This window comes from Choloepus didactylus, chromosome 20, assembly GCF_015220235.1.
Source record: "Choloepus didactylus isolate mChoDid1 chromosome 20, mChoDid1.pri, whole genome shotgun sequence".
Lineage (NCBI taxonomy): Eukaryota > Metazoa > Chordata > Mammalia > Pilosa > Megalonychidae > Choloepus > Choloepus didactylus.
This window is the reverse complement of record NC_051326.1, coordinates 28274309-28346397: the sequence shown is the minus strand read 5'-3', so window position 1 is coordinate 28346397 and position 72089 is coordinate 28274309. Positions and strand designations below refer to the sequence as shown.

At 39.1% G+C, this 72089-nt stretch overlaps 1 protein-coding gene across 4 annotated transcripts; it reads left to right on the top strand.

Moving 5' to 3' along the window:
- Positions 1–15122: 15122 nt before the first annotated feature.
- Positions 15123–56280, top strand: ENTPD4 (ectonucleoside triphosphate diphosphohydrolase 4). Of its 4 annotated transcripts, none has more exons than XM_037813073.1 (14): positions 15123–15265; positions 19929–20063; positions 23008–23109; positions 24601–24798; positions 25334–25539; positions 28595–28745; positions 29260–29363; positions 30184–30243; positions 30529–30683; positions 32378–32544; positions 46815–47139; positions 48943–49028; positions 50745–50906; positions 52142–56280. In XM_037813073.1, exons 3-14 carry the CDS (start codon positions 23102–23104, stop codon positions 52368–52370), a joined length of 1851 nt encoding a protein of 616 aa, XP_037669001.1. In that variant the 5' UTR covers positions 15123–15265; positions 19929–20063; positions 23008–23101; the 3' UTR covers positions 52371–56280. The 4 variants fall into 4 exon arrangements, with proteins under 4 accessions (XP_037669001.1, XP_037669003.1, XP_037669000.1 ...); XM_037813074.1 differs by lacking the exon at positions 15123–15265 and adding an exon at positions 18543–18640; XM_037813075.1 differs by lacking the exon at positions 19929–20063 and having other exon boundaries at positions 30529–30659.
- Positions 56281–72089: the final 15809 nt, after the last annotated feature.

Here is a 72089-nt window from a genome sequence, read left to right as displayed (position 1 = left end):
GTCAGTGGCAGAGACAAACTGTGGCAGGACTGAACTGAAGGATTAGACTATTGCAGCAGCTTTAAAACTCTAGGATCATCAGGGAGATTTGATTGTTAGGGCCACCCCCCCCTCCCTGACTGCCCAGAAACACGCCCCACATACAGGGCAGGCAACACCAACTACACACGCAAGCTTGGTACACCAATTGGGCCCCACAAGACTCACTCCTCCACTCACCAAAAAGGCTAAGCAGGGGAGATCTGGCTTGTGGAGAACAGGTGGCTCGTGGACGCCACCTGCTGGTTAGTTAGAGAAAGTGTACTCCACGAAGCTGTAGATCTGATAAATTAGAGATAAGGACTTCAACTGGTCTACAAACCCTAAAAGAACCCTATCAAGTTCAGCAAATGCCACGAGGCCAAAAACAACAGAAAATTATAAAGCATATGAAAAAACCAGACGATATGGATAACCCAAGCCCAAGCACCCAAATCAAAATACCAGAAGAGACACAGCACCTAGAGCAGCTACTCAAAGAACTAAAGATGAACAATGAGACCATAGTACGGGATATGAAGGAAATCAAGAAGACCCTAGAAGAGCATAAAGAAGACATTGCAAGACTAAATAAAAAAATGGATGATCTTATGGAAATTAAAGAAACTGTTGACCAAATTAAAAAGATTCTGGACACTCATAGTACAAGACTAGAGGAAGTTGAACAACGAATCAGTGACCTGGAAGATGACAGAATGGAAAATGAAAGCATAAAAAAAAGAATGGGGAAAAAAATTGAAAAACTCGAAATGGACCTCAGGGATATGATAGATAATATGAAACGTCCGAATATAAGACTCATTGGTGTCCCAGAAGGGGAAGAAAAGGGTAAAGGTCTAGGAAGAGTATTCAAAGAAATTGTTGGGGAAAACTTCCCAAATCTTCTAAACAACATAAATACACAAATCATAAATGCTCAGCGAACTCCAAATAGAATAAATCCAAAAAAAACCCACTCCGAGACATATACTGATCACACTGTCAAACATAGAAGAGAAGGAGCAAGTTCTGAAAGCAGCAAGAGAAAAGCAATTCACCACATACAAAGGAAACAGCATAAGACTAAGTAGTGACTACTCAGCAGCCACCATGGAGGCGAGAAGGCAGTGGCATGATATATTTAAAATTCTGAGTGAGAGGAATTTCCAGCCAAGAATACTTTATCCAGCAAAGCTCTCCTTCAAATTTGAGGGAGAGCTTAAATTTTTCACAGACAAACAAATGCTGAGAGAATTTGCTAACAAGAGACCTGCCCTACTGGAGATACTAAAGGGAGCCCTACAGACAGAGAAACAAAGACAGGACAGAGAGACTTGGAGAAAGGTTCAGTACTAAAGAGATTCGGTATGGGTACAATAAAGGATATTAATAGAGAGAGGGAAAAATATGGCAAACATAATCCAAAGGATAAGATGGCCGATTCAAGAAATGCCTTCACGGTTTTAACGTTGAATGTAAATGGATTAAACTCCCCAATTAAAAGATATAGATTCGCAGAATGGATCAAAAAAAATGAACCATCAATATGTTGCATACAAGAGACTCATCTTAGACACAGGGACACAAAGAAACTGAAAGTGAAAGGATGGAAAAAAATATTTCATGCAAGCTACAGCCAAAAGAAAGCAGGTGTAGCAATATTAATCTCAGATAAAATAGACTTCAAATGCAGGGATGTTTTGAGAGACAAAGAAGGCCACTACATACTAATAAAAGGGGCAATTCAGCAAGAAGAAATAACAATCGTAAATGTCTATGCACCCAATCAAGGTGCCACAAAATACATGAGAGAAACACTGGCAAAACTAAAGGAAGCAATTGATGTTTCCACAATAATTGTGGGAGACTTCAACACATCACTCTCTCCTATAGATAGATCAACCAGACAGAAGACCAATAAGGAAATTGAAAACCTAAACAATCTGATAAATGAATTAGATTTAACAGACATCTACAGGACATTACATCCCAAATCACCAGGATACACATACTTTTCTAGTGCTCACGGAACTTTCTCCAGAATAGATCATATGCTGGGACATAAAACAAGCCTCAATAAATTTAAAAAGATTGAAATTATTCAAAGCACATTCTCTGACCACAATGGAATACAATTAGAAGTCAATAACCATCAGAGACTTAGAAAATTCACAAATACCTGGAGGTTAAACAACACACTCCTAAACAACCAGTGGGTTAACGAAGAAATAGCAAGAGAAATTGCTAAATATATAGAGACGAATGAAAATGAGAACACAACATACCAAAACCTATGGGATGCAGCAAAAGCAGTGCTAAGGGGGAAATTTATAGCACTAAACGCATATATTAAAAAGGAAGAAAGAGCCAAAATCAAAGAACTAATGGATCAACTGAAGAAGCTAGAAAATGAACAGCAAACCAATCCTAAACCAAGTACAAGAAAAGAAATAACAAGGATTAAAGCAGAAATAAATGACATAGAGAACAAAAAAACAATAGAAAGGATAAATATCACCAAAAGTTGGTTCTTTGAGAAGATCAACAAGATTGACAAGCCCCTAGCTAGACTGACAAAATCAAAAAGAGAGAAGACCCATATAAACAAAATAATGAATGAAAAAGGTGACATAACTGCAGATCCTGAAGAAATTAAAAAATTATAAGAGGATATTATGAACAACTGTATGGCAACAAACTGGATAATGTAGAAGAAATGGACAATTTCCTGGAAACATATGAACAACCTAGCCTGACCAGAGAAGAAATAGAAGACCTCAACCAACCCATCACAAGCAAAGAGATCCAATCAGTCATCAAAAATCTTCCCACAAATAAATGCCCAGGGCCAGATGGCTTCACAGGGGAATTCTACCAAACTTTCCAGAAAGAACTGACACCAATCTTACTCAAACTCTTTCAAAACATTGAAAAAAATGGAACACTACCTAACTCATTTTATGAAGCTAACATCAATCTAATACCAAAACCAGGCAAAGATGCTACAAAAAAGGAAAACTACCGGCCAATCTCCCTAATGAATATAGATGCAAAAATCCTCAACAAAATACTTGCAAATCGAATCCAAAGACACATTAAAAAAATCATACACCATGACCAAGTGGGGTTCATTCCAGGCATGCAAGGATGGTTCAACATAAGAAAATCAATCAATGTATTACAACACATTAACAAGTCAAAAGGGAAAAATCAATTGATCATCTCAATAGATGCTGAAAAAGCATTTGACAAAATCCAACATCCCTTTTTGATAAAAACACTTCAAAAGGTAGGAATTGAAGGAAACTTCCTCAACATGATAAAGAGCATATATGAAAAACCCACAGCCAGCATAGTACTCAATGGTGAGAGGCTGAAAGCCTTCCCTCTAAGATCAGGAACAAGACAAGGATGCCCGCTGTCACCACTGTTATTCAACATTGTGCTGGAAGTGCTAGCCAGGGCAATCCGGCAAGACAAAGAAATAAAAGGCATCCAAATTGGAAAAGAAGAAGTAAAACTGTCATTGTTTGCAGATGATATGATCTTATATCTAGAAAACCCTGAGAAATCAACGATACACCTACTAGAGCTAATAAACAAATTTAGCAAAGTAGCGGGATACAAGATTAATGCACATAAGTCAGTAATGTTTCTATATGCTAGAAATGAACAAACTGAAGAGACACTCAAGAAAAAGATACCATTTTCAATAGCAACTAAAAAAATCAAGTACCTAGGAATAAACTTAACCAAAGATGTAAAAGACCTATACAAAGAAAACTACATAACTCTACTAAAAGAAATAGAAGGGGACCTTAAAAGATGGAAAAATATTCCATGTTCATGGATAGGAAGGCTAAATGTCATTAAGATGTCAATTCTACCCAAACTCATCTACAGATTCAATGCAATCCCAATCAAAATTCCAACAACCTACTTTGCAGACTTGGAAAAGCTAGTTATCAAATTTATTTGGAAAGGGAAGATGCCTCGAATTGCTAAAGACACTCTAAAAAAGAAAAACGAAGTGGGAGGACTTACACTCCCTGACTTTGAAGCTTATTATAAAGCCACAGTTGCCAAAACAGCATGGTACTGGCACAAAGATAGACATATAGATCAATGGAATCGAATTGAGAATTCAGAGATAGACCCTCAGATCTATGGCCGACTGATCTTTGATAAGGCCCCCAAAGTCACCGAACTGAGTCATAATGGTCTTTTCAACAAATGGGGCTGGGAGAGTTGGATATCCATATCCAAAGAATGAAAGAGGACCCCTACCTCACCCCCTACACAAAATTAACTCAAAATGGACCAAAGATCTCAATATAAAAGAAAGTACCATAAAACTCCTAGAAGATAATGTAGGAAAACATCTTCAAGACCTTGTATTAGGAGGCCACTTCCTAGACTTTACACCCAAAGCACAAGCAACAAAAGAGAAAATAGATAAATGGGAACTCCTCAAGCTTAGAAGTTTCTGCACCTCAAAGGAATTTCTCAAAAAGGTAAAGAGGCAGCCAACTCAATGGGAAAAAATTTTTGGAAACCATGTATCTGACAAAAGACTGATATCTTGCATATACAAAGAAATCCTACAACTCAATGACAATAGTACAGACAGCCCAATTATAAAATGGGCAAAAGATATGAAAAGACAGTTCTCTGAAGAGGAAATACAAATGGCCAAGAAACACATGAAAAAATGTTCAGCTTCACTAGCTATTAGAGAGATGCAAATTAAGACCACAATGAGATACCATCTAACACCGATTAGAATGGCTGCCATTAAACAAACAGGAAACTACAAATGCTGGAGGGGATGTGGAGAAATTGGAACTCTTATTCACTGTTGGTGGGACTGTATAATGGTTCAGCCACTCTGGAAGTCAGTCTGGCAGTTCCTTAGAAAACTAGATATAGAGCTACCATTCGATCCAGCGATTGCACTCCTCGGTATATACCCGGAAGATCGGAAAGCAGTGACACGAACAGATATCTGCACGCCAATGTTCATAGCAGCATTATTCACAATTGCCAAGAGATGGAAACAACCCAAATGTCCTTCAACAGATGAGTGGATAAATAAAATGTGGTATATACACACGATGGAATACTACGCGGCAGTAAGAAGGAACGATCTGGTGAAACATATGACAACATGGATGAACCTTGAAGACATAATGCTGAGCGAAATAAGCCAGGCACAAAAAGAGAAATATTATATGCTACCACTAATGTGAACTTTGAAAAATGTAAAACAAATGGTTTATAATGTAGAATGTAGGGGAACTAGCAGTAGAGAGCAATTAAGGAAGGGGGAACAATAATCCAAGAAGAACAGATAAGCTATTTAACGTTCTGGGGATGCCCAGAAATGACTATGGTCTGTTAATTTCTGATGGATGTAGTAGGAACAAGTTCACTGAAATGTTGCTATATTATGTAACTTTCTTGGGGTAAAGTAGGAACATGTTGGAAGTTAAGTAGTTATCTTAGGTTAGTTGTCTTTTTCTTACTCCCTTGTTATGGTCTCTTTGAAATGTTCTTTTATTGTATGTTTGTTTTCTTTTTAACTTTTTTTTTCATACAGTTGATTTAAAAAAGAAGGGAAAGTTAAAAAAAAAAAAAGAAAAAAGACAAACAAGGAAAAAAAAAAAAAAAGATGTAGTGCCCCCTTGAGGAGCCTGTGGAGAATGCAGGGGTATTCGCCTACCCCACCTCCATGGTTGCTAACATGACCACAGACATACGGGACTGGTGGTTTGATGGGTTGAGCCCTCTACCATAAGTTTTACCCTTGGGAAGACGGTTGCTGCAAAGGAGAGGCTAGGCCTCCCTGTATTTGTGCCTAAGAGTCTCCTCCTGAATGCCTCTTTGTTGCTCAGATGTGGCCCTGTCTCTCTGGCTAAGCCAACTTGAAAGGTGAAATCACTGCCCTCCCCCCTACGTGGGATCAGACACCCAGGGAAGTGAATCTCCCTGGCAACGTGGAATATGACTCCCGGGGAGGAATGTAGACCCGGCATCGTGGGATGGAGAACATCTTCTTGACCAAAAGGGGGATGTGAAAGGAAATGAAATAAGCTTCAGTGGCAGAGAGATTCCAAAACGAGCCGAGAGATCACTCTGGTGGGCACTCTTACGCACACTTTAGACAACCTTTTTTAGGTTCTAAAGAATTGGGGTAGCTGGTGGTGGATACCTGAAACTTTTAAACTACAACCCAGAACCCATGAATCTCGAAGACAGTTGTATAAAAATGTAGCTTATGAGGGGTGACAGTGGGATTGGGAATGCCATAAGGACCAAACTCAACTTTGTCTAGTTTATGGATGGATGTGTAGAAAAGTAGGGGAAGCAAACAAACAGATAAAGGTACCCAGTGTTCTTTTTTACTTCAATTGCTCTTTTTCACTCTAATTATTATTCTTGTTATTTTCGTGTGTGTCCTAATGAAGGTGTCAGGGATTGATTTAGGTGATGAATGTACAACTATGTAATGGTACTGTAAACAATCGAAAGTACAATTTGTTTTGTATGACTGCGTGGTATGTGAATATATCTCAATAAAATGATGATAAAAAAAAAATGGGTATGAGAGTGGGGGGGGGGTCTTGTGATGTAGGGAGGGATCCATTGTAGTCAACAGAGAAGAGGGGAGGATAATAGATTATCCTCAGGGAGTTTGAGGGAGGAGGTGGTTTCAGAAGGGAGGTAAGCTATAGATGACATTTAGCACCTGACGCCTGATTTTACAAGGAGAGTAGGTCAAACCTTAGCTGTCCTAGGTCAAGCAAGCTGCTGTGTGCAGTCTTCAAGGCACCTGGGGAAGGCCCTGGGCCTCCCACAAATTATCAGCATAAAGTCGTTCATAATATTTTCTTATTACTCTTTTTAATGTCGTAGTATCTGTTGAGATCCCCTTTTTTACTTGTGATATTGGTTATTTGTGTTTTCTTTCTTTCTTTTTCCCCTGATAAATATTAAGAGTTTATCAATTTTATTAATCTTTCAATGAACCAACTTGTGACTTTGTTAATTTCGTCTGACTTATTTTTTATTATTTCCTTCCTTCTATTCACTATGGGTTTAATTTGCTTTTCTTATTCTAACTTCTTAAGGTGGAAACAAATAATTGATACAAATAATTGATTTTAAATGTTTTTTCTTTACTAAGTAAATCTTTAAAGCTATCAATTTCTCTTTACATACTGCTTTAGCTGCATTGCACAAATTTTGATATATTGTATTTTCATTATCATTCTTTTAAAAATGTTTTATAATTCTGTTAGAACTGTGCCTGGCATAAAGTAGGTGCTCAGTAAGAATTTTCTCCTGTTAACTCAGATTTGTGTTTCTCTTGTCATGAGTGAGGATAAGCTGATAAACTACTCTGACAGCTCTGCTTCTTCTCCCTTCAATAACTCTACATTTGCAGTTTCCACTACCTGAAATGCTATGCATTCCTATAGACCCAGACCTCACCCTTTTTCTATTTAATTCCTAGCCATCCCAAGTATGAACTCAACATCACTTCCTCAAAGAAGCTGTCCCTGACTCCCCACATGTGGTTAGTCCCAGTGTTACATATTTTCATCCCATCCTATTTTTTTTTTCCTATAACTCATCAGATATTATCAAGAAATACTGGCAGTATTATAAGAACTGGTCTAGCATTTTAGTAAAGGCATCCTAAAGAGAGACTACCTGTCGCAGCCCATGAAGGCTATGCCAGTCCAGAAGCCAAAGAAGACAACGAGCATTTTCTGATACGTGAACTTTTATTCAGGGCTTACATACAGGGTGAGAAGTTGTGGAGCGATCATGATGACTCTCTCAGGCCAGGCAGGCATCACATTCACAGGGAAGTAGATGGTGTGATGCAAAGAGGATAGCAAGCCATTTATAAGGGTTTAAGACAAAGGCCTTCCTAAGGGTGGGGGGAGCATAGATACAGGAACAGGTCATTCTGACCTGAGGGGGATGGTACAGGAAGGACTAGAATAACATGTGAACAATTACATTTTGCTCTTTTTATGAGACTAAAAGCCTCTCATCTCCTGCCTGCTTCCCATAAAGTTACATTTTAAGGTCAATTTACCGTTTTTCTCTTTATTGGCTTACAAAGACAATAGGTTAAACATTAGCTGCCTAGGTCATGCAGACTGCTGTGCACCAAGATCTGCAGGCCTGTTTTGCTCAGGCCACAGGCTACCACACTACCATAAGTCAAGCCAGAATTTCAAATGATAAGGATTTTAAAGGGCAGAGAATTTTGAGAGAGCCTGGCCCTCAGTCACAGTATGTTAGTGTCCACCTACTTTTGCTTCTCAAAGGCTGACCCTAGATACATGTCACAGGGTTTTCTAATGTGTCAATTATCCAAACTGTTAACTTTTTATGGCAACAGATTACCAAAGAAAGAGCACTAAAGGAGGAGTCAGATATACTGGTCCTGCTCCCCGCTGGGCCTCTAAGTGATCTAGGGTAAGTCACTCAAGCTCTGTGGGTTCCAGGTTCCTTAACTGTAAAAGGAGGTGGTTGGGTGTAGCAACCCGTGGCCTGAGCAAAACAGGCCTGCAGATCTTTGGTGCACAGCAGTCTGCATGACCTAGGCAGCTAAATGTTTAACCTATTGTCCTTCTAAGCCAGTAAAGAAAAAAAAGGGGGTAAATTGACCTTAAAATGTAACTTTATGCAAGCAGGCAGGAAGTGAGAGGCTCTTAGTTGCATAAAAAGAGCAAAATGTAATTGTTCAAGTGTTATTCTAGTCCTTCCTGCACCATCCCACAGGTCAGAATGACCTATTCCTGTGTCTGTGTTCCCCCCACCCTTAGGAAGGCCTTTGTCTTAAACCCTTATAAATGGCTTTCTGTCCTCTTTGCATCGCTCAGTCATCTTCCCTGTGAACATGATTCCTTCCTGTCCTGAGAGAGCCGTCATGATCTCTCCACGACTTCTCACCCTGTAAGTAAGCCCTGAATAAAAGTTCATGTATCAGAAAATGCTCATTGTCTTCTTTGGCCTCTGGACTGGCATGGCCCTCATGGGCTGCGACAATTGACAGAGCCAGCCTGGAGAATTAAATAGCCGCCAGCTGGAGACTAAGGAGATCCCTGGCACTGATGACATGAACTTGGGGAGGGGATAGGAGAAGACCCCGGGAGGGATACCAGGGAGGCCTGTGATGTCTATGTGGGAAGGGCTGCCCACCCTCCCAGTGGAATGGATGTCTATGTGGGGAGGGGTGGCTACCCTCCTGGATGGGTGGAATCTGCTGAGGGAGTATGGAAATGTTTATAACTCTCTGGCTGGACAAATAGCCGTCCTGTATCAGGCCACAGGACCACTGGAGATTCAGAAAGAAAAAAAGGGCTGCCAGATTGTGGCTGTGGTGGGCTGGCCATTGTTAAAGGCTGTATGTGCCGCTACTGAGGAAGTTTTAGCAGCAAAGGTGGCCGTAATCCACCTCAGAGGTAAATTAAAGTTAGAAAAAGATATGAGGCTAACACAAGCGGAATTGAAAAATGCTCTGGATAAATGTTTAGAAATATTGGCATACCAGCACACTAGAGTAAGAGGGCATAAGCTGCCCAAAGAGCAAGTTAGGAGTATCCTGGCTTCCCCTGATTGGGACCTTAAATTGTGGGACCTTATTGATTCCTCATCAATAGATGATGAGCCCCTGTCTGACTGGGAAATTGATACTAAGAAAAGTAGGCGTACTCAACCTCTGTTCCAACAAAGGGTTAAAGCAGAGGAAGTTCAGCACCCTGATCCCCCATGGAGAGAGGAAGATGGGGCAGTCGCAGCAGCTTCTGATCAGAGGGTGCTCATTTCATCCTGGGAGTTTTCCCCAGGGGAATTAGGAGATATTAGTAACCAATATCGACAAAAACCTAGACAGCCATTAGCAAACTGGTTGCTCCTGTTTAACTTTGTGTTAAACTTTGCTAATATGTTATTTAGAATATTTTTAGATTTTTTCCAGTCAACCTGGGTTAGGCTTCACTTGGGGAAAACAACAATGGACATTTGCTGTGCTTCCACAAGGATACCTTCAAATGTGGACACTTCCAGAAGAGCCTGACTACTCTATCAAGTTCTTGGGTATTGTCTGGTTAGGTAAAACTAAGGCTATTCCTTCAGCTGTTGTTGTTAAAATGCAAAGTTATCCCACATTGCTTACTTCTGAACAGTTGATGGCTTTTCTTAGTTTGTTAAGTTACTGGAAAGTGTTTATACTCTATGTAGTACGAATTTTAAAACCTTTGTATACCCCAATTAGAAAAGGAAAAGTGTGGGAATGGGATTTTCTCAGATATAGCCCTTTAAAGGAGCAGTTGTGCACAGTTTGTAATCCTTTGTTGCTAGTGTTGAAGGTCTATCTCAGAGGCCCAGTGACCTTACAGATGACCATACCCATACAGATATGCGGATATGAGACACTATAAATAAGCCCCATTTGGGGAGTGCTCAAGTGAGCACACTGACAAAACAGAAAGTCTACCTTCTAGGACGTGGCATCTTTGACAACAGCTCTTTAAAAGCAGAGGTGCATGAAATTTTAGGACCATCCTCCTATGTGAAAGAGCAGCATGCCCTGTTTCTGTTGATCCTCCTGAGGTGGCTCCTCCCATGCCCACTATTGATGGACACGGAAATACACCTGACTCTACATGGATTGACACATGGGCAACCTGCTACCTGGGCAGCTGTGACTGTCCAGCCCAGTGCTGAGAGCATCTGGTGGGAAGACATCTGGACTGCCTGCCACACATGTAAGGTAACCGTTTGTCATGTCTCTGCCCACACCAGTTCATTACCAGGTAACATAGAAACGGATGCCCTAGTGAAAATCCACAGCCTAACACCAATGACGCATGAAGAGGCTGAATGGCTGTGCCAGAAGACTGGGCACCGAGGACTCCAGATTCCTGTCACCTGGTGGCAAGTAAACTATATTGGCCCCTTTCCTCTGTCCAAAGGGACAAAATATGGCTTCACCGCCGTGGATACGGCTAAACACTTAAAGGATGATAGAAACAATGGACTCGAGGACTGTATCAGCACTAACTCCAGATAAAGGGGCCGGCTGCCTTCAAGCCACAATGAGGCAATGACAACTCTCTCTTGCCTGTGCCACAAACACTAGAAATTGGGGAAAATAAAGTCAGTTGGCTCTGGTTCTGGCCCATGCAGCCATGCTGGTTGAGAATCCTAAGCCCATGGGTATTAGAATTACATAGGAAACTAACTGTAGTTCTGACACTGAAGGGTTCCCTGCAGGGGGAGGAAACATGATATTTAAAACCCCCTCACCTGGAACCCTTTTATGTACTATGAAGACTCAGTTTATATATATTGTTAAACCACTCAGCTGTCCAATTTAATGTTTACATGTGTTGCTAATTCTTGTTAAAAAAAATGTGTTACTATTTCAATAATGCAGTGACTAAAATGTTTTCAGTACTCAGCCTTCTAACAAATGTAATGTTATTAGTAATAATATGTTGTGAAATGCTTAAAAACACTTTCCAGAATTATTTTGATGACTTGAATGTAGAGGGTTGTGACGGTTAGGTTCATGTGTCAACTTGGCCAGGTGACCCAGCTATCTGGTCAAGCAAACATTGGCCTAACAATTGCTGTGAGGACGTTTGAGGCTGGTTAATAAACCAACAGGCTGGTTTATTAAATCATCAGTCAATTGACTGCAGCTGTGACTGATGACTCACCAAAAGACGTGCCTTCCACAATGAGAGAATGCAATTGGCTGGATTTAATACAATTAATCAGTTGAAGACTTATAAGGAAGACACATAGAGGACCTTCACTTCTTCTTTGGTTGCCCAGTGAAGCATTTTCTGAGGAGTTCGTCGAAGTTGCCGGTTCGTTTCCTGAGGAGTTCATCGGACATCTTCCTTGGAGTTGACAGTTTGTTGATGGCTCTACAGAATTTGGACTCGTGCATATCCACAGTTGCGTGAGTCACTTTTACAATTTGATAATCAGAGACATGGTTCATTGATTCTGTTTCCCTAGAGAACCCTAACTAACACAAGGGTATAAGGGATGTCTTTTTTATTATTATTATTATTGAAGGAAAAGGAATTCATTTTTTCCTAAATGACTGGTTGTATCAGAATTAAAAAATAGGGGCTATGGAACAAAACTGGAAATAATATAGAAAGTTGCAGAAAGTTGGTGGAAAGGGAAATTTATTTCTGTGATCAAGGTTGAAAAAATGGTAAAAACTAGATATAGAATAAAGCAGAATGCCTGTAATGTTATCCTTTAGCTATTTTAGCCCAGGCAGTACTTGTGCTAAATGGTAAAACTCATTAACCCGGCTGTAGCACCACTTGCTAATAGGTTTATTATCTCTCTGTATCAGTATATTATTACTATGTTGTTTATTGTATTGTTGTTGTGAATTATGGATGTAAAGTCTGTCCTATGGTCAGTGCAAACTATTGTGCAGGGGTGGATTGTGGCAACCTGTGGCCTGAGCAAAACAGGCCTGCAGATCTTTGGTGCACAGCAGTCTGCATGACCTAGGCAGCTAAATGTTTAACCTATTGTCCTTCTAAGCCAGTAAAGGAAAAAAAAAGGGGGTAAATTGATCTTAAAATGTAACTTTATGCAAGCAGGCAGGAAGTGAGAGGCTCTTAGTCTCACAAAAAGAGCAAAATGTAATTGTTCGAGTGTTATTCTAGTCCTTCCTGCACCATCCCCCAGGTCAGAATGACCTATTCCTGCATGTGTGCTCCCCCACCCTTAGGAAGGCCTTTGTCTTAAAACCTTATAAAAGGCTTTCTGTCCTCTTTGCATTGCTCGGTCATCTTCCCTGTGAATGCGATGCCTGCCTGGCCTAAGAGAGCTGTCATGATCTCTCCACGACTTCTCACCCTGTAAGTAAGCCCTGAATAAAAGTTCATGTATCAGAAAATGCTCGTTGTCTTCTTTGGCTTCTGGACTGGCATGGCCCTCATGGGCTGCAACATTGGGACTAGAGGATTTCTAAAGCCCCATTGGCTTTAACATTCTGTGGCTTATGATTCTGTGCCAGTTTGATGTATTATGTCCCCCCAAACACTGTTATCTTCGATGCAGTCTTGTGTGGGCAGACAAATTAGTGTTGATTAGATTTTGGAATACTTTGAGTGTTTCCATAGAGATGTGACCCACCCAACTGTAGGTGATGACTCTGATTGGATAACTGATGAGATAATTTCCATGGAGGCATGGCCCCACCCATTCAGCATGGGCCTTGATTACTGGAGCAGTATATAAGCTCAGACAGAAGGAGCCAGCTTGCTACAGCCAAGAGGGACACTTTGAAGAATGCACAGAAGCTGAGAGAGTAGCTGCAGATGAGAGACAGTTTGAAGATAGCCATTGAAAGCAGACTCATGCTCCAGAGAAGCTAAGAGAGGACAAACACCCCAAGAGCAACTAAGAGAGACATTTTTGAGGAACTGCAGCCTAGAGAGGAATGTCCTGGGAGAAAGCCATTTTGAAACCAGAACCTTGAAGCAGATGCCAGCCACGAGCCTTCCCAGCTACCAGAGATTTTCCGGACATCATTGGCCATCTTCCAGTGAAGGTACCCTTTGTTGATGGACACTTTATGGCCTTAAGACTGTAACTTTGTAACCAAATAAACCCCCTTTTATAAAAGCCAATCCATCTCTGGTGTTTTGCATTCCAGCAGCATTAGCAAACTAGAACAGATTCTAATGTGGGGCAATGTTAAGAAGTCAGCATCTATTTCTAAAATGCAAATCTCCCTAGTCACTGCTCACCTTCTTCCATGCATACTAACTGAATCCAGGCCTGAAACATTACCATGAGGAAGAGGTGACCCAAGATGGTGCTTGACCAAGAAGGATTCTGCCTTAAAGTTTACAATTAATTCTGTCCAAGTTTGTTTTATGTGATAAGAGGGATGCAGTAAGCGTTTCAAAGACTCTCATTTTTAATAAACGTTTTAAGGTGGGTAGGCTGGCTAGTCACTTATTTTAGTGCATTCATTTGCCTAACAAAGGGAAAAAAAGAATGGAACCTGTGAGTCCCAAGGACTATTCCAGCTCTCACATGCTAAGGATTTGTGACATCAAGACAATTTAGTGCTAAATTAGACCCAAGTTCAAGTCATTGGGGTCAATCCCAGGGAGTGTACTCTTCAACTTATTATTTCTTGTCATAAGCATTGAATATGTTGGGGGTGAGAGTGTAACTGAGAAATTAAGCATTAACAAATGACTATGACTAATGGATCATTATACAGATGTTTTTCTTTCTATATCTGAAATTACTGAAACTCAACTAGTCTCTACCCTGTTTACTGTTCCTATTGTAATGGTTATTCTAGCCTAGTCTCAGTCCTGTTTGTACTTGCTATTGTAATGGTAACAACTCCATCTCCCCTTGCTTGAATCCATAAAAACCCTGAAATCCTCAGACTCGGGGAGACAGATTTGGGGACCGATAGGCCACCTGATCTCCTGCTTTGCCCACAACATTAAACTCTCACTCCAATGTCATAGACTGGCTGTTAGGTGCATGGGGCAGTGAACCCACCACATTTGTTCGGTATCAGGAGGCGGTGTCTTCCCAGGATAGGCTCCACTATATGCAAATTTTGGCTCTACCTTTTACTAAGGTACACTGGGTGGATCTTGAGAACCACTGAATGTATTTGAGTCTAAGTTTCCCCATTAGGAAAACACGGATAGCTACTGGTAAAACTAAAATGTCAAGAGTTGAGCAAAAATGCCTAGTTCTTATTAGGTTTCCAACCGTTGTTTTCCATAATCTTAGAAGCACAAAAGAAAGATCAACTGCAGTGTCATAAGCAGATTGAGTACAGTTACCAACGGCGGGCCTACAGCCTGACGGGACAGGACGGGCGGGCCACAGCACATTACAGGATACTTCCGGGACACCTCTTCACAGTCTACGTTCCCTGCCCTATGAGTGCCAATCATTCCGACCCAGGCCCCGCCCAGGCCAGCGTGCACCCTCCCGCCGGCGGCGTGCGCGCTCCGGGCGCGGGCAGTGACGCGACACCTGTGGGGGCGGGCGGAGGTGCGGCTTTGGAGAAGCAGCCGAGACTCCGGAACCTGGTTCGCGTCGCCGCCTCCGCTGTCCAGCCGCGTTGGCCGTGATGCGCCCCGCTGGCGGGTCTCAGCTCCCTGGGGCCCCGGCCGCCGAGTGGGGCGCAGCCGAGCAGGTGAGGCCGGTCCTCTGGCGTGGACGAGGGGAGGGCGGGCTGCCGTAGTGGCCGGCCTTGGTGGGAACGGTTGGGGTTTGGGGGTCCCCGAGGGGTGATGAGGCAGCCGCGGGACGAGCCCTTTGCTCCCGGCGCCCAAGGGCTGGTCGGTTTCCTCCCGCGTTCGTGCCTGCGCCGCTGCCCGCCAGGCTCCGAGGACCATCGCCGGACCGCGGGCATTGGCCCCAGCCGCCTCCGGGCCGGGCGCGGGCACATCCGGGCGCCCCCGCTGTCAGCGGTGACCCCGGATGGCAGGTGCTCTCCCCCAGCCCCTGGCAGGAGAAACCTTGGCAGTCGTGCTGTTGCGCCTCCTCTGGTGACCACTCACACTTTGGCGGGTCTGGCCCGCACTAGGGAGGGGGCCTGGCGAGGGCGAAGGGATGCTGCACCGAGGACCCACTGGGTCTCGCCTGCTTTTCATTATAATTTGTACACGTTCAGCGTTATGTTTGCTTTGTTCTCCTTTTACTAAGTTTCATGCCTTAGATTTAGTGACAGTGCAGAGAAGTGTTTCTCACACTTGAGTTATATGTGGTCTCCTTTTAAAGGGACAGTTCTTTCATTCTCGAAACTATGTGCCAAGAACCTGCAGAGGTCCCCAGACCCCAGACCTTGGTGCAGAGCATTTTCGGAGAATGACATTTATGACTAAGTTGGAAAGAAAAGAGCTGCTTTATAATTCCGTGCTACAAAGTAGAGAGTATTAAAGAATTTTTAGAGACTCAAATCCCCAGTTTAATTTCACATTGCAATTTTTAGTGTGTTGGCTTTGCATAATGAAAATACCTAATTGTTCAGCCTTGGAGAGGGCTAAAAAAGTCATAATCTTTAGGTTATGTATATTTGATATTATCTTGTCTTAGTACCAGGTTTGTTAACTCTGTTTAACACATTAGCAGAATCATAAATAGCATACTGATTTGTATACATGGTTTATTTCTGTGATTACCTTGTGATTTATACTTGTCTTTGTTGCATATCATATCAGTGACTTCTATTTTCTAGCCTTAACAGGATATCTGTCCTTGAGTACATAATCTAGAAAGAAGAGAAAAAAATTGAAAGTTGATCTAAGGATTTATATTCTCCACGTATTTATTCAGTATGTTTATTTAGAATAGATTACGTACATGGATAAGGAGAAAATTCAGAGTGTGGGAAAACATTAGGATGTAGACTAAGTTTTGACAAAGAAAAATACTGACCTTCACCTGGAAAGAAGTATAATATTGAGAGTAGGACATTTTAATTAGGAGGAAGTGGCATTAGTAAAAGTTGGGAGCATGGGTGAGAACAGCTTGTGTGGGAGGGAGGAAGGAGAAACGCCTCCTTGGAGCAGACTGGAAATTGTCCAGGAGTGATGAGTGAACAGGATGGTGAGATAAGGTAGGACTGGTTGAGGGGAAGTTTGAGGCACCACACAAGGAAGTTGGTGTTGACCCATAAACTTCCAGAAGGTCCTTGCGCTCACCATACATTGTAGGCAGTGTTTTACAAAGATTAATCAGTGGTGTTCACAGTGAAGACAGAAGGTGGGTTACCTGCCAATAGGTCTGTCTTGAAATAATGTCTGCTGTGGTCACTCTTAGATTTTGGAAGAATTGACAGGACTTGGTGAATGATACAATCTGGGAAGGGAAAGGAGAAGTGGGAATCAAAGTTGAGAATGAGATGAACCTGGTCAATGGTGATGCCATTCTTAGATGTGGAGGATTTGGAGGGTGGTATTGGTTTGTGTCAAAAGATTGTGACCCCAGATTTAGACTAATTGAGCTTGCAGTGACAGGGCTTCAGTAAGCTCAGGATGTGGAACTGGAACTTGATGAAAGGCTAAGATTGAGGTGACAGATTTGGGAAACTACAGAGGTGATACAGGAAAAGTGTAAGAGTGGTAACCAGAGTTTTGCAAATGAATAGCCAGAAGTAGGAAGAGGTTTGATTATGACTTGATATTGAAAAGTAAAATTTAAATTTACAAATAAATGTTGAAGAAAATAGAGATCATAAATGCAACTCCATGCTTTCTTCTTAAAACAAAGAATGAGTCAGGTATGTTCTGATGTAACTTTTCCCCACAACTGAGTAATAGTGCCACACAGAATCCTTTACTTTAAACTCTCATTCTCATGAAGGGAGTTGCTTTTTACAAAATTCTGTACTTGTAAAACACAAGTGTTTGAGAACTTCTTAAATTTTTCACGGTCCTTTTGTAATCCATTCATATCATTCTCTTTTGAACACCTTTCATGTCATCTTACTTTTTCTTTTTCAAAATTCTAGCTCTTCCAGAGTCTTCTCAGTTGTGATTTTGTAGTATTACCTAGAGTTTGCCTCCCTAAGCTCTGGTGCCAAGATTCTTAGCAGTATAATTGGAGTTTACCTGTTAAGTTCAAATTACTATGTTGTTGACTGCTGGGCAATATTCAACCATACTTTTGTCTCAAATAAAAGTAATTACTTCAGTAATTTATAAGCTGTGCTATTTTCTCTCTGCCTTTGAACACAAATTTTATAACTTACAAAAGTATCTATTTATTCTTTTTATTGAAATCCTCCTATATCTCAAAAAGAAGTCCAGTTTAAATAATTGTTATTTAGTAGGCTGTGGTCATTCTAACAGTGCACCTTCTTGATTACTTCCTGGATATTCGTATTTTCCCTCTACCACTACAAACTGCTTGAAATTTGGAGTCAGGTTTGTTGCTCCCCCGGTAACCCTCCTATCACCTTGATATGAGGTGGTCATTGAATCTTTAAGGATTTTTCTTCCCCCAAGGATCAGTTTGCCTTTGACTGTGACTTTAAGCTGTTAAATAAAACTTTCTTTTCTTTGATTCTTGTTTAGCTATCACAGAACTATTGATTTTTATAAAAATGTTCAGATGGGAATTTCTATGTCATGAACGGTTTTTGAAAGATAGGCTTTTTCAGTGTATCAAGAAGAGGATTTGGTGCTGGAAATTGGAAATATTGTCAAAGGTAGCTTGTTAAAAATAGTTCTGTTGTTTCTTCTGATGATAAAATTAATATTTGTCTTTTGAAAAATATAGGCAAGGCTAGGGAAGAAAATAAAGATGATCCATAATCTCACTTCCCAAAGATAACTAACCACTGTTAACATTTTGGTTTCTCGCCATCTTTTTTTCTTTCCCAATGCATGTGAAATTTTTTACTTAATATATCTTGGCTATCTTTCCATGTTTGACTTACTGCATCATGAGGGATATGTTGGAATGCAGCAGAGGGACACCTAAGAGAGTCCATTCTACAAATGCAGGGGAATGTGGGGCCACATCAGTGATCTGCAGCTTGTGTTTAGCATGACTGGAGTCTAAGGTATGTAGAGAATTCTCTCGGGGAATGAGACTAGAAAGAAAGGCTAGGGACCAGATCAGTGCTGCCCAAAGGAACTTTCTGCTGTGATGTCAATCTTTTGTATCTTGAAATGTGTTACATATTTGATAACATACACACATGTATACATAGGTCAATGTTTTATATTTTTATATCACTTGAATGTGGCTAGTGCAACTGAGGAGCTGAATTTTTAAAAAATTTTATTTTAATTAGTGTAATTTTAAATAATCACAAGTGGCAAGTGCACCCTATTGAACAGAACAGAACTAGACCATGAGGGAACTCCTGTATCATTGTAAGGAGTAGGATTTTTTCCCTAAGTGAGAGAGAGTTGGGGGTAGGAGTGGAGGTGGGGTCATGATTCCTATTTGTTTTGGAAAGATCCCTCTAATATGGAGATTCTCTTTGAGTCCCAGAACTCTGAAACTTGACTTCTTGCCAGACACTGTTCTGGGTGCTGCACTGCTGGGCATGCAGCAGTCAACCAAGCAGACACACACAGGCTGTCATGGAGTTTGCATTCTCAAAGAGGAGACAAATAATAAACAAGAGAAATGCAAACATACAATATGTTAGAGGACTAGCGCAGCATAGCATAATGACTCAGAGTGTAGATTCTGAAGCCAGACTGTAGTTTTAACTCCCAACTCTGTCTTTTATTAGCTGTGTGATCTTAGGCAAGTTACTCCCTCTGCCTCATCTATAAAATGTTTTGATATAATAGTATCTACCTTAAAAGTTGTTATAAGGAATAAATGAATATTTGTAAAGTGTTTGGGGCAGGACCTGGCCCTTGGTAAGCATTATATAAGAATTTAATAAATTAATTAAGGAAATACTAGGGAGATATGTTGGGGAAGGGAGATAGATAGAAGGGAGAGCTTGTAATTATAGATCATTGGCCAGGTAAAGACCTGAAAGAAATGAGAAAGTAAGTTATTCAGATTATTTCAAAACAGAGGGAGTAGCAAGTTCAGAGGCCCTGAGACTACAGAATTCCTGGCATGGGTTAAAAACAGAATACCAGTGTGACTGGAGCAGACTGAAAAAGGGGAAAGTAGAAGAGAATGAGATCAGAGCAGAAATAGGTGATGACCAGATCCTGTAGGATTTCATAGGTCATAGAAGAGTTTGGCTTTTACTTTAAGGAAGATGGGAACCATTGTGGGGTTTTGAGTGTAAGAGTGACATGATCATGGACCCAGGACTGGGGCAGGGGAGGGGACAGTATATAGCAACATCAGATATATTCCGTGATTCTTCACAGATGAAGAATCTGTGCCTAGGTGTGGTGGATGAAGAATTGGAGAGCTACTGGATCAAGACTACAGGTGGAGACCAGTTTGGCTGCTGATCTAACAGACCAGGCAAGAGATGTGACAAAGGAAAGGACAGAGTTTAGGTAACTTTAGGACAAAGAAGTAGAAGGAATGGGTAAGAGACCGGAGATGGAAGATGAAAGGGGGTAAGGATCAGGCACGGCTCCCTGGTTTCTGGTTTCAGCAGTGTGGTGGAATTGAGACTGGGACTGCTAGGGAGGAACCGGTTGGGAGAAAAAGGGAGTGAGATTGCATTTTTTTTTTTTTATTAAATTCAGTTTTATTGAAATACATTCACACACCATACAATCATCCATGATATACAATCCACTGTCCACAGTATGATAACATAGTTATGCGTTCATCGCCACAATCTATCTCTGAACATTTTCCTTACATCAGAAAGAACCAGAACAAGAATAAAAAATAAAAGTGAAAAAAGAACACCCAAATCATCCCCCCATCCCACCCCATTTGTCCTTTAGTTTTTATCCCCATTCCTCCACTCATCCATACACTAGATAAAGGGGGTGTGATCCACAAGGTCTTCACAATCACACTGTCACCCCTTGTAATCTACATTATTATATAATTGTCTTCAGGAGTCCAGACTGCTGGGTTGGAGTTTGGTAGTTTCAGGTATTTACTTCTAGCTATTCCAATACATTAAAGCCTAAGAGGTGTTATCTATATACTGCATAAGAATGTCCACCAGAGTGACCTCTCGACGCCATTTGGAATCTCTCAGCCACTGAAACTATTTCGTCTCATTTTGCATCCCCCTTTTGGTCAAGAAGATACTCTCAGTCCCACGATGCCAGGTCCACATTCATCCCCGGGAGTCATACTCTGCGTTGCCAGGGAGATTTACACCCCTGGGAGTCGGGTCCCACGTAGGGGGGAGGGCAGCGAGTTCACCTGTCGAGATGGCTCAGTTAGAGAGAGAGAGAGGGCCACATCTGAGCAACAAAGAGGTACTCGGGGAGACTCTTAGGCACCATTACATACAAGTTTAGACTCTCCTTTGTGGTAATGAGCTTCATAAGGGCAAGTCCCATGCTCAAGGGCTCAGCACATCAAACTGCCAGTCCCAATGTTTGTGACAACATCAACACCAGTCTAGGTGAGGATGTCCAACACATCCGCACCTTCCCCCAGATCCTCGGGGCTGGGGAGGGGGAGGCTGTAAATATATTTTTTATTATCTGCCCAGATTACTCTAGGATGTGTCACTATTTCACTCCAGCCTATACTAATCTACTGTATCTCACTTCCTATTCAAAGTTCCATGCAATTGTGGTGTTTGAACAAATCGACTGTAGAGTTGTACCGTTTAGAAAATTTAGATCCTGTACCAAATAGATATCTATTCCCTTGGTCTCATATGAAAGTTGAAGTTTTAAAACACAGTCAGTTTCAACCTTTACCCTTTGGCCTGGTTTGCCCTGGTCTTAACCAGACCTGCTTCATTCATATCACTAATTGAAGTCTGGGCTCTTTTTCAGCTTTTTTTTTTTTTTTGACAGTGGCTGTATGCACTAATACTGACATTCATATCTGCCGAGCTCTAGCTCTGAGTTTCAGGTGTCTCAGAGATATGCATTTTAAGAGTTCAGTTTTAGAAATTATTTTATGGTTCTGTGCCGGTTTGAATGTATTGTGTCCCCCAAATGCCATTATTTTTGTGGTCTTGTATGGGGCAGAAATGTTCGGATTAGGTTGTTTGCATGGAGATGCGCCCCACCCAACTGTAGATGATAACTGATGGGATATTTCTATGGAGGCGTGGCCCCACCCATTGAGGGTGGGCCTTGATCAGTGGAGCCATACAAACTTGCTGACTCAGAGATGGAACTCAGTGCAGCTGTGAGTGATGTTTTGAAGAGGAGCAAGCTTGCTGGAGAGGAATGTCCTGGGAGAAAGCCATTTTGAAACCAGAACTTTGGAGCAGACGCCAGCCACGTGCCTCCCCAGCTATCAGAGGTTTTCCGGACGCCATTTGCCAGGTACCAGTGAAGGTACCTGATTACTGATGTGTCACCTTGGACGCTTTATGGCCTTAAGACTGTAACTGAGTAGCCAAATAAACCCCCTTTTTATAAAAGCCAATCCGTCTCTGGTGTTTTGCATTCTGCAACATTAGCAAACTAGGACAGGTTCTGTGAGACATTCAGATGGACATACCTAGAAGGCAGTTGAAGATAATATATCTCCAGCTCAGAAGTGAAGCCAGGGGTGGAAAAAGAAATTCTGTTGTCTGGTCATTGAAGTGGCAAATGAGGTTGAGTAGAGAAATTAGAGAAGAATGGAACCAAGACAGAAAACACCCTCGGGACCAGAAGTGTAGATGGGTTTGGCAGACAAGGAAGAGACCTGAAGGATCCTGAGAAGCTGTTGTTCAAGAGCTAAGAAGCAGACTAGCCTAGACAGCTGTCTTGAGAAGCCTTGAAGAGGTAAAGAGATCAAGAAAGATAAAGGATAAAAGATGTCCTTTGAATCTGGCAGGTTGGAAGGAGTGCCTGGCCGTACAGTCCCCCACCCCCACTTATTCTCTGAGATTTGAGGTCTGGGGACTGGAGGAGGGACAACAATAGTGAAAGCAACAGAGAACTAATTAGGGACATAGTCCCTTGCATGGTACTTTGTTCATAAAAGGGATGGCCAATGGATATTTATCAAATGAATGGGTATTTCAAATTCCCATTCACTTAATAATTCTGCCCATTTCCTCTGGCCATCCCAAATCTTCCTTAACATTGGGACCTGGTGTTTTGGGGTCATTGAGATATTTTAAGGTAGTGAGCACTAACTAGTGCCAGACTATTATCTCTTTTGATTTAGGCCTGTATCTGTAACAGCATGGAAGTAACTTTGAAAGTGTGTTACTCACAATAAATCCTTTCAGCAGTTTCAGTGCAGGGATTATATGCCACATTATGTGTCATTGGATTTAAGCAAGCATTTGAACAAGAACATAGTTTTCTTTGGTTGTGTCATCTTTGTGATTTTTCTCACTTCCTGGAACAGGAGGGCTCTAACTCTGTGAGGACCCCATTGTTTCTGTTATTGTATGTGAGAAGGACTGACTCCCAGAACGTTGCCTGATTTCTGACCTGTCAGTATGGGGAGGTGAGTGATGGTGTGTAATCCCTGGCACTTTAAAACCTGAGATTTTGGTGCTGTAGAAAAAAGTCTTGAGAAGAAAAAAAACAATCTGAATCCTGGTTGAAAAGTTTTAGAAGTTATGCTACACTTCTGTTTAAAATCTTTATTCTTCTAGAGCCCAGCAAGGCTCCTATCACAGAAGTGATAATGCAAAGTGGATTTTACAGGGATTAATGGAGTCTATGGTAAACGGCATACATGCTGGGATCTGAGAGGGGATTAGATTAAGCACATGATAACTGTAAGCCTTGGAGGTGTGGGGAGGTAGATGATGAATTCCATGGAGTGGCCATTGGGTCAGCAGGATACCTCCACTTTAGTGAGATATTTTAGTCTCTTTTTAAAGGGAAGAGTATAAAAATCAACTGTAAAACAATGAGATCCATCCTGAATGCAATGAAGTTTTTTTTAGGCCTACTAATAATTTCAGAATGAGTCTTTCATTGTTCACGAAAGTTGAGAAGAAAAGTTCCTGTTTATTTTCAAAAATGTTTCAAAAGAATATTTCTAAAAACCTGGATGTACAATATTCATTAATTGACTTTATTGTGGGATATTGTCAGATACTATTTTCTCCCATCATTCAGTCATCTGGGAGAAATTTACCTTGGAATTCAGTGTTCACAGACCTTATTCCTCCTGAGCTGTCGATCTGGTTGTCATCCAGTGGACAATGTTTTGGTCACCAGGTTGCTCAGACACATTTGCCAGGCCTACCTTATAACATACATTTCCATGTACTAAATTTCTTTTTGATTTCATCACACTTAAACCTGATTAATTTATCAATTTATGTATTTATTTTACTGAACTTGTAAGCTATCTCTAATCATTTTTGGAACAAAGCCAAGTACAGATAAAAATCAACACTTCTATGGGCTCCTGCTTCAGTTGTCTACAGTGAAGGCAAAGACACTTCATCAAAGTGTCCAACAATTAAGTGTGTATTTTGTTTCATCATTATCATCTTCATCATGGTGATTCCAGTTTATGTGGAAAGGAAAGAGTACTAAAATGATTTGGTATAATCAATGGGTATATGAATTCTCTTTAAAAAAATAACAAAGTCCCTTCTATTACATAAAAATCTACGTAGTGCTCTCAGAAAAAGGGAAAACGTGTCATAAACCATCAGGACTCAATTCTCATTCATAGAAATTTTTAATATTTTTTATTGTAGAATAACATATATACATAGAAGTGATAACTTTCCAACTGCAGTTTAACAAGTAGAGAACAAATTTCGAAGAATATTATGGATTACATAATACATTCATAGAATTTTTTAATAATGGCTTCTGTAGCAAAATAGCAGTGTGGAAGATGCTGGTGCTCTGATACCTACAGGCAGGGAAAAACGGGTAGCTCAAGCTGAACATCTTGCTATAGGATCAGTTTAGGTGAGGGGGCCTCTTTGGAGCAGATTGCTTTAAAAACTGTTTTTTGGAATTTCAGGATCAGCATCTCCTGTCTTTTTCCTGCTTCTTGGCATTTTAGCATCTCTCCAGTGGGCTGTCCTCGAATTCTGAATACCAACCTACGCCAAATTATTATCATCAGCATCCTGGCTACTGCTGTTTCACTCTTGTACTTTTCTGTTGTTATAATCCGAAATAAATATGGGTGGTTATCCAGAGACAAGAAGTTTCAAAGGTAAGAAGTAAAAAATTTGTTTTCCAGCTGGGATGCATATCTCCATTTCATGACTGTGAGACATTTGGAGTTAAGTTTGAATTTAAGGAATATGTGGGTGTGGAATATGTACCGTATTGTTCTGTACTGAGTACAGCATGGCATAAAAAACTAAACTGGCCAACTGCCAACCACCAAATCACATCATGAAAGACCCTGGAATAATTATTTAAACATAGTTTCTCCTGTGATATATTTTAAACTTATTTTTTAAGTTAATGTTGATTGTTTGGAAATAAATACAGAGTTTTGCTTTTCAGAACTTGTTTGAACTTTTTTAGAGGAATAAGTGTGTATCTGATTTCAATTATCTTTATCATGATTTATTTTGTTTTCTTTTGCCTCCAAGCATTTGGCAGTTGTAAAAATATTATAGTGGGTGCTCTTGCACAGTTTAGAAATCACAGTCATGGTCTTTGTTTATTATATTTTCTCTGTTAGGTTTAGGATGATATTTTCTGTCCAAATAAAAGTGTCGTTTGTTTTTCCAAACAAGGTACTTGGCACGAGTTACTGACATTGAAGCCACGGACACCAATAACCCCAACGTGAACTATGGTGTTGTGGTGGACTGTGGTAGCAGTGGGTCGCGAGTATTTGTCTATTGCTGGCCCAGGCATAACGGCAATCCTCATGATCTGTTGGATATTAGACAAATGAGGGATAAAAACCGAAAGCCAGTGGTCATGAAAATAAAACCCGGTATGTGCATGATAAACATCTGATTGGTAACCGTATTCTGTCCTTTCATTCTCTGTGTTGTCATTCACATATTTCCCTTTCTCTCCTCACATTCATTGCCCTAATTCAAAGCCCATGCCAGGACCCAGTGGGTCTCCTTGCTTCACATTCTTTTTCCCTTTTCTGTCCGTTTTGCATAAGATGACTAAAACCTTCAAAAAACATCCAAAAACTGTCTTTCTTTTTGTCTCCTACAGCATTTACTCTAGTGCCTTACTCATGGTATCTACTCAAAGCTTGCTAATTGCCATTAATTAGGGAGGGTTTTTTCCCCCTATTTGGTAACTATTGGTCTCTATCCTTAATGACAAGGTAATTTCAGAAAATTTATGAAAATCTGTACTCTTATTACATTGGTGTATGTTTATCACTTTTAAAAATTGCTGCCCAATAATATTTCTAATAATCTAGGTTATTTAATAGGGATGACCATAGAATTTAGAAGAGCTGATAAAATTAGATCCAGGTTTTAAAGATATCTCGATTTCTAAGCCAGTGAAATATGTAAAAATTGGGATTCACTATTCACATTAGACAGTTTAATTCTTTTTCTGTGTCTACACTCTTTTCATTGACAGAGCCCTTCTTTCAGGAGTATTAGGAATGGAAACTATCAGAAGCACCTTCAAACAGGCCCTTTAGGTCTTAATAATTGATAAAAGCTGATTTATAACAGTGGACCACAGATCTTAATAAAGATATAGCAGTTGTATTATTCCCCATTTCAGAAATGTAAGTAAAAAGGATATTCAGTTTTAACTTGTTAGAATACGTCTCCTCATAAAAAGGTTCCTGATCACATTCCACCATTAGAGTCCTGCGCATTCTTCATTGAATAATTCAAACCCCACTTCCTTAATCAGGCAGCCCTCAGCAAGTTGATTATTCTTTGGTATTTGGGCTGCTGTGACACCAGTATATTACTCAGGAATTTCAAAATTTCTAGTTCATTTTTCAGGTTAAGGAGAGGGATCTAAGTCTATAATACAGCATTATTTTGATAGCAGATAATATAGCATTATTTTGATAGCAGAGTGCATTTCCATGGATGAAGATAAATTTTTGCAATAAGTCTTAGTGAATGACTGTTTTGATTTTTAGTAATCTGTTTTCCTACCCCTTAAAATTTTATGTATCTCTAACCTAGAAACATTTGAAAGATTAAAGTAATATTGACCAAATAACTTCATCAAAAAGACTAAAAACTTAAGAATATAGAGCACTCTATAAAGCATTCAGAAAGTGCCAGACCTCTGCATTTCATGTTCTGTAGTTTCATATACCAGATGTCTTGGAGTTGTGCTTTTAAAACAAAACAAAACAAAACAAAATGCACAAAAGCACAGCTCCAGCGTTACCCAGGGCATACACCAGAATCTCATTAAAATCAGGCTTCACATAGTGGGGCATATGGGTCTCTCTGACTCTACACAAAGTATTTGAAATGGTAATAAAAAGGACCTTTTTTTATAGCCCTTCTCTGTCCTGAATGATGGACTCCCATGTTTGGCATTACAGAAGGGCTCCACAAATTTCCTTATTGAACAGATTCTGGCTACTTTGGGGCTTTGTATCCATTGTAATAGCACTGTACATTGAGTCAAAAGATCTGGATTTTAGTCCATTTTCAGCTGATACCTTTGACAAATCACTTAATTTTTCTGGACCACAATTTCCTAATCTATGAAATAAGGCATTTTTTTTTTTTACTTCTAAAGTACCTCTTATTTTTGATATCGTGTGATCTTATTAGGCTACATGATAGCTGGAAATATTCACTGAGTTATGTACTCATTCAACAAATATTTCTTGAGTGCCTGCTATTTTCAGGCACTATGTTAGGTTCTGGGAATATAAATTTGAACAAGACACAGTTTGTGCCAGTTTATTGAAACTTCCAGTTGCAATGCTGCAGGCAAGTTAAATAGGTAATTTAGATATGAGGTAATGAGTGCTACAACTGGAAGTAGAGCTAAGCATGGAATGCAGTGAGAACGCTTAGGAGAGATACTTAAATAATCCTTATGGCTCTGTTAGGGAAGATTTCCATGAAGGAAGTAGCCCAAAAGATGAGCAGGAATGAACCAAGTGAAAGGAGATAGGGAGTGGTAGGGAGTGGTAGGGAGGTAGACAGACTATTCCTGGTGGAGGTGCAAAGGCCCTAAGGCATTTAGAGATGCATTACAGAAAGTTAGTTCCGTATAGCCTAAGGCTAGATGGGAAGAGGTAAGGTTGTGGTGGGTGTGCAGGGCAGAGTTTGCTAATCTGAAGAGTTGAACTTTATCTGGAAGGCATTGAGGAGCTGCAAAAAGAATTTTAATCCATTTGGGTAGGAATGGTGGGGAGATGCCCATAACTGGAGTCTAGGAGGTATTGCAGTAGTCTGGCAGAGAACAGTGGTATCCAGGGGATGAGGAGAAGTGAACGCAACGAGAAGGTTTTATCCCGGGTACTGGTGTGGACTACTGTGTGGCCAGCGATGGTGGTCACTGAAGTAGGTAACGGCAGAAAGAGCAGGCTTGTAGTGGAAGTTGAGTTCAGATTTGGATATGTTGAGTTTGGGGTGTCTGTGAGGACAATCACATGGTGATGGCCAGTGGACAATTACCACATACTGATCTGGAGGTTGGGGAAGAGATCTGGTTGCTGTTGATAAGATTTGGAGAACAAATAGGTGGTGATGGCAGCCAGGGGAGAAAGTAAGCTTGCCTTAGGAAAGTGAGAATATTTTTCCTGAGGTTAGGGATGATCTCAATTGCAGTTGATCGCAAGTTCCTGGCCCATTAGCTGCTCAATCAGTTCTGAGCTTTTTGATGACTGAGAAGAGGAAATAGGACTGAATATCAAGTACCATCGACATTTAAGGAAGAGAGGCTGTGGAAATAGTTGCCAGAGGGGCAGGGAAGAGCTAAGGGAGTACAGTGTCTAGCTTGTATTTCTCTCAAATTAGCTACAATGAAGAACTTTGTAGTTAAAATAGCTACTTGTTAACTGGAGTGTCCTGGGTTTTTTTTAGGCATTTCGGAATTTGCTACCTCTCCAGAGAAAGTCAGTGATTACATTTTTCCGCTCTTGAACTTTGCTGCAGAGCATGTGCCACGGGCAAAGCACAAGGAGACCCCTCTCTACATTCTCTGCACAGCCGGGATGAGAATCCTTCCTGAAAGGTGATCCTCCACGTGCGGGCAGGCCTGTGGTGGGGTGGTGGTGGTGGTTGTCTTAGTCGTCCTCTTCCTCCTTGCCCCCTTCCCTCTCCTTTATGTGAAAAGGAAGGCATTAAAAATTCTTTCTTCAAATTTGGGGAATGGTGCCAAAACTATTACCTTAGCTGGAACCCACCAGATTACTTATAAGTCATTCATTTATAACTACATGTAGTAAACTATAAAGTTGTCATTTAAAAGAAGAGACCAATCTTCTATTTTATTAATTTAAGAAACATTTGCAGTTATGGTTTCACATCTAAGAATCACTAATTCATACGACTTGTTCATTTTGAAAATTATTTCCTAAAATACAGCCTTTTCAACAAATCACTTTGATTTAAAAATTAGCTCTTTGATAGAGGATATCCCAAAGTGCGAGTTTGTTTTTTTTTGTTTGTTTTTATTTCTTCCTTCTCAAAACAGAAAAATTCAGGTTGTAACACTTTGTTATGTAAATGTTTGGATTGCCTTATAGCCAGCAGAAAGCCATCCTGGAAGACCTTTTGACTGATATCCCTGTGCACTTTGACTTTCTATTTTCTGACTCTCATGCAGAAGTAATTTCAGGGAAGCAAGAAGGTTGGTATACTGGGCTTCAACTTAAAATTGGGGAAGCTATGCCTTTAAACCCTCCCCATTTTTCAGTGTACATCTTATTAAATTATGATTTGAGCCAGAAACATAAGTCAAAAGGGTTCCACTTTGGGTAAAGGAACAAAAAAAACTTTGACTGGATTATGGCCCTTTTGAAAAGCAGTGGTAATGTTAAAAGTTGGGCAGATAGGTTATGGTCAGATCCTGAAGATCTTGAATTGTCAGGCTAAGGAGTTGGGACTTCATTCTGTAAATCAGTCCACAGCAGATTGTGGAGTGGACTGGAGTGGAAGAATAGAGGCAGGAAGATGGATTAGATGGGCCTCTCTCTATAACAGCTTAAATCAAAGTGACAGTAAAAATGGGTAGAGATTGGGTGTAGGGAATGTAAAAGTAGGATCAGTCAGACTTGATAACTGAATGGATGTGAGGGATATAGGAGAGGGGAGAGTAAAAGATGACTTGAGTTTTTAAAATCTTGCAGTTGATAGGTTTAAAGTCATAAAAAGTAAAAACTCCAGTATTTTGAATCAACCCATTGATTTCAAAGGAAAACTAGCACCTGGGGAATTGTGTTTTCAACATATATAAATGGATATAAAATTATAAATTTTAAAGGTGAAAATTCTTGGAAAACCGTTAGGAGAAGCTAAGTACATTAATAGAAATGTGTTATTTCAGATGATGTTTTCACAGGTTATCAGAAAATAAAATAGATGTTTGCACAGGCTGCATTGGTAAGAGTTACACAAGATGTTTGAAAACTTTATTTTTTTCTTATCTCTGCCACGTGAAATGTGTCTAGGTGTATATGCTTGGATTGGCATTAATTTTGTCCTTGGACGATTTGAACATACTGAAGACGGTAAGTATCATGTTTCCAATTAATGTAACTAACTAAAAATTATAGTTTTTCTGTTTAATTCAGAGAATGAAAAAGGAGTTAAATTTTGTGGCACAGCTGAGTGTGTAGGAGTAGAGTCAGAGGAGCTGCTGTATAACGCAATTAAACTTCATTTTAATTGGGAGGAGTAGGCTGGGTTTTCCTAAATATGCTTGAAATGTGCCATGAAAACAAGATGACTGTCTTCAAAAGACACAGTTCTCTGGGTTTGTTCTGTTCCCAGTGAATGTTTCTTGTTCTTTCCAGATGATGAGGCAGTTGTGGAAGTTAACATTCCTGGTAGTGAAAGCAGCGAAGCCATTACTCGTAAAAGAACAGCGGGTATTCTCGACATGGGAGGCGTGTCAACTCAGATAGCATATGAAGTCCCCCAAACTGTAAGCTTTGCCTCCTCACAGCAGGTTATTATCTGTACAAATTTCCTTCTGTTTGGTTTGGTTTCATTTAACATGTCTCCATCCATTTTTGTTTTGTTTTCTGAGTCTGAAAACATCTTTACTGTGTTTGCTGAGGTACCACCTTCTCAACCCAGGAGAAAGCAGACAGGAAGAAAACAAGGCAGACCTCAGCTAAGCCAGTTGTATTTTTTTCATTGAAATCACCTGGTTTGTTTTCTGAACTTACTAAAGAATTCTCTTTGGTATAAATGTCAATCACACACTTGAGTTTTTGTTTTATTTTGTCTTCACTCAATCACTTCCTTTCTCTACAGATTTTGTAAAACTTAAATAATAGTATCAGATTTCTTAAACTTCTTAAGTTGTAATTGGAGGTAAAAATCATTTTTTCCTCTTGGCTCAGACAGCTTTTTCAGGAAAGGATTGAGGCTTGTATATAGTAGTTCCACATTTCTGAACTTACGGTTTACTCTGTCTTTTCTCCGTTATCCTTCAGTGCTCTCAGTCACTGCTGGCCAGTTTCTCAGGAGGCTACATGGCCTTGTATAGGGAATACTAGAATGAAAATCTGCCTAGGGTTTCTAGTTGTAGTACAGAATTGCTACAGGTCTGTATTACTCTGTTGCTATTCAGCTGTAGATTAATACCAAAGCCTGGTTCCTGTATTTTCCTCTAGAAGGTAGGGATGCAGCATTGTGTGGTGGTCACAAGTGAGGGCTGTGGAGGTGGACAAGCCTGAATTTCATCAACGTCCTATTCCTTACTAATTATGTGACCTTATGGAAGTGACTTAGCTTCTCTGAGCTGGTTTCTTCATCTGTAAAGGTACCTACAACATAGGGTTGTTAAAGGATTAAATGAGATAATGCACATATTTCAGGCAACCAGTAGACCTCAATAAATGTCAGCTAATATGTTTATTAAGGTGGTCTATAAATGTTTGAGCTCCTTGGAAAAATGCTTTCTGAATATTCAAGTATTACATGCCTCTAGAAACTGTTATACTGTTTATAAAAAACCATGTTTTAATTTTTTCCCCCTCAATTTAAAGTAAAATGTACATATAAAGAAAGCTTGGAAAAATAGTGAAAAATCAAGATTAAAAATTTCCCATGTACTCCTCATCCAAGAAGCCCCATTGTATTAGCTTTTTGATGTATTTCTTTTCACTCTTTTTTTCTATTTATAATTTTTTTAAACATATGGTTGTTATAATCATACTGTTTATACAATTTGTTAGCATTCTTTAAGTGCCATAAACTACTGATAGGCCATAATTAACTAAGCCCTTCCTTGATGTTATATACTTACATGGCATTAAACTTTTTTCCATCATAGAACTGCAGTGGACATCTTTGTGTATAGAGACTTTTCTATGTTTAGGATTATTACCAAAGAATAGGGTTCCATAAATAGATTTAGTAAGTCAGAGGGTATGAACTATATTGCGAAGTTCCTTTTTCAAAGAATCATAATAATAACACAAATGTGTGGCACATCTGAAATTTCTTAAGTCAGAATGGTCATATTGAATTATGAAGAATGCTCAGAAGGAATTTGGGAAATGCAGAGGCAGATATTTTTGCCTCTCTCAGATGAGAATCTTTTTAGATACTTTTTAAAGGAGTGTATTTATCAGTAGGTAGTTGTTTTTTATTGCTTAAAGTTTTAAAATTTGTTTATCTCTATGTCTGCAGGAGGAAGTAGCTAAAAACTTGTTAGCCGAATTTAACTTGGGATGTGATGTTCACCAAACTGAGCATGTATACAGAGTCTATGTGGCCACATTTCTTGGGTTTGGTGGCAATGCTGCACGACAGAGATATGAAGACAGAATATTTGCCAGCACAGTTCAAAAGAACAGGTAAAGCACTTTCCACTACTCAGCAGTCACTTTCAAACTTCGGTCTCTCCTCATAAAAAAACATAATCCATGTAAACATGGAGAACTCATTTAACAAAAGTATATCAGCACTGTTCGCTTTTTATTACTCACTACCAGCTGAGTTGGGAGAAAGAATTAAGGACATCAGGGTGTCCTGCCTTCAGCCCTATATCCCACCAGACTCCAAAGAAGGATCTCTCTCTCTCTGTGACCAGTGCATTCTTAGATCCTCAGCTCATCTGATGAAGTAGAAGTTTCACTCACAGGATATTAAATAGTTTTGAGCCTTGGATGACACTATTCTTGATTGCAAATTGTTTGGAAAACTCAACACCTGGGGCACTGATAGATGTCTTGTAGTCATGAAGTAAATGTATGCCTTATTGTTGATGATAAAATTGAAGTATATAAAGTTCTGGATACTTTATGGAAAATCAACCTGTGCATTTATTTAGTAGCCAAGAACCATAGTGAAGGAAGTTATTCTAGAAAAAGAAATGACCTAGAAGCCAAAGTTAATATGGTTTTTAAACATTTTTGTCACTGAAACTTTTAAAAATAAGTTTATGTAGAATCCTGGTATAGAAAATACGTAAGACAAACAAAAGCGACACTTTATCAGCTTAAGTTTATCTTAAGAATATGGAGATTATTTATTTGAAATTACTCTGTAAGAATAGAAAGACTGTTTAGGTAAATAGAAAAATCTGATATCTGGAATTATTTAAAATATCCTATTTATTTCTGTATCTTGTTCATTTTTTGTTTTTGATTTTTATTATAACATATATACAACATAAAATTACCCATTTTAATAACTTTCGAGTACACAGTTCAATAGTATAATTACATTCACAATGTTGTGCTACTGTTATCACCATCCAGTACCAAAATTTTTCTTTTAAACCAAACAGAAACTCTATCCATTAAGTATTAAGTCCCCGTTCACTCCTGCACCTGCCATTGCCACTGGTAACCTGTAATCTACTTCGGTTTCTCTGTGTTTGCACATTTTATTTATTTATTATATGTGAATCATATAGTATTTGTTCTTTTATGTCTATCATGTCTGGCTTATTTTACTCAACATGATGTCTTCAAGGTTCATCCATGCTGAGCCTGTATCAGAACTTCATTCCTTTTTATAGCTGAAAAATATCCCATTGTAGGTATATACCATATTCTTTTGTTGGACACTCAGGTTGCTTCTACCTTTTGGGTATTGACAATGCTGCTGTGTACATTGGCACATAGATATCTATTTAAGTCCCTGCTTTAAATTCTTTGGGGTATATCCTGAGAAGTGGGGTTCCTGGAACATATAATTCTATGTTTAACTTTTTGAGGAACCACCAAACTTTTCCACAGTGACTGCACCACTTTACATTCCTACCAACAGTGTACAAGGATTACTATTTCTCCACATCCTTGTCAACTCACAGTATTTTCTGTTTTTTTAATAATAGCCATTCTAGTGAGGTTGAGGTGGTATCTCATGATTTGCATTTCCCTAATGCCTAATGATGTAGAGCATCTTTTCATGTGCCTCTTGGCCATCTGTAAAACTTCTTTGGAGACATGTCTATTCAAGTCCTTTGTCTATTTTTTTAATTGTGTTTTGTCTTTTTTGGTCAGTTGTAGGCGTTCTTTATATATTCTGGATTTTAAACTCTTATTGGATATATGGTTTCCAAAACTTTTCTTCTGTTCTGTAGGTTGTCTTCTCACTTTCCTGATAATATCCTTTGATGAAATACAATTTATCAATTTTTTCTTTTGTTACTTTTGCTCTTTGTGTAAAGTCTAAGAATTCATTACCTTGTACAGGATCCTGAAGATTTTCCCCAGTTTTCTTCTAAGAGTTTTGTAGTTTTAATTATTATAATTAGGTCTTTGATTCATTTTGAGTTAATTTTTTTTAAATGCCTTTATTTCAAAGTTAAAAATCTGGGAATTTCCCTTTTCCCCACCCAAAGAATTCATAAACATGGACTACAGGGAAAATTCACTTAAAAACTATTATTTAAAAGATAAAAATGGTATCTATAGGCATTAGTCCACTTCTTAGAGTTAGTGCAATCTTCAGATATCCAGAGTACCAGGGTTAGTAAAGTTGCCCTACAATTCAGAATTTATGCCGTAACCTTCCATTAGTGCAAGGGATTAAAAAATTGTATACTCCACCAAGGGAAAAACTGTTCCTAAATGGCACACCTGGATCTATCCCCATGTTTTCCACTTGAGATGATAAGTTTCTCTCTCCCACTGGCCCTGTGGGTGTTTGACAGATTGTCTGTCCCTTTTTTCAAAAAGGTGAATGATAAATTTCTTTCAGTAAAGCAGGAGACTGGGTAGTGAGCCAGGACACTTGAAGACATTGGTGAATATGTGAGTGAACTTTCAGTGAGTGTGCCCCACATATGATAATATTTCCTGATGCCTCAATTAGATACAGGATAAACAAATTCAAAAGATCTATGCATCACTGTAGTGACAGGACAGCTTTTCCCAGATGTAGCTCGTAATGCTGGGGTTGCAGGTTTTCCAAAATAGGTATTTCCAAAATAGGTATTTGTCTAATTCTAACCCAGAGCCAGTATTGACCTCTTCATCAGTATAAAGTGACTTTCTTTGTCCCTTGTAAAAGTTTTTGAATTAAAGTCTATTTTATTTTATCTTAGTATACCTATCTTTACTGTCTTTTTATTCCTATAAGTATGGTATTTCCACCACCACCACCTCCCGCCTTCCCCTGACTTTCAAAGTACTTTTGTCTTTTAACTTAAGGAACATTTCTTTTAGACAGCATATAGTTGGCACATTATTTTTTATCCATGAGTCTAAACCATTAGTCAGCACGGAAAGCAGCAGGAGCCCTCCTACCATGCCAGAAACCTTCATCGCTTCAGATCTCCATCCAGAGTATCACGGGAAACAGGAATCTTGGGTTAATTTTTGTGTATAGTGTGAGGTAGGGGTCCACCTTCATTGTTCTGCATAGATACCCAGTTTTCCCAGCATCGTTTGTTTAAGAAACTATTCTTTCCCCGTTGGGACTTGGTATCCTTGTCAACAGTGAGTGGCCATGCATGAACTGTCAGTTTGATTCCATTGGTCTATTTCTGTCCTTGTGCCAGTACCGCTTTGTTTTGATTACTGTAGCTTTGTAATAAGTTTTGAAATCAGGAAGTCTGAGTCCTCCAACTTCTTCAAGGTGGTTTTAGCTATTCAGGGCCCCTTGCTCTTCTACGTGAATCTGATGGTTGACTTTTCCATTTCTGCAAGAAGGCTGTTGGAATTTGGGGATGTGTTGAATTTGAAAATTACTTTGGGTAGCTTTGACATCTTAATATTGTTAAGTTTTCCAATCCATGAATATGGGATGTCTTTTCATTTATTTAGGCCTTCTTTAATTTCTTTCAGCAACATTTTGTTGCTTCCTGTGTATGAGTCCTTTACATCCTTGGTTAAGTGTATTCCTAGGTATACAGTAGGAGTTGTAAATGGAATTGTTTTCGTGATTTTCTTTTTGGATGATTCATTATTGGCATATAGAAGCACTGCAAATTTTTGTGTGTTGTTATTGTACCCTGCTGCTTTGCTGAATTCATTTATTAATTTTAGTGGCTTTCTTGGAGATTCTTCAGGATTTTCTATATGTAGGATCATGCCATCTGCATATAGGAATAGTTTTACTCCTTCTTCTCCAATTTGGAGAATTATTTTTTCTTGCCGAATTATTTGGGCTAGAACTGCCAATACACTGTTGAATAGCAGTGGTAAGAGCAGGCATCCTTGTCTTGTTCCTGGTTGTTGGGAGAGGGGAAGCTTTCGTTCTTTCATCACTGAGTATGGTGTTAGCTATGGATTTTTCATACATGCACTTTAGAAGAATTGAGGAAGGTCTCTTCTATTTCTAGTTTTCTGAGTGTTTTTATCAAGAAGGTGTTTTGGGGAATGAAGACAACATGGATGAACTTTGAAGACATAATGCTGGGTGAAATAAGCCAGACACAAAAAGAGAGATACTGTATGTTACCACTAATGTGAACTCTGAAAAATGTAAAATAAATGTTTTATATTGTAGAATGTAGAGGACCTAGAGACAGACAGCAACTGGTGGAGGGGGAATGATAATCTAATAAGAACAGATAAAATGTGGAGAGTAATCTTAATGATACGGGAATGCTCAGGAATGACTGTGGTTTGTTAATTTTCTTGGGGTATGGTAGGAACATGTTGGAAGCAATGTAGTTATTTTAGGTTATTTGTTTTTCTTATTCCTTTGTGTTTTGTTTGAATTGTTTTTTTTTAATTTTTTGATAAAGTACAAAAAAAGGAGTATTGAATTTCTTTCAAATGCTTTTTCAGCATTGAGATACATGATCATGTAATTTTTTTTTTTTTACCTGCATTCTGCTAATGTGTTGTAGTCCATTAATTGATTTTTCTTATTTTGAACCATCATTGTATTTCTGGGATAAATCCTGCTTGGTCATAGTGTATGATCCTCTTAATGTGCTGATGGGTTTGGTTTAGTGGTATTTTGTTGAGGATTTTTGCATCTATATTCATAAAGGATATTGGTCTGAAAGTTCTTTTCTTGTGCTGTCTTTTTTCTGGCTTTAGTATTAGGGTGATGCTAGCCTCATATAATGAGGTAGGCAGTGCTCCCTTCTCTTCAGTTTTTTTGTTTTGTTTTGTTTTGTTTTTGGCATGAGAAGGATTGGTGTTAATGCTTGGAATGTTTGATAAAACTCACCAGTGCAACCATCTAGACCTGGGCTTTTCTTTGTTGGGAGATTTTTGATTACTGATTTAATCTCTTTACTTGTTATTGGTCTATCGAGATCTTTATTCTTCTTGACCCTGTTTAGGTCATTTGTTTGTTTCTAAGAATTTTTCCCTTTCATCTAGGTTATATAATTTGTTGATGTACCTTTGTGCTCAGTATCCTTTTTAACCATTTTCGTTTCTGTAAGGTAGGTAGTAATATCTTCCATTTCATTTCTGATTTTTATTATTTGAGTTTTCTGTCTTTTTTCCTTTGTCAGTTTAGCTAAAAGATTGTCAGTTTTATTGAAATTTTCAAAGAAACAACTTTTGGTTTCTTTGATTTTCTCTGTTGTTTTTTTCTATTGTCTACTTCATTTATCTCTGCTCTAATCTTTTTTTTTTTTTTTTTTTTTTTTTAATCATCATTTTATTGAGATATATTCACATACCACGCAGTCATACAAAACAAATTGTACTTTCGATTGTTTACAGTACCATTACATAGTTGTACATTCATCACCTAAATCAATCCCTGACACCTTCATTAGCACACACACAAAAATAACAAGAATAATAATTAGAGTGAAAAAGAGCAATTGAAGTAAAAAAGAACACTGGGTACCTTTGTCTGTTTGTTTCCTTCCCCTACTTTTCTACACATCCATCCATAAACTAGACAAAGTGGTGTTTGGTCCTTATGGCTTTCCCAATCCCATTGTCACCCCTCATAAGCTACATTTTTATACAACTGTCTTCGAGATTCATGGGTTCTGGGTTGTAGTTTGATAGTTTCAGGTATCCACCACCAGCTACCCCAATTCTTTAGAACCTAAAAAGGGTTGTCTAAAGTGTGCATAAGAGTGCCCACCAGAGTGACTTCTCGGCTCCTTTTGGAATCTCTCTGCCACTGAAGCTTATTTCATTTCCTTTCACATCCCCCTTTTGGTCAAGAAGATGTTCTCCGTCCCACGGTGCCAGGTCTACATTCCTCCCCGGGAGTCATATTCCACGTTGCCAGGGAGATTCACTTCCCTGGGTGTCTGATCCCACGTAGGGGGGAGGGCAGTGATTTCACCTTTCAAGTTGGCTTAGCCAGAGAGAGAGGGCCACATCTGAGCAACAAAGAGGCATTCAGGAGGAGACTCTTAGGCACAAATACAGGGAGGCCTAGCCTCTCCTTTGCAGCAACCGTCTTCCCAAGGGTAAAACTTATGGTAGAGGGCTCAACCCATCAAACCACCAGTCCCCTATGTCTGTGGTCATGTTAGCAACCATGGAGGTGGGGTAGGCGAATACCCCTGCATTCTCCACAGGCTCCTCAAGGGGGCACAACAAATTTTTTTTTTTTTTTTTTTTTTCCCTTGTTTGTCTTTTTTCTTTTTTTTTTTTTAACTTTCCCTTCTTTTTTCAAATCACCTGTATGAAAAAAAAAGTTAAAAAGAAAACAAACATACAATAAAAGAGCATTTCAAAGAGACCATAGCAAGGGAGTAAGGAAAAGACAACTAACCTAAGATAACTGCTTAACTTCCAACATGTTCCTACTTTACCCCAAGAAAGTTACATAATATAGCAACATTTCAGTGAACTTGTTCCTACTACAACCATTAGAAATTAACAGACCATAGTCATTTCTGGGCATCCCCAGAACGTTAAATAGCTTATCTGTTCTTCCTGGATTATTGTTGCCCCTTCCTTAATTGCTCTCTACTGCTAGTTCCCCTACATTCTACATTATAAACCATTTGTTTTACATTTTTCAAAGTTCACATTAGTGGTAGCATATAATATTTCTCTTTTTGTGCCTGGCTTATTTCGCTCAGCATTATGTCTTCAAGGTTCATCCATGTTGTCATATGTTTCACCAGATCGTTCCTTCTTACTGCCGCGTAGTATTCCATCGTGTGTATATACCACATTTTATTTATCCACTCATCTGTTGAAGGACATTTGGGTTGTTTCCATCTCTTGGCAATTGTGAATAATGCTGCTATGAACATTGGCGTGCAGATATCTGTTCGTGTCACTGCTTTCCGATCTTCCGGGTATATACCGAGGAGTGCAATCGCTGGATCGAATGGTAGCTCTATATCTAGTTTTCTAAGGAACTGCCAGACTGACTTCCAGAGTGGCTGAACCATTATACAGTCCCACCAACAATGAATAAGAGTTCCAATTTCTCCACATCCCCTCCAGCATTTGTAGTTTCCTGTTTGTTTAATGGCAGCCATTCTAACCGGTGTTAGATGGTATCTCATTGTGGTCTTAATTTGCATCTCTCTAATAGCTAGTGAAGCTGAACATTTTTTCATGTGTTTCTTGGTCATTTGTATTTCCTCTTCAGAGAACTGTCTTTTCATATCTTTTGCCCATTTTATAATTGGGCTGTCTGTACTATTGTCATTGAGTTGTAGGATTTCTTTGTATATGCAAGATATCAGTCTTTTGTCAGATACATGGTTTCCAAAATTTTTTCCCATTGAGTTGGCTGCCTCTTTACCTTTTTGAGAAATTCCTTTGAGGTGCAGAAACTTCTAAGCTTGAGGAGTTCCCATTTATCTATTTTCTCTTTTGTTGCTTGTGCTTTGGGTGTAAAGTCTAGGAAGTGGCCTCCTAATACAAGGTCTTGAAGATGTTTTCCTACATTATCTTCTAGGAGTTTTATGGTACTTTCTTTTATATTGAGATCTTTGGTCCATTTTGAGTTAATTTTTGTGTAGGGGGTGAGGTAGGGGTCCTCTTTCATTCTTTTGGATATGGATATCCAACTCTCCCAGCCCCATTTGTTGAAAAGACCATTATGGCTCAGTTCGGTGACTTTGGGGGCCTTATCAAAGATCAGTCGGCCATAGATCTGAGGGTCTATCTCTGAATTCTCAATTCGATTCCATTGATCTATATGTCTATCTTTGTGCCAGTACCATGCTGTCTTGGCAACTGTGGCTTTATAATAAGCTTCAAAGTCAGGGAGTGTAAGTCCTCCCACTTCGTTTTTCTTTTTTAGAGTGTCTTTAGCAATTCGAGGCATCTTCCCTTTCCAAATAAATTTGATAACTAGCTTTTCCAAGTCTGCAAAGTAGGTTGTTGGAATTTTGATTGGGATTGCATTGAATCTGTAGATGAGTTTGGGTAGAATTGACATCTTAATGACATTTAGCCTTCCTATCCATGAACATGGAATATTTTTCCATCTTTTAAGGTCCCCTTCTATTTCTTTTAGTAGAGTTATGTAGTTTTCTTTGTATAGGTCTTTTACATCTTTGGTTAAGTTGATTCCTAGGTACTTGATTTTTTTAGTTGCTATTGAAAATGGTATCTTTTTCTTGAGTGTCTCTTCAGTTTGTTCATTTCTAGCATATAGGAACATTACTGACTTATGTGCATTAATCTTGTATCCCGCTACTTTGCTAAATTTGTTTATTAGCTCTAGTAGGTGTATCGTTGATTTCTCAGGGTTTTCTAGATATAAGATCATATCATCTGCAAACAATGACAGTTTTACTTCTTCTTTTCCAATTTGGATGCCTTTTATTTCTTTGTCTTGCCGGATTGCCCTGGCTAGCACTTCCAGCACAATGTTGAATAACAGTGGTGACAGCGGGCATCCTTGTCTTGTTCCTGATCTTAGAGGGAAGGCTTTCAGTCTCTCACCATTGAGTACTATGCTGGCTGTGGGTTTTTCATATATGCTCTTTATCATGTTGAGGAAGTTTCCTTCAATTCCTACCTTTTGAAGTGTTTTTATCAAAAAGGGATGTTGGATTTTGTCAAATGCTTTTTCAGCATCTATTGAGATGATCAATTGATTTTTCCCTTTCGAGTTTTTAATGTGTTGTAATACATTGATTGTTTTTCTTATGTTGAACCATCCTTGCATGCCTGGAATGAACCCCACTTGGTCATGGTGTATGATTTTTTTAATGTGCCTTTGGATTCGATTTGCAAGTATTATGTTGAGGATTTTTGCATCTATATTCATTAGGGAGATTGGCCGGTAGTTTTCCTTTTTTGTAGCATCTTTGCCTGGTTTTGGTATTAGATTGATGTTAGCTTCATAAAATGAGTTAGGTAGTGTTCCATTTTTTTCAATGTTTTGAAAGAGTTTGAGTAAGATTGGTGTCAGTTCTTTCTGGAAAGTTTGGTAGAATTCCCCTGTGAAGCCATCTGGCCCTGGGCATTTATTTGTGGGAAGATTTTTGATGACTGATTGGATCTCTTTGCTTGTGATGGGTTGGTTGAGGTCTTCTATTTCTTCTCTGGTCAGTCTAGGTTGTTCATATGTTTCCAGGAAATTGTCCATTTCTTCTACATTATCCAGTTTGTTGCCATACAGTTGTTCATAATATCCTCTTATAATTTTTTTAATTTCTTCAGGATCTGCAGTTATGTCACCTTTTTCATTCATTATTTTGTTTATATGGGTCTTCTCTCTTTTTGATTTTGTCAGTCTAGCTAGGGGCTTGTCAATCTTGTTGATCTTCTCAAAGAACCAACTTTTGGTGATATTTATCCTTTCTATTGTTTTTTTGTTCTCTATGTCATTTATTTCTGCTTTAATCCTTGTTATTTCTTTTCTTGTACTTGGTTTAGGATTGGTTTGCTGTTCATTTTCTAGCTTCTTCAGTTGATCCATTAGTTCTTTGATTTTGGCTCTTTCTTCCTTTTTAATATATGCGTTTAGTGCTATAAATTTCCCCCTTAGCACTGCTTTTGCTGCATCCCATAGGTTTTGGTATGTTGTGTTCTCATTTTCATTCGTCTCTATATATTTAGCAATTTCTCTTGCTATTTCTTCTTTAACCCACTGATTGTTTAGGAGTGTGTTGTTTAACCTCCAGGTATTTGTGAATTTTCTAAGTCTCTGATGGTTATTGACTTCTAATTGTATTCCATTGTGGTCAGAGAATGTGCTTTGAATAATTTCAATCTTTTTAAATTTATTGAGGCTTGTTTTATGTCCCAGCATATGATCTATTCTGGAGAAAGTTCCGTGAGCACTAGAAAAGTATGTGTATCCTGTTGATTTGGGATGTAATGTCCTGTAGATGTCTGTTAAATCTAATTCATTTATCAGATTGTTTAGGTTTTCAATTTCCTTATTGGTCTTCTGTCTGGTTGATCTATCTATAGGAGAGAGTGATGTGTTGAAGTCTCCCACAATTATTGTGGAAACATCAATTGCTTCCTTTAGTTTTGCCAATGTTTCTCTCATGTATTTTGTGGCACCTTGATTGGGTGCATAGACATTTACGATTGTTATTTCTTCTTGCTGAATTGCCCCTTTTATTAGTATGTAGTGGCCTTCTTTGTCTCTCAAAACATCCCTGCATTTGAAGTCTATTTTATCTGAGATTAATATTGCTACACCTGCTTTCTTTTGGCTGTAGCTTGCATGAAATATTTTTTTCCATCCTTTCACTTTCAATTTCTTTGTGTCCCTGTGTCTAAGATGAGTCTCTTGTATGCAACATATTGATGGTTCATTTTTTTTGATCCATTCTGCGAATCTATATCTTTTAATTGGGGAGTTTAATCCATTTACATTCAACGTTAAAACCGTGAAGGCATTTCTTGAATCGGCCATCTTATCCTTTGGATTATGTTTGCCATATTTTTCCCTCTCTCTATTAATATCCTTTATTGTACCCATACCGAATCTCTTTAGTACTGAACCTTTCTCCAAGTCTCTCTGTCCTGTCTTTGTTTCTCTGTCTGTAGGGCTCCCTTTAGTATCTCCAGTAGGGCAGGTCTCTTGTTAGCAAATTCTCTCAGCATTTCTTTGTCTGTGAAAAATTTAAGCTCTCCCTCAAATTTGAAGGAGAGCTTTGCTGGATAAAGTATTCTTGGCTGGAAATTCCTCTCTCTCAGAATTTTAAATATATCGTGCCATTGCCTTCTCGCCTCCATGGTGGCTGCTGAGTAGTCACTACTTAGTCTTATGCTGTTTCCTTTGTATGTGGTGAATTGCTTTTCTCTTGCTGCTTTCAGAACTTGCTCCTTCTCTTCTATGTTTGACAGTGTGATCAGTATATGTCTCGGAGTGGGTTTTTTTGGATTTATTCTATTTGGAGTTCGCTGAGCATTTATGATTTGTGTATTTATGTTGTTTAGAAGATTTGGGAAGTTTTCCCCAACAATTTCTTTGAATACTCTTCCTAGACCTTTACCCTTTTCTTCCCCTTCTGGGACACCAATGAGTCTTATATTCGGACGTTTCATATTATCTATCATATCCCTGAGGTCCATTTCGAGTTTTTCAATTTTTTTCCCCATTCTTTCTTTTATGCTTTCATTTTCCATTCTGTCATCTTCCAGGTCACTGATTCGTTGTTCAACTTCCTCTAGTCTTGTACTATGAGTGTCCAGAATCTTTTTAATTTGGTCAACAGTTTCTTTAATTTCCATAAGATCATCCATTTTTTTATTTAGTCTTGCAATGTCTTCTTTATGCTCTTCTAGGGTCTTCTTGATTTCCTTCATATCCCGTACTAGGGTCTCATTGTTCATCTTTAGTTCTTTGAGTAGCTGCTCTAGGTGTGTCTCTTCTGGTCTTTTGATTTGGGTGCTTGGGCTTGGGTTATCCATATCGTCTGGTTTTTTCATATGCTTTATAATTTTCTGTTGTTTTTGGCCTCGTGGCATTTGCTGTCCTTGATAGGGTTCTTTTAGGGTTTGTAGACCAGTTGAAGTCCTTATCTCTAATTTATCAGATCTACAGCTTCGTGGAGTACACTTTCTCTAACTAACCAGCAGGTGGCGTCCACGAGCCACCTGTTCTCCACAAGCCAGATCTCCCCTGCTTAGCCTTTTTGGTGAGTGGGGGAGTGAGTCTTGTGGGGCCCAATTGGTGTCCCAAGCTTGCGTGTGTAGTTGGTGTTGCCTGCCCTGTATGTGGGGCGTGTTTCTGGGCAGTCGGGGAGGGGGGGTGGCCCTAACAATCAAATCTCCCTGATGATCCTAGAGTTTTAAAGCTACTGCAATAGTCTAATCCTTCAGTTCAGTCCTGCCACAGTTTGTCTCTGCCACTGACCCACAAGTCTTTGGTATTGGCGTATGGCTCCTGAGACTTGCAAGTGGGCCCCTCTTCCAGGCTGTGCACCCCGGGTCCTCTGTTGAGGGATGACTGTGCTATGTCACAGGTGAGTGCCGTCCCCCCAGGGCAGTTCTGGGCTGCTGGGCTGTGTAGGGAGGCTCCCAGTCTGCTCAAATGATGGCTGAATGGGGCTCTGTTAATTCACACTGCTCCCCCTTCCCAGCTCTGGGACATTCAGCTGAGGTTGCAGGGAAGGCTAATGTCCACGCCCAGTTTTGTGGTGTGTGCCTGTTATTTGAAGCACTTCCGTCACACTGGGTTGTCTGGGGCAGCTCTGGGCTATGGGGCTGGCGATGGGCAGGAGTGTTTCCTGTCCCCCAGGATGGTGGCTGTGAGCGGACACCCCCCTTTTCTTGGGAAGTTGTGTTGTTTAGTGAATTTTCTCAGCCACTGGATTATTGCCTTTTGTCTCAGTCTGCTCTAATCTTTATTATTTCCTTTATTCTACTCACCCTGGTTTAATTAGCTCTTCTTTTTCTATTTCTTCCAGGGGTGAAATTAGGTTACTGATTCGAGCTCTTTCTTTTTTAGTGTAAGAATTTACGGCTTTTTATATTGATGGAGTAATTTTGAGAGAAAAAAATCATAATTTATAGAATAAATGATAACATGCCTTTTGATATATTTATTCTTAACAAATGTGTAAAAACCTGAACTTTTAAAAAGGCCAAGTCAGAGCTATTCTGTACCACATTTACCAGAAATTCACGTGTATGCATAGGAAAAGCAATAAAATACCTTTTCCTATATCTGCTTCAAAAATTAATTACTGTGTTTTCTTAATTGTTATATAGCACATTGTGGTATATATTTTTTTATAATAATTTTAAAATAGAAATATTTTATGAATGACATTTGAACCATATTTTTGCAGCCACTGAATACCTTCTTCTGGAACCCTAATTTTTACTAAAATTGGTTTTAATGTCAAGAAGTTTTATATAATGAACAATTTAGTGGTACTTTTTAATTTAGAAGTAATGTGTCTAAAGATAGTAGCATGAGGTGTACATTTGACTTGTCTTGGACTTTTATAAAAATGATAAATGTTACTTATCATTTTTGTCATATGTCTTGAGCTTTGAAATGCACATTTACTTCTTTGCCATTATTGATGGCAAATTGATTTTTTTAACTAAATTAATATTTTTAATGGCAAAGACCTTTATTTTCTACATTTCAAGTGCTTTTTCAGTTGCGTTTTGTTAGAAATGCCCAACTTCTCAGTTGAATGGAAAGTAAAACCTGGTTTACTATCTATGACTGAATATTGAGTTCAAGCACTCATCTGATATTAAACACCTTTTGGGTCCATGTGATTTCATGATCAACACTAACATAATTTTAGCTTTCATAAGCTCTTTTCTGTTTCTCAGTTCCTTATATGTTAATACACATAACTGAACAACAGATATTAACTCCCAGAAATTTAGTTAGGAAGTAGTAAGCCTAGAGAATTTTGCTTGGGAGACACAAGTTAAATGAAGTTAAGCTTTCTTTTCTACAGGACTTTTCAGAGCCTATGTAGAATAGAAACTCTGTTATCTTCTGCATTTTGGACCGATACTTGATTTAAAAAAAAAACTAAAACATAGAATCATACAAATAGACTCAAACATTAAACATTGTATTTTAACTTATAAATATACTTGCATTTCCATCTGTTTTGCTTCACACTAAGGCCTTTTCTTAGGACGCTTGCACTCATTATAGTTTTCCATCATTCCTCCTGCATGCACTGCACCTACTCATCTAGATGTCAGTTTGGGTTTCTTTAAAGAAGACTAAGGACTTAAAGACATTTGTGAAGCAATTTAATACCAAATCCTTCTAGATTTTTATGAGTTTTTCATGTTTTTAAATCTTGCCCACATCTAATTTGACAACAGTTTTCTAGCAACTTGCCTTTATCGTATTTTTCTAAAGCACCTAACCTAGTTTTCATAGAACCAGTTACCTTCTTTTAATAATCACATTTCATCTTTTTGCACATAATTAAAATAACAAGCACTAGTGGCAAAATGAGTTTGGGAACAACATATTTCGTAGGCACTCAACTGCAGTGAAGGGACTGGAGAGGCTTGACTAACCGTGAACACTCAGCAGGCTGTGAGCATCAATATGTGGTGCAAAGGGAAGGGAAGGCATTTGGTAATTTGTTTAACTGGACTCTGTGTGCTGATGTGTATCATGAATCTCCAAGAGGAGATCAAGTACAAATTTCCTAACTTACTTGATATTGGAACCCTTTAGTTTTCCCACAGACCATCTTGCAGGACTTGGGTTCCACAGAGCTTATTTTGAGAAACAGTGACCAGCAGCTGCTTCTCTGAAACAATTTTCTATAGGTCCTATGACCGAGTTTCTTTTTGTCCTGTAGACTCCTGGATACACAGATGGGTCTGACTCCTGATACTCCATACCTGGACCCCTGCTTACCTCTAGGCATTAAAGATGAAATCCAACAGAATGGACAGACCATGTACCTACGGGGAACAGGAGACTTTGACCTGTGTCGAGGGACTATCCAGCCCTTCATGAATAGAACAAATGAGACACAAACTTCGCTGAATGGTGTCTACCAGCCCCCAATTCACTACCCGAACAGTGAATTCTATGGCTTTTCTGAATTCTACTATTGCACTGAGGATGTGTTAAGAATGGGAGGAGACTACAATGCTGCTAAATTTACTAAAGCTGCAAAGGTAACCTTCAAAGAAACATCTACTCCATGCTTTTGAGAGACTGCTGTGGACAATGACAGTTTATGTCCTTTTTTTCACATTTGGAGGCCTGTGTGAAGAGAAAGATGGAGTGTGGATGGTTGTAGTGCACCATGTTGGGAATCCTTTTTCCTTCAGTTGGGGGAAGGAAATAGTCATAGCAGAAGTCAAAAGTGCACTGTAAGCCGACTTCTGCTTACCACTACCGTGGTCATCAGTGACCTCCATCTTATATTATTCTTCTCTGCTACCTCTGACAATATTCATTCTAGCCTTCCTACTCCCTTAGTGGCCAGAATACTCCTAGTCCTTTGTTCCTCCCTGCGTTTCTGACAATTTTTTCTCAGTTTCTTTCAAGGGTGTCCCTTCTTCATGCTCTTTGATGCAGAGTTCCACCCTTGGCCCTCTCACCTTCAGGTCCTTTGATAGTCTCGTTCATGCTCATGGTTTGCTGCTGCATCTCAGGAAGAGACTCCAGGCCTCATCTCTGTCCAGTCACCTGCTAGATCTCAAATCATACCCTCCATCTTCTCCCCATTCTGTTTCTTTTCCTATTGTGCTGTCTCGGTTAGTGGCATCTCTAACTATCCAGTCCTCCCTGAAAACTTAGAAGTTATCGATTTCTTCATATCAGTCAGTCACCTCTGCCTTTATACCTCCATATGATCCGTCATTAAGCATAATATTTTTTTCATAAATATTTCTCAAACCCATCCATACTTTCTATCCACTGTCATTATCCTAGTCCAGGCTTTCTGGCTGCCACCTGCACTATTGCAGGAGCCTGCTGATTGTTCTTCTTGCACCTGGGCGTCTCCTGTCTGGTATTTTCTCCATCATTCATCTTCCACACTGCTCCCAAAGGGCTTTGTCTGAAATGCAAGGGCAGTCACCTTGCTCTCCTGTTTAAAATCTTTAATGGCCTCCTATTGCTTACAGAATAAATTCCAAATGACTTAGCATGTACTACTTACTTCTGTAGCCTCATTTCCCTGTCTAACACTGTATACTCTAATCATATCAAACAGCTATTAGTTTCCCTCACACTCTATGCTATTTCTCATCTGTGTCTTTGTTCATGATGTTTCTTCTGCCTGCAGTGTCTGTCCTACCCTCTCACTCCAGGCTAAGCACTGTTCCCTTTTGCATACTCTGGGCAGATTTCATCCATCTCTCTGGGCCTCATTGTCTTTATCTTTCAAGTAGAGATTTTAATAGTACTATGTCTAGGAGTTGTTTTAAGTACTGAATTCAGAAAAAAACAACACAGATTCTGGTACAGTGCTCAATAAATGTTAGCTATTAATATTACAAGTAAGTAACTTCGATAAAAGGTGGTACCTCTTTCACGTCTCTTAAAGATAAAGCCTTTTGTAATCATCTTTGTATTCCCAGTACCTGTGTTGTGTCTGGCACAGGAGAGGTACACCGTTTGAACTAACTAAAATATTGCTTCACTTTTCCAAAATTTTATGCGTGTACTTGGAATCATGGAGAGAGAAACTGAACAGATTTAAAGAGGTTGGTTGTGAGCAGTGAAATTCTTTTTTAACAATAGGTGTGGCAGAATTTTAAGACAAAGAACAAGCATTATAATTGTTAATCATTAAGTATTCTCTAAGTGTGTGTCTTAAATTCATTGCACAAACATATAAATTAAAATTATGTTTCTTACTTGGAAGGATATTCTTGCTATGAATATAGATTTAGTATACCTTTTTAAAAATTAAAAATAGTTTTAATAAACCTTTACTAATGTTTTATGTGGGGTAAATCTTTTTTCAGGATTATTGTTCAACCAAGTGGTCAATCTTACGGGAACGCTTTGACCGAGGACTGTATGCCTCTCATGCTGACCTCCATAGGCTGAAGTAAGTAGTGGATGATCAGGCCAGGGTGGTGTTTTTTTTTAATGCAATTTTATTGGGATATATTCACATACCATACAGTCATCCAAAGTGTACAATCAGTTGTTCATAGTATCATCACATAGTTGTGCATTCATCACCACAGTCAATTTTTGAGCATTTTCATTACTCCAAAAAAATAAGAATAAAAATACAAGTAAAGAACACCCCAAACATCCCAACCCCCACCCCCACCCCCATTATTCATTTATTTCTGTCCCTCTTTTTTATATTCATTTGTCCATTCACTGGATAAAGGGAGTGTGGCCACAAAGTTTTCATAATCACACAGTCACATCATATAAGCTATATAGTTATATGATCGTCTTCAAGAATCAAGGATACTGGATTGCACTTCAATAGTTTCAGGTATTTCCTTCTAACTATTCTAGTACCCTAAAAACTGAAAAGGGGTATCTATATAATGCATAAGAATAGCCTCCGGAATGACCTCTCTGCTCCATTTGAGATCTCTCAGCCACTGAAACTTTATTTTGTTTCATTTCTCTTCCCACTTTGGTCAGGAAGGCTTTCTCAATCCCATGTAGTCATGTCCCACATTGCCAGGGAGATTTACACCCCTGGAAGTCATGTCCCATGTAGGAGGGAGGGCAGTGAGTTTACCTGCCAAGTAGGCTTAGAGAGAGGCCACATCTGAGCAACAAAAGAGATTCTCTATGGGTGACTCTTAGGCACCATTATAAGTAGACTTAGCCTCTTGTTGGCAGCAACGATCTTCTTAAGGGCAAGCAAGCCAGGGTGTTTCTAAACCATTAATTCAGTATTGGGCCTGTTGGCTTACCTCACCTGGACCCCAATCTACCTTTTTATCCTTGTCAATCTCTGTACCTTTTCGTATACTCTTGGGTTCCTTTCAAACTGGACAAATATTTGTTTCAAATATCCTATATTGCCTTGCTCAGTTTCGCTCTTCCTTCCACCTGAAGTTCCCTTTTTCATACCTTTGCTTGTTAAATTCCTTCCAGACTTCAAAGTCAGGTCAGATGCTGATACTTTCCAGTCTTCTCTGTCCACTCAACCAGAAGTCATCCCCCTCTTTTTGAGTGTCCCTAGCACTGATCATGCTGCTCTAATGGCATTTATCATATTCTGCTTTTAGAGTAACTTGTTGCTTTTTAAAAATCCCCTTTCATGATAAGTCACTTAAGAACAGTGACTATATCCTGTTATTTATTATATCATGTATACCTGCTTAGCACAGTGCTTTTTAAATAGTAAGCTTCTAATGAATATTTAGTCCCGAAATATTATAGTGGAAAAGAACCTTACAAATAATCAATTCCTACCCTCTCATTTCATAATAAAGACACTCAGGTCAGAAAGGTTAGAACTTGCTCGGTATTTATTCAATGAATAAGCGATGGAATGCCTGTCATGGACAGTGTATTGAATTATACAGAGCCCAAGTGTCATGAGCTAATTGATTTTTACACATGAGCAACTTCATGTTGTAGGGTAAGTGGCATAAACCAAGTTAATCAACTTGAAATACATACAGTTGGTTTGGCTGATCAGAGAGTTGGCCTAATGAAGATTTTGCCCCAGTGCTGGCTAGCATGAAAGACCATCTCTGTGTATAGTGTCATTTCAACCAGTGAATCATTCTGATTTATGCTTGTGGTGTTTTTTTTTTTTTTTTTTTTTTTTTTTTTTTTGTAGGTATCAGTGCTTCAAATCTGCCTGGATGTTTGAAGTGTTTCATAGGGGCTTTTCATTTCCTGTCAATTATAAAAATTTAAAGACTGCTTTGCAAGTTTATGACAAGGAAGTTCAGTGGACCCTAGGAGCAATCCTTTACAGGACCCGCTTTTTACCCTTAAGGTATGACTGTTATTTTGAGAATCCAAAAGATGCTTTTCTGCAGTTATGATGCATTATGGAAACAGTGTTTGACAGAGTCAGCCCCGTGTGGTTTGGGGATGTTTGTGGTATTGTTCGATCTGGCTGGAGGCAGAACTGTAAAATCAGAGAAGTTTGACTTTGGTCTTCCCCACTTCCCATTAGTACTTCCCCCTTCCCCAGTCTAACATATCCCATAAAATGCTGCTGTCCTGTGTTTGATTATTCACAACTGTCCCCGCACCCTTACAAAGAAGTTAATACAGATGTTTTTAACCTTTATGGCCTTGGATCCCTTCTCAAAATACAATTTTTAAATAATAATATAACTACATAGGATTATAGAAGAAACCATTATATTGAAATGCATTTATTAAATTACAGAAAATAAATTTGTGATGTAGTAATATATGTGCTTCTTTATTAACACATTAATTAACAGTGTCTGGCAGCAGAGCTGGTAATTTCTATGATTTTAATGTAATTATGAGTACCAAAGGTATTTTGAGACATATGTGACATCAAATATTTGTGTTTCACTAGTAACAACATCACAGGTCCTGCTAATATTTTAATAGTTTGTCCCCTGTATTCATGATTGAAGGAAGTACTAAATTTCAGTCAGAGATTAGATTGGTGAAAATAAAGATGTAAATTTTTCCTCATTCAGGTTTATAGTTAGCTTTTGATCCCTTGTTAAGAGTCCTGATTAACAAGTGAGATGTTAGCTTGTTTATTTTTTTCCCATTTATTTGGGCATCTCCCAGCAATACTTTTAGCTGGGTTAGTTGCAAAGATTGTAAGCAGTGGGTGTTCTTAATCACAAACATGGGATTTGATTTCATAGTAGTTTCAGACAGAGCATTGGTGACAACCTGATACACAGTTCTAAAATTTCTCTGATTTTTGTTAGCCAAATTAAAATGATGATAACTGCTACAGATTTATGGATATACTTTCACATGTTATCTCGTGTAATACTTATAACTACCCTATGTTAAACCATATTATCCTGGATTTTAGAGGTAAGGAAACCGGGTCTCAGAGACTTGGTTACAATTACAGTTACAAAAAGTTGCCATTTGTGGCTGCAGTGCTGAGTCCTAAACCAGGTCATCTGACCTGTATCCTGTGCACTGTTCATTGCCTCCCATTCCTTGTCTGATTAGTCTGGTATGGCTTATCTGTTTTCTTGCTTTTTGTCTCCATGTGGGCAGAGATATCCAGCAGGAGATTTTCCGGGCCAGTCATGCTCACTGGCGGGGCTTCTCCTTTGTCTACAATCACTACCTGTTCTCCGGCTGCTTCCTGGTGGTCCTGCTGTCCATCCTCCTCTACCTGCTGCGGCTCCGGCGCATTCACCGGCGGACACTCCGGCATGGCTTGGCTGCCACCCTCTGGATGGAGGAAGGCCTTCCATCCCAGAAGACGGCTGGTCCCTTATGAACCTGGGAGTTAGAGGCTCCCGGAAGACTTTCCAAAGGAAAAGCCATTTTTGCCTCAGGGTTTCTCCTCTATTCTCATTTGGTTTTATTTTTCCTTTCCTTTTTGGTTCCTTAAAACAAAAACAAAATTCATTGGTTTTAAGCCCTGATGCTCTGTAAGTATTGCATTTAGCCATTTTGAATACAGCTTTAAATTAAGGAGTAAAGAAAGGGGAGATTTACTTGATTTTTGCTGCATAGGATTTCTGCCAAAAATACTAAGATTTTTGTTTTTTCTTTAAGGTATGTTAACTTTTAATCAAATGCACTTTGATATCAGAGGGAAATAGAAAAGATACTTTCTATCAGTAGAGGTAGGATCTAGGAGTGATACTTTAATGGAACCAAAAAAACATATTGACTATAATTATAATCATCTTTTTTCTCCATTTTGAAAATTCTAACCTAAAGAGGATGATGTTTAATTTTTATTTCTTGGTCAGGTCTGCCACTATGTGTTTTCATGGCCAGTTTACAATTTCAAAACCATTTATATCGAAAACAGAGAACATTAGGTACCAGGAAGTAACCGTTTTTTAAACTGATAATGAAGAGACCTGTAAAATGTGAAATATTGACCAGAGCTTTGTGTGTGTACATATGAACAAATGCTCAGGAAGCAGAATAAGGGAATGCAGTGGTCTTTCTTTTTAAAAAAAAAAAAAAACACACTCTTCAGAACTTACTGTTTCATTTCATTTTATTTAGAAAATTCCCCAATACCATTATCTTTTCATGACCATAGATTTCCTTTATCTCACACTTCAGTGGCCTTAGAACACTTTACTTTTGAAAGAACTGGAAAATTCATAAAGTTTCATTGGTTTATGTGTTAATTAAAACCAGATCTGGAACCCATTTACATTCATACTTTATTTCTTAGCAGAATGTTTTCACTTATTTAATTGTGCTCCCGTTTCATCCATCTTCAAGTTGGTAATTTCCCCCTTAATTAAAAGTAGTCTCAGCAGTTTTATTCGGTAGACCCAGGCATAGTTTGGAAAATTCTCTTCATAACTGCTGAAGTTGAGGCTGTGTTGGTAATGCCTCTGTAAATCCAGACTAAGATAAGGGTCTATACAGGAAATAAACTCACATTTTGAAGAGAAAAAAATTGACATTTTAATCAAAAAAACTAAGGACAACTGGACTGGCATATGTGATGTTAGTTGTTTTTCACATATTCATTTAGTTTAGAGGCTTTGGGAATTCTCATATAGCTTTTAGGTGAAGTTCTTTTTGTGTATATGTGTGTGTGCGCGCTATTTTTAAATCTCCAGAATAAATTCATGTAGTTGGTAGCAGTGTGTATTCTGAGACTCGTCAGCTGCTATTTAAAAAAAAAAAAAATTTGATTAGAGAAAACTTTCAGATTCCAAAACCCATACTTGACTCAGCAAAAAAAAAAAAAAAAAAGTCGTTTGGAGTTTTTCTTAAATATTTAATAACATGACATACTATGTATATATTGATGACTTAAAAATTGCAAATCTCTTATTCTTCTTCAAAATAAATATTCTGACAATGAAAAAAATAGTGGCAGAATATTTGCATCTCAGACATCCTAAAGATTGGAGAAGCTGAATTGTCTTACAGCATTTAATGTATAGAGAGTCTTGTTCCAGAGCATGGGGTATATGTCTCCATGGTTTCTAGCTATTGAAATCATCAGTCTCTTGTAAACACTCCCCTGTATCAAGAACCAGCCACAAATGAGCTGGGTCGTAAGATACCCCAGAAATGGAGTGAGCTGGCGTGCTTCTTGAATTCTTAGATAGGGCTTGCCCCTGTAGACTGTGGATGGCATTATTGGTAAAGAGGAAGTAAGTTTACACTTTAGCTTTTCTACAGCCATTTGGGTGCTAAGTCCCTAGCCTGTAGAATGAAATTTTTTAAATGCCTTGACTGTGTAATTTTGCCTTTAAAATGAAGAAAAGAACAAGCCAGCATAGACAGATCTAAATAGCCTTAATTAAAACTTCCTATTTTAAATAGCCACTGTTTAAACAAAGGATGCCATTTTGGTCCAGCTCTGTAACTTTGAGAGGACAGAGTAGAGACAAACACAGAGGAGCTCTGCTTTAAGCTTGGCCTAAAGCTCCCTGCTGTAGGGAGCTATCTCACTCTCCAAAATGAATCCCCAAACTAGGGTTCTAAGGTTCAAACAACTATACACTTGGTACAGGTAAGTGCCTGTGCTCCCCTGACAAAGAATTTTCAGGAGCAGGATTTGGCTAACTATTGCCAGTAGGCCAAATCCAACTCATGACCTGTTATTTTTAAGACCCATGAGTTAAGAATGTTGTTTACATTTTTAAAGGTCTGTAAGAAGAAAAAAAAAAAATGCAACAAAGAGTGTATGTGGCCTGAAAAGCCTAAAATATTTATTTATGTGGCCCTTTACAGAAAAAGTTTGCTGACATCTCTGAGAAGAATCTGATTCAAGAAAAGTTACAAATAATACTATCATACTCTTAATTCAGGAAGGCAGTTACAATGAGTGAGCCCAAAAAGATGGCCAAGAAGAAAGTGGTCAGATGTCAATCTTAAAATATTTGTTTATGCAACAGATTTTTACTTATCTTCTAGATTATTTTCAAGATCAGTTTTCTAACAAATCAGGGGACATGGCCAAAAAAAAAAAAAGTGTTATTCAGGAAGGTCATTACGTTATATTGAAATGTCTGCATCCACAACAAATTGTGTTCCAGAGAAGATCTCACATAGCATCTCTCCATTCTATACCAAAGAAGGGAAGATGGACTCTTTCTTCACGTGGTGCATGCTGGGGTGAGAGGCAAGCAAGCGAGGAGCTTAATTCAGGAGGAGGAGAATGAATATCAGTTAAGGACCAGCCAAGAAAAAAGTAAACTCTGTGTGCATGTAATAGAAGCAAAAGAAACTGAACCTGGAATGTGCTGAATGCATTGTCAAAGAAAAAGTTCTGTGTTAAATCTTGGTAGAAATATGCCTACATAAATGCTTATGTTTTATAGCCATATTGTATGGTTTCTCCTTTTTAAACCTCCTGAGGGTAAAAGCACATTGATTTGTATCAACTTTTGCACATTTTCTCCCACACACTGCTGCCTTTAGGCAGTGCTTCCCAACCTGGGGGCTTGTGGCTTCAGGCCGGCTCCCTGGGGTATCTGCCTCACCGCCCTGCAGGCTGAGGAGATCACTGTTACACCACCATTGTCCACACCTGTGCACAAGGATTGTCAAACTCTGGATTAGCAAATATTTAATTTTTAAACTCAGGCCTACATAGAATGGTTTTTGTTATAAGGAGCATGAATCACTTAGCAAGAAACTACAAAAGGAAATCTGTGTTTTCCAAGCAAACTCGGCGTTAGAATTTTGTGTGGTAATGTGCAATGCAGCGAAACTACCTTTAAGTAAATTATGTATTTATTTATTTCAGTGTTTTGTTTTGTATGGTACTAATTTTCCCTTTCAGTAATGACTGATCTGACCAATCAAGGACAATTTTTTGTTATGTTACTAAAATTGTATTTTATAATTAGGAATTATAAAAAATTAAAGGAACACCTTTAAGTGTGGTGGGTTTTTTTGTTTGTTTGTTTTTTTTAAATTTAAATAGTGTTATCCAAAGTCAGAATACATATCTTAGGGTATGTTGTGGTGTCCTATAACTATATTTTGACAGCCTCGTATTGCTGCTCCTGTGTATGGACGGGTGTTGAGAATCAATGCAATGAAAGTTTATCTGATTGCCCGTAGACTCTGTGTGAGCTTGCTTTCTTGTGATGTAAATTATTTTTCTTAGATGTTTGAATCTTGCTACTGTTAAAATGGTTTGTTGAACTTGAATCTAAATTCAGTAGAATAAATTGTCTGACCACTGTGTACCCTTTCTGCGTCCATTGTGTTTGATGTGGATGTGGGCAGCTCGGGGGGTCACGGAGGGAGGAGCCTCTGTGCCCTGCAGCACAGACACCATATGTTCCACAAGGAGAAATATTTACCAAAAGAAATGCCATTAAGACTGTTGCTACAAGTATGACTCCCGGGGATGAATGTGGACCCGGCATCGTGGGACCGAGAGTATCTTCTTGACCAAAAGGGGGATGCAAAATGAGACGAAATATTTTCAGTGGCTGAGAGATTCCAAATGGAGTCGAGAGGTCACTCTGGTGGACATTATTATGCACTATATAGATAACACCTCTTAGGCTTTAATGTATTGGAATAGTTAGAAGTAAATACCTGAAACTACCAAACTCCAACCCAGCAGTCTGGACTCCTGAAGACAATTATATAATAATGTAGATTACAAGGGGTTACAGTGTGATTGTGAAGACCTTGTGGATCACACCCCCTTTATCTAGTGTATGGATGAGTGGAGGAATGGGGATAAAAACTAAAGGACAAATGGGGTGGGATGGGTGGATGATTTGGGTGTTTTTTTTCACTTTTATTTTTTATTCTTGTTCTTTCTGATGTAAGGAAAATGTTCAGAGATAGATTGTGGTGATGAACGCATAACTATGTTATCATACTGTGGACAGTGGATTGTATATCATGGATGATTGTATGGTGTGTGAATGTATTTCAATAAAACTGAATTTAATTAAAAAAAAAAAAAAAAAAGACTGTTGCTGCAAAGGAGAAGCTAGGCGTGCTTATAATTGTGCCTAAGGGCCTCCTCCTGAATCTCTCTTTGTGCTCAGATGTGGCCCTCTCTTTCTAGCTAAGCCAACTTGGCAGGTGAAATCACTGCCCTCCCCTCTATGTGGGATCTGACACCCAGGGGTGTAAATCTCCCTGGCAACGTGGAATATGACTCCTGGGGAGGAATCTAGACCTGGCATCGTGGGATGGAGAACATCATGACCAAAAGGGGGATGTGAAAGGAAATGAAATAAGCTACAGTGGCAGAGAGATTCCAAAAGGAGCCGAGAGGTCACTCTGGTGGGCACTCTTAAGCACAATATAGACAACTCTTTTTAGGTTCTAGTGAATTGGAGTAGCTAGCAGTAAATACCTGAAACTATCAAACTACAACCCAGAACCCATGAATCTTGAAGATGATTGTATAAAAATGTAGCTTATGAGGAGAGACAATGTGATTGGGAAAGCCATATGAGCCACACTCCCCTTTGTCCAGTTGTATGGATGGATGAGTAGAAAAATGGGGGAAAAAAAGGCACCCAGTGTTCTTTTTTACTTTAATTGTTCTTTTTCACTTTTAATTTTTACTCTTACTATTTTTGTGTGTTTGGTAATGAAAATGTTCAAAATTTCATTTTGTTGATGAACACAACTATATAATGGTTCTGTGAACAATTGTATCTATGCTTTGACTGCATGGTATGTGAATGTATCTCAGTAAAAATGAATTTAAAAAATGCCATTATAAGACAACTGTTGATAAGGTTATTTTAAAGTACCTATTAACTATAGAGAGAGGCAAGAAAAAGAGATAAAACTGTCTTTTATGTTCTTACTCTTACAGATGGTAAAAGCAAATGCTAAATTTGTTACCTCATTTTGCAAGTAGATCTAAGCTTAAGCCTTTGACTTATTTCCAGTGAATGACGAGTCTTACTGTCAGCGTTACTAATAAGTGACAGAGAGTTAGAATGGCTCTCTTTTACAACCATTTGAGAATATGTAAATAGAGTTTTTCCTAAAGGAGGAAGATGGGCCTGAGCCATAACATGAAAGTAGGTGGTAGAGACAGATGGAAAGGGAAGAGGTTTAGCTGTTCATAACAATGAAATAAAGGCCTAAGAAATATGTATGAAATGGAACGAGGGTAAAGCAAAACAAAATAGGAGTGCAGAGAGAGAAAAGTTAGCACAAAAGTGCAGTGCTCAGGCCATAGACAGAAAAACAGAACAAGGATGTTAAACTTGAACTTGCTTAAATGATTTTTGAGGCAGCGCAATAAATACAGGTTGTGGTGCTTGAGGGTAAATACATAAAAATATGTAAGCCATCTGTAAGATGTCTATATTTTTATTCTACTTGGTTAAAGAGAAGTGCCTATTTCCAAACAGCTAATTGTGTTAACAGATCTGAAAGGCAGTGGTGCTATTGTTTTTTTAATCTATTTCAGTCTGTCTCATGAATTTGGAATGTACAGTGTGGATCTTGTTTAAAGATCCTGAAATGCTACTGGTTTGTACAGTGGGATTTGTGGTACATACTGGTCTGGCAGGGAGAAGGGAATGTCACCCCTATGGAAGTCAGAAGGTATTCTCAGGGCAAGGCCATCAGAAGGCAGAGGAGCGCTGTTCTAATCCCAAAACACAACTTGGCAAATGTGTCCTATTTGCCTGGAGCCTCGGGGGCAGGCTGAAAGGCCAGACCTTTAAGCATCTTACTGCCCCGCCCGCGCCAGGGGAGCTCGCTGGCCTCAGCTGTGATCCCACCTCCTCTTAAACAAAGGAGAATCTGTCTGTTGATGTGTTTTCTGTGCTTTAACAAGGTTAGTTGCCCCCTCCCCATGCCATTTGCCTCCTTCTATTAATTTATCCATTAAGGTTGACTTAGGCCCGCCACAGGAGAAACGAGAGGCGCTTTGGCCTTCGATCTTTGCCCTTCACCCTTGATCCAGTTTGGCAGGTGAATTACATCTGGGCTCCAGACTTCACGGCCACTTAAACGTTTCTGTCAACAGCCTGTGTCTGTTGTGTGTAAACAAGAAGCCCAGACAAGAAGAGCAGGCCTTAAGGATTCCTGCCCTGAGAAAAATACTTAGAGCTACTCACCCAACATAATGGTCATAGGCACAAAAGACAGGCTCCTTGTTTAAATACATAAACTCAACTAAATAGAGGGAAAAGGAGATTTTTTTTTTCCTCCTGTTCAGTCATCAAACGGGTATCTCAGGCATTTTGTGTTGGAGGATTGGGATCTCAGTGAGTCGCCTATGTGGCAGGAAGGCGAAAAGGTGATCTCTGCAAGGTCGTGAAAAGACAGAGGCACGCCCTTCTAATTCCCAGTGTGGGACTTAATCTTTCATTGTATCATTTCTAGAAAGTACCCATGCTGGATTTTCTTGCTGTTCCTTTTGGGATTTATAGCTGGTAGTTTTATTACCACCTTTCACCTTTTTGGTCTTTGTGAAAATGAGAGTTTGAAGCGGGCAACTTTGGAAAGACCCATCATTTTCTCCTCTTAAGATTTCGTCTTCTCCACATGGCACAAGCTTTGTTACCAAGACTTTAGAGTAAAAAAGATGGAGGCACTTAAATACTTAATGGCTCTGCCTTGTAAAGTCCTTTATTCTGCTCCTGAGCAGCACAGGAGCATTTTCTGCCAGTTCCCGGGGCTGTTCATCATGTTCCAATTAAATTTTAAAATTCACTTCAACCTTCCCATGGCTCTGTTATCCATCAATGTATCTGTTTCAGCCCCGAACCTCCTGGAACAAGGGTCATGAAAAGTCCTGTGTTTACTTTCTATAGATCCATACCTACCCAATACCTACCTTACAGCACATAAGTATTCTATAAATATTTGTAGTCTAATCAAAATCTAGTGCAAATCTGGTTTCTTTGTCAATTCACCTCTTTAGGTTTCCAGGGTTTGTTAAGCAAATTTTAAAAAAAGATCATTTATTCTCTATCTTCATTATTCTTTCCAGATTGCAGAGTTTTGTGCAGTTTTAAAAGTGTCTAAAACCTCATACAACGTTGATGTGAAGAGTGAAATGGAATTTCAGGCGTCTGTCATCTGTTCACCTTTCCCCTCATACCATGAAGTTGGTTAAAGGAGTGTTGCATTGAAAAACTATTTAGAAAAACTTAAGAGAACTAAATTTACTTCGCTTGGTTTCCTTTTTTTCTTAAGCTGTTGAAGACTGAAAAAAGAGGGGAAAAAAAGTCCCAGAACTAGGTGGTGATAAGTAGAGGCAAAGAGATACTGTTGTTTTCTGAAGCCCAACTTAGAGAAAATAACGTGTGTTTATCTTATTCTAAGCATAGCTTCAAAAATTTTTTCATTCTAAATTGTCCTTAAAAGTCACTTTGTAAACATCCAAGAAAACATCAAAATGTAAGGGGAAAAGGGATGAATTTGATTACCTCAAAAGTAAGGATTTCTGTTCAACAGATATCCTTGTCAAAGCTAACAACAGATGTCAGGCTGAGAAGGTATCTGCAATGACAAATTAAGAAGGGATTAATTTCTATTAAACAAGGCTTCTTGCAAATCAACAAGAAAGGGAAACCCAAAAGAAAAATAGGCTGTGGGTATTAATAGGCAATTCATAAAAGGGGAAGCCCAAATGGTTAACAAGGAGAAAGAAACTAAGGGAGCCAGAGAAATGCAAATTAAAATAAAAGAGCCACTGCCTTAAGCCCCTCAGAACTGCAAAACTTAAGAGTGTTGACAATGATGTGGTGGTGGTGGTAACCATTACAGGCTCTCTGGAAAGCAGTTCGACAGCACTTTATAATCCATATGATCTAGAAATCCCATTCATGTGTGTGTTCCCCAGAGAAGTTCCTTCACCAGTCCACAAGGGAACATATAGAAAAATGCTCTCTGCGTTGTTATTTGAGCTAGTGTGTTGTTGAAGGCAAGCAAGCATCACCCACTGCCCTGGCTCTTTCCAGCCCCCTTATCCTACTGTAATTTTTTACCATGGCACTTACCACCTTCTAGCACACTCTGTATTTACTGTGTTCCATGTCAGGTTCTCTACTAGAATGTAGTCCACGAGGGCAGGGGGTTTCCTGTGTTCATGTCAGTGTTGGATCTCCAGTGCCTGGCATGGATATGATACACAGGAAATGCTCAGTGAATATTTGTGGACTAAATGAACAGGAGAGGAGCCTCGCAGGGAGGGTTGCTGACAGTGTGCTGAGAATTGAGGATTATGTGTAACACCACTGTCTGCCCCTGGAGGGTAGGGGCAAAGAACAGGGCTCAAACTCCTCGCTTTACCAGAGAGAAAGAATATGCTTTCTGCGTAGAACAGTAATGGCATAATAACAGCTTCTCATTTGTCAGGTACTGTTCTAAGCACTTTAAATTGTGTAATCTTCAAGACAACATCATGAGGAAGTGCTTTCATTACCCCATTTTACAGGTAGAGAAACAGACATGGGAAGGCTACATAACTTGCCCAAGGCTACACAGCTAGTAAATGGTAGCTAGGATTTCGAGTCAGGCAGCCTGGCTCCAGAGTCTGTGCTCTAGAGGTGCACTGTCCAGTTAGATAGCTCCCGGCCACGTGTAGCTATGAAGCGCTTGAATTGTGGTGAGTCCAAATTGAGATGTGCTGTAGGTGTAAAACATACACCACATTTCAAAGACTTAGTTCAAAGTACAAAAAAGATTTAAATATCTCGATTTCTTATATCAATTATGCATTGGTTTGAAAATATTTTGGATATACTGAGTTAACTAAAATAGAACAGATTAATATCGCCTGTTTCTTTTTATGTTTTAATGTAGAAACTACAAAGTTTTAAATTATCTATGTTGCTCACATTATATTCCTTTTGTACAGCACTACTCTATGTCCTTGCTTCTCAAAATATGAATGGTCACTGGGCCAGCAGTGGCAGCGTAACTGAAACTGGATAGAAATGCTGAGTCTCAGGGCTCTTTCCAGACCTCCTGAATTAGATTCTTCATTTTACAAGATTTTCAAGTCACTTATAGTGCACATTTAAAGTTTGAAACGTGCTGCTGTAAACCAAGGGTCAGCACAATTTTTCTAGAAGGCCAGATAATAAATACTTTCGGTTTTTCAGGCTATATGATTTCTTTTTTTTTTTTTAACTTTTTATTTTGAATAATTTCAAACATGTAAGACAGTTGAAAGAATAATACAAAACCAGTACAGAAATCTCCAATATACCCCCTACCCAGATACCCAGATTTACCAGCTTTCAACATTTTGCCACATTTATGATATCATTCTATCTATTTTGTAAACATTTGGGAGTAGGTTGCATGCATCATGCTCCCTGAACCCTTACTTCTACATGTGTATTTCCTGAGAACAAGAATATTCACTTAGGCAACCTGTTAAGTGCAGTTATTAAGTTAAAGAAATTTAGCATTGATACAAAGTATATAGTCTATTTATTAGTCAGGGCTCTCCAGGAAAGAACCGAAAGGAGACTGCATATATAACATAAATTTTATAAGATTTATTATAGGAATTGGCTTATGTGACTGTGGGGATGGACAGAAGGAATTCCGTAGTGCAGGATGCAATCTGGGAACTCCAATGAATATTTTCGCTGAATATATTCAAGAGAAGCTGGCTGAAGTAGAGATGGAAATTCTTTCTGATTGCTGAAATCATCAATTCTCCTTTTAAGGCCTTCAACTAATTAGATGAGACATCTCTTCTCTCCTGTTGAAAGTGATCTCCTGAGTTGATTGTAGATGTAATCAGCCATAGATGGAATCAACTTACTGATGATTTAAATCCATGCGATATCCTCACAATCTGGCCAGTGTTTGCTTAACCAAACAGCGGGACACCATAATCTAGCCAAGTCAACACAGGAACTTAACCATTACAGTCTATATTCCATTTTTTTAAATTGTCCCAATAAGGTCCTTTTGGACATTCTCCTCCATTATTAGATCCACTCCAAAATCATATTTTGTACTTAATTGTCAGTGTCTCTTTAGCCTCTCTTTTTTTTTATATACAATATAAAATTTCCAATGTCAATGACTCCCAAGCATACAGTTCAGTAGCATTAATCACATTCATGATGTTGTGCTATCCTCACCACCATCCATTACCAAAACCCATAACCCCAACAGAAATCCTACATCTGTATATACATATATATACATATATATATTTTAAATAAGTTCAATATTTCAACTACAAAAGGTTATAATAAGTAACAATACAAACATCTATATATCTACCACCAAGCTTTAAAAATGAAACATTACTGTTAGAGTGAAAGCCCCTTTTATGGCCATCCCTTCCCACCAGAGGTAATGCTTTTTTTTTTTTCCATGTTTCAAGACACCCCAACTTTATTTTTTAATTCAATTTTATTGAGATATATTCACAAACCATACAATCATCCACAGTGTACAGTCAGTTGTTCACAGTACCATTATATAGTCATGCATTCATCACCACAGTCGATTTTGGAAAATTTTCATTACCAAACAAAAAAAGAATAAGAATTAAGAATAAAAATTAAAGTAAAAAAAGAAAACCTAGAATATCAGATCCTTCCCATCCCTCCCTATTATTTTCATTCACTTTTTGTCCAAATTCTTCTACTCATCTGTCCATACATTGGAGAAAGGGAGTGGGAGCCACAAGGTTTTCACAATCACATGGTCACACAGTATAAGCTATATAGTTATACACTTGTCTTCAAGAATAAGGCTACTGGGTTGCAGTTCAACAGTTACAGGTGTTTCTTTCTAACTCTTCCAATACGCTAAAAACTAAAAAGGGATATCTATATAATGCATAAGAATAACCTCCAGAATGACCTCTAGACTCTATTTGAAATCTCTCAGCCACTGAAACTTTATTTTGTTTCATTTCTCTTCACCCTGTTGGTCCAAAAAGGCTTTCTCAATCCCACAATGCCAGGACCAAGCTCATCCCTGCGAGTCATGTCCCATGTTGCCAGGGAGAGTTACATACCTGGGAGTCATGTCCCACATAGTGGAGAGGGCAGTGAGTTTACATGCAGAGTTGGCTTAGCGAGAGAGGCCACATCTGAGCAACAAAAGAGGTTCTCTAGGGGAGACTCTTAGGCACAATTGTAAGCATACTTAGCCTTTCCTTTGCGTTAACAATCTTTATACAGGCAAGCCCCAAGATCGAGGGCTTGGGCTTCTAAATTGGTAGTCCCCAGTGATTGTGAGAATATCAATAATTCCCCAGGTGGGGAAGTTTAATATTTCCACATTTTACGCCAGTCCCTCAAGGGGGGCTTTGCAATACATTTTTATTCTCTGCTCAAATCACTCTGGTATGTATTGGGATGTCACACTAACCTGTACAAACCAACCAGATTTCACTCCCTATTCAAAGTTCCATATAATTATGGTGTTTGAATAAACTGACCATACACATTAAATTATATAGTGTGCTACAAAACATATAGATTTTTCACCTAATAAACATCTCTTCCTTTGGTCTCACACAGAGGTTGAAGTTTTAAAACACCAGCAATATCATCCTTTACCCTTTAGTCTGATTTGCAGTCCTAACCAAGTCCATTTTGTTCATATCTCTAATTGAAGTCTGACTCTTTTTCAGACTCTTTAACATTTGTTGTATGGGGTAATGCTGACATTCATAGCTGCCAGATTCTGGCTCTGAATCTCAGGTGTCATACAGATACTCAAAGTTCCAGAGACTGGCCAGGTTTTACACAAAGAGCTCAGCATCTCAGAATTTAGAAATAGCCATTACAACTCAGAAATAGACATAACTGCTGTAAGAGCTTACAGGCTAGGAACCTTTATAATAAGCCTTCCCCTGATAACCTGTGCTCTCAGACTCAATTCTCAGAGTTTGCACATTATAGTTAGCCCATATTAGTGAGGCATTATAATGTTTTTCTTTTCATTTCTGGTTCATTTCACTCAATATACTGTCCTCAGTGTACATTCACCTCACAACTTCATTCCTTCTTGTAGCAGCTCAATATTCCATTGTATGTATACACCACAGTTTGCCATTTCCTGCATCAGTCAATGTACCCTTAGGCCACGTCCATCCACTGTGAATCATGACTACTGCCACCAAAAACCCTACTGTGCAAATGTCCATTCATGTCTCTCTTTTCAGTTCTTCCAAGTATATACCCAATAACAGGGTTGCAGGGCCATATGGCAACCCCATGCTTAGATTCCTGCGGAACCACCACACTTCCCTCCAGATGGGCTGAACCATTCTACTTCCCCACCAATGGTGATTAGGTACATCCCTCTCCCCACATTTTCCCCAGCACGTGTATCCCTCTGTTTATTTTTTAGACAGTTTTATTCACACACCATACATTCCCTCCTAAGTAAACAATCAATGGTTCCCTGTATAATCACATAGTTATGCATTCACCACCACTATCTATATGAGGACATTTCCATTTCTTCCACAAAGAAAGAGGAAGAGGAGGAAAAAAACAAAGAGAAAGAAAGAAAGAAAAAAATATGACCAAAAAAAAAAAAAAGAAAAGAAAAATACAATATAATAAAAAGGTCAGACAACACCACCAAAGTCAAGAATCCCATACCCCTCCCTTATATCCCCCTCTTATAGACATTTAACTTTGGTATATTGTCTTTGTTACAATTAATGGAAACATATTACAGTGTTACTTTTAACCATAGACTCTAGTGTGCATTGATTGTATTTTTTCCCAAATACCATCCCATTTTCAACACCTTGCAAAGCTGACATCCATTTGTTCTCCTTCATGTAAAAACATTCTTATATTTATACATTTAATCACAATCATTGACCACTCCAGGTTTCACTGTTACACAGGCCCAGTCTTTATCTTCTATCTTTCCTTCTGGTGTCCTACCTGCCTCTTTCCACCATACTCACAGTCATCTTTGTTCAGTGTACTTACAATATTATGCCACCATCACCTAGTATTGTGCTATCCATTTCTGGATCTATACAATCAATCCTGTTGAACATTCTTTACTCCTTCAGCATCAAATGCTCGATCTTTATCCTCTTTCTATCTCCTGCTTTCTTCCTTTTTACACTCTTCTCCAAACCTCTCTCTCCTGTTTCCTATCTGTCTGTACCACTCTCCCTTTAGTATTTCTTGTAGAGGAGGTCTCCTGTTCACAAACTCTCTCAGTATCTATCTGTAAATATTTTAAACTCTCCCTCATTTTTGAAGGACAGTTTTGCCAGATATAGAATTCTTGGTTGGAAGTTTTCTCTTTCAGTGTCTTGAATATATAATACCACTGCCTTCTTGCCTCCATGTTTTCTACTGAGAAATCCACATGGTCTTATTGAACTTCCCTTGTATGTCATGGATTGCTTTTCTCTTGCTGCTTTAGAAAATTCTCTTTGTCTTTGACGTTTGACAATCTGATTAGTAAGTGTCTTGGAGTAGGTCTATTTGGATCAATTCTGTTTGGGGAACACTGCACTTTGTGGACCTAAAATTTTATGTCTTTCATAAGAGTTGGGAAATTTTCATAGATTATTTCCTCTATTATTCTTTCTGCCCCTTTTCCCTTCTCTTCTCCTCCGGGGACACCTATAACACATATATTTGTGTGCTTCATATTGTCATTGAGTTCCCTGAGCCCCTGCTTATATTTTTCCATTCTCTTCCACATCTGTTCCTTTGTGTGTAGGATTTCAGATGTCCTGTCCTTTAGTTCAGTAATCCTTTCATCTGCCTCTCCAAGTCTGCTGTTGTATGTCTCCATTGTGTTTTTCATCTCTTCTACTGTGCCTTTCATTCCTATAAATTCTGCCATTTGTTTTTTCAAACTTTTGAATTCTTCCTTCTGGTTACCCAGTGTATACTTTATACCCTTCATCTCTTTTGTCAGATTTTCTTTCAACTCACTGATTTGATTTAGAAGATTTGTTTGAACATCTTTAATTAGTTGTTTCAACTCTTGAATGTCAGTTGAGGTGTTAATTTGTTCCTTTGAATGGGCCATATCTTCATGTTTCCTGGTGTGGCTCATAATTTTTTGCTGTCTAGGCGTCTGATTTTCTTGATTAGATTATCCTGGAGGCTGTTTTTTTTTCTCTTTTGCTTTCGGTTTTCTTGTTAGTTTTCTTTGATCTCTGTATTTCTTTGTCTCACTGGCCAGTTGTCAGATTGGCTCTGCCCCTCAGTCTTCCCCCCAAATCAGGCACCCATCAAGGCCTGCCACAGAGATGGGAGGTAGGCACTGGGCACCCCAGCAAGTTCACTGTGTGTGGTAATATAGATCTGCTGGCTTCCAGTGGTGCTCTGTTTTCCATCAGCCAGCCAGACCTGGGTTTGTTTTAGAGCCCTGCTTTAACAGTTAGGTTGTCCATATTTCTCAGCCATAACAGGGCTGGGTTTCTCTGCAGGGCATGTAGACCAGCTCCTGTGGAGCATCTTTTAAAAAGTTTCTATTCCCTTGTGTTTTCCAGACTGCCCAGCAGATGGCAGTGTTCGGTAACTTAATCGTCCTCAGAGGTTGCTTTGCCTCCAAGTGCAAGCTGTGTCTATACATATGAGCTAAAACTGCTGGATTCCTATGCCCTCAATTTGCCAGCCAAAACTGGCTCACTGTGGGGCTCCACCTATGGCAAAGTACTGCCTCTGCTGACCCAGTACTCCAGCCATCCTCAAGGCTAGGAAATAGCTGCCAGCTGCTGCTTCCCTCAAGGATGCTTTCCCTCAAGGGTGGGAGCAGGGTTTTCAGACCCAGGGCTGGAAACATAGTCTCTGTCCGCATTTTCTTAGTCTCTTTGTCCCTCAGTGACCTAGGCCTTGAAATGTCCTCCCCTTCCCCCAGGTCTTCAAACAGTGAGGGTATGTCTCACTGCTGTGAGAGATTTTTAAGTCTGTGCCCCTGGTGGGCGGGGTCCCATCTGCTGATTCTGTGCCTTTCCCATACTGACACCAAGTGAGGGGGAAGGGAGAGGACTGGCTGGTCTGTGATGGAAGATTCCTACCTGATATTTCTTCTTTCTTCAATTCAGCATCTGCAGGGTCCTCCAGTCTATATCCTACTCCAGAGTTTCAAACAATTCAGAATTATCCCTTTTTTTCATTGACTCTCTGAAGAGGAGTTTTCAGTAGCTGTTTACATCACCATGTTGATGACATCACCAAGCACCACTCATTATATATTAACTCCCCAAACCCCCTTGCCTCTGCCTCTGGTAACCTTTCCTCTACTTTCTGTCTCTATGAATTTGCATACTCTAGTTATTTCATATAAGTGGAATCATACAGTATCTGTTCTTTTGTGTCTGATTTATTTCACTCAACATTATGTCTTCATGGTTCATCCATGTTGTAGCATGTGTCAGAATTTCATTCCTTTTTATGGCTGAATAGTATTCCATTGTATGTATACCACATTTTGGTTATTTGTTCTTCTATTGATAGACACTTAAGTTGTTTCTACCTTTTGGCTATTGTGAATAGTGCTGTTATGAACATTGATGTATAAGTATCTTCTTCAGTCCCTGCTTTCAATTCTTTTGGGTATATAGCTAGAAGTAGGGTTGCTGAGTTATATGGTTATTCTATGTTTAACTTTCTGAGGATCTGCAAAACTGTTTTCCACCATGGCTACAGCTTTTTACATTTACTCAAACAACAAACAAGTGTTCCTATTCTGCACATCCTCACTTGCACTTGTTATTTTCTGTGTCTTTGTATTTTTTAAATAGCCATTCAATTGGGTGTGAGGTGGTAACTTGTGGTTTTGATTTGCATTTCATTAATGACTAATGATGTTGAGCATCTTTTAATATGCTCATTGGCCATCTGTATATCTTGTTCATAGAAATATCTATTCAATTCTTTTGCCCATTTTTAAATTAGGTTGCTGTGTTGTTTAATTTTAGGTGTTCTTTATATATTCTGGATTTTAAACCCTTAAAGATATGTGGTTTCTAAACATTTTCTCTGATTCTGTTGGTTTTTTTTCCACTTCCTTGATAATGTCCTTTGATGCACAAAAGCTTTTTAATTTTGATAATGTCAAATTTATTTATTTTTTCTTTTGTTGCTCATGCTTTTGGTGTAATGCCTAAGAATCCATTGCCTAATACATAGTACTGAAGATATTTCCCTATATTTTGTTCTAAAGTTTTATAGTTTTAGCTCTTATGTTTAGGCCTTTCATCCTTTTTGAGTTAATTTTTGTATGTGTGTGAGGTAGGAGTCCAACTTCATTGTCTTGCATGTAGACATCAGTTTTCCCAGCACCATTTTTTGAAGAAACTTTTCTTTCACCATTGAGGGTACTTGGCACCCATAGTCAAAAATCAATTGGGGGAGGCGGGGCAAGATGGCAGACTGGTGAGCTGTAAGTTTTAGTTACTCCTCCAGGAAAGTAGGTAAAAAGCCAGGAACTGCGTGGACTGGACACCACAGAGCAATCTGTCTTTGGGCATACTTCATACAACACTCATGAAAATGTGGAACTGCTGAGATCAGCGAAATCTGTAAGTTTTTGCGGCCAGGGGACCCGCGCCCCTCCCTGCCAGGCTCAGTCCCGGGGGAGGAGGGGCTGTCAGCTCCGGGAAGGAGAAGGGAGAACTGCAGTGGCTGCTCTTATCGGAAACTCATTCTACTGATTCAAACTCCAACCATAGATAGACTGAGACCAGACACCAGAGACTCTGAGAGCAGCCAGCCCAGCAGAGAGGAGACAGGCATAGAAAAAAAACAACACGAAAAACTCCAAAATAAAAGCAGAGGATTTTTGGAGTTCTGGTGAACACAGAAAGGGGAAGGGCGGAGCTCAGGCCTTGAGGCACATATGCAAATCCCGAAGAAAAGCTGATCTCTCTGCCCTGTGGACCTTTCCTTAATGGCCCTGGTTGCTTTGTCTATTAGCATTTCAATAACCCATTAGATCTCTGAGGAGGGCCGTTTTTTTTTTTTTTTTTTTTTTAAATCCTTTTTTCTTTTTCTAAAACAATTACTCTAAGAAGCCCAATACAGAAAGCTTCAAAGAATTGCAATTTGGGCACGTCAAGTCAAGAGCAGAACTAAGAGAGCTCTGAGACAAAAGGCAATAATCCAGTGGCTGAGAAAATTCACTAAACAACACAACTTCCCAAGAAAAGGGGGGTGTCCGCTCACAGCCACCATCCTGGGGGACAGGAAACACTCCTGCCCATCGCCAGCCCCATAACCCAGAGCTGCCCCAGACAACCCAGTGCGACGGAAGTGCTTCAAATAACAGGCACACACCACAAAACTGGGCGTGGACATTAGCCTTCCCTGCAACCTCAGCTGAATGTCCCAGAGCTGGGAAGGTGGAGCAGTGTGAATTAACAAAGCCCCATTCAGCCATCATTTGAGCAGACTGGGAGCCTCCCTACACAGCCCAGCAGCCCAGAACTGCCCTGGGGGGACGGCACTCACCTGTGACATAGCACAGTCATCCCTCAACAGAGGACCCGGGGTGCACGGCCTGGAAGAGGGGCCCACTTGCAAGTCTCAGGAGTCATACACCAATACCAAAGACTTGTGGGTCAGTGGCAGAGACAAACTGTGGCAGGACTGAACTGAAGGATTAGACTATTGCAGCAGCTTTAAAACTCTAGGATCATCAGGGAGATTTCATTGTTAGGGCCACCCCCCCTCCCCGACTGCCCAGAAACACGCCCCACATACAGGGCAGGCAACACCAACTACACACACAAGCTTGGTACACCAATTGGGCCCCACAAGACTCACTCCCCCACTCACCAAAAAGGCTAAGCAGGGGAGAACTGGCTTGTGGAGAACAGGTGGCTCGTGGACGCCACCTGCTGGTTAGTTAGAGAAAGTGTACTCCACGAAGCTGTAGATCTGATAAATTAGAGATAAGGACTTCAATAGGTCTACAAACCCTAAAAGAACCCTATCAAGTTCAGCAAATGCCACGAGGCCAAAAACAACAGAAAATTATAAAGCATATGAAAAAACCAGACGATATGGATAACCCAAGCCCAAGCACCCAAATCAAAATACCAGAAGAGACACAGCACCTAGAGCAGCTACTCAAAGAACTAAAGATGAACAATGAGACCATAGTACGGGATATGAAGGAAATCAAGAAGACCCTAGAAGAGCATAAAGAAGACATTGCAAGACTAAATAAAAAAATGGATGATCTTATGGAAATTAAAGAAACTGTTGACCAAATTAAAAAGATTCTGGACACTCATAGTACAAGACTAGAGGAAGCTGAACAACGAATCAGTGACCTGGAAGATGACAGAATGGAAAATGAAAGCATAAAAGAAAGAATGGGGAAAAAAATTGAAAAAATCGAAATGGACCTCAGGGATATGATAGATAATATGAAACGTCCGAATATAAGACTCATTGGTGTCCCAGAAGGGGAAGAAAAGGGTAAAGGTCTAGGAAGAGTATTCAAAGAAATTGTTGGGGAAAACTTCCCAAATCTTCTAAACAACATAAATACACAAATCATAAATGCTCAGCGAACTCCAAATAGAATAAATCCAAAAAAACCCACTCCGAGACATATACTGATCACACTGTCAAACATAGAAGAGAAGGAGCAAGTTCTGAAAGCAGCAAGAGAAAAGCAATTCACCACATACAAAGGAAACAGCATAAGACTAAGTAGTGACTACTCAGCAGCCACCATGGAGGCGAGAAGGCAGTGGCACGATATATTTAAAATTCTGAGTGAGAGGAATTTCCAGCCAAGAATACTTTATCCAGCAAAGCTCTCCTTCAAATTTGAGGGAGAGCTTAAATTTTTCACAGACAAAGAAATGCTGAGAGAATTTGCTAACAAGAGACCTGCCCTACTGGAGATACTAAAGGGAGCCCTACAGACAGAGAAACAAAGACAGGACAGAGAGACTTGGAGAAAGGTTCAGTACTAAAGAGATTCGGTATGGGTACAATAAAGGATATTAATAGAGAGAGGGAAAAATATGGCAAACATAAACCAAAGGATAAGATGGCCGATTCAAGAAATGCCTTCACGGTTTTAACGTTGAATGTAAATGGATTAAACTCAC

Bases quoted from the DNA above. Each gene is read 5' to 3' on its own strand.
- ENTPD4 (XM_037813072.1), top strand. The intron at 30,684-32,377 runs GTTATTATCTGT...CTATGTCTGCAG, and splicing joins GCTTTGCCTCCTCACAGCAG to GAGGAAGTAGCTAAAAACTT. The intron at 32,545-46,814 runs GTAAAGCACTTT...TTTGTCCTGTAG, and splicing joins AGCACAGTTCAAAAGAACAG to ACTCCTGGATACACAGATGG.